The sequence below is a fragment of the Hibiscus syriacus genome, unplaced genomic scaffold, assembly GCF_006381635.1.
Source record: "Hibiscus syriacus cultivar Baekdansim isolate YM2019G1 unplaced genomic scaffold, ASM638163v2 tig00010803_pilon, whole genome shotgun sequence".
In the NCBI taxonomy this organism is placed as follows: Eukaryota; Viridiplantae; Streptophyta; class Magnoliopsida; order Malvales; family Malvaceae; genus Hibiscus; species Hibiscus syriacus.
This window is the reverse complement of record NW_024062231.1, coordinates 1-72,089: the sequence shown is the minus strand read 5'-3', so window position 1 is coordinate 72,089 and position 72,089 is coordinate 1. Positions and strand designations below refer to the sequence as shown.

Below are 72,089 nucleotides of genomic sequence, written 5' to 3'. Positions count from 1 at the left end.
TGGATAGTTTACCTAGGTTCTTCGGGACCTATGGATAGTTACCGAGGATCTTTATGACCTCTGGATAGTTACCGAGGATCTTTATGACCTCTGGATAGTTACCGAGGATCTTTATGACCTCTGGATAGTTACCGAGGATCTTTATGACCTCTGGATAGTTACCGAGGATCTTTATGACCTCTGGATAGTTACCAAGGATCTGTATGACCTCTGGATAGTTATCGAGGATTTTTTTATGACCTCTGGATAGGTCCTTCGGAATATTCATTGAGCTGTAGTGACAGAATACGTGTGCACAACCTCATAATACTTGTATACCTTGGGTTCTCAATAGTGTATATGGGCTTAAATAAGATATAACGAGGATGTATATAATTGTATCTTAATATGGTATTATTATGATTTATATTGGCTCATATATGGTATAATACATGATGGTATGATAGTATAATTGTGTTCGGATAGTAGATGACCTGTTTATATTTTAGTAATTCTTTATTATGTAATTATGCCTCACTAAGTCTATAACTTAGCGTGTAAGTGTTTTTACACGTAGGTTTCGAAGAGCAGGAGAATCAAGAATAGGAATTTGCAGATCAACCTATCTCTACTCAGTGATCAGATCAGAAGTAAAGTCACAATAGGTATTTTGTTGTATGTAGTGTGTTGGCATGTAAGAAAAGTGGTAGTTACAAATGCTCGGATTAGTTTTGTCTTGTTTTGGTTAACTCGTGTACAGTGACAATGTTATTTTAATAAAAATTTTAAATTTCATTGGTTTTCGTTAAAAGTTTAAAGTTAGAAAAGTCAATGTGACACCTCAGACTTGTATCCGGGTCGGATACGGGTTGAGGGTGTTACACCTAATGGGATTTATACGAACTGTGGTGACAGCATAATGCACAACCTCTATGTACTCATATACCTTAAGTTCTCAGTAGTGTGCATGGGCTAACCAAAAAGATAACGATAAAATGTGAGTTGCAATGAGAAATGTGTTACATGTTTTATATGATGATATATGTGAATGTGTGTATATGTTATAGGAAAGAATGTGTGTTATGGGTTAGGGCATTTGTTATGAGATGTATATGAATATATGTTAAGGTATATATATATGAATGAATATCAAGGACTCATATGATGATTTAAGAACATGTTATAAGATATAGAATATGAAAATAAGAGATCATATGAACAAGAGATAAAAGATAGAAAGGATAATCATATAAGAGTATGAGAAAATATAAATGGTGACATGCATGTGTGTATGTAATTGTTACATGAAAAAGTAGGTATACCAGTATGACGTTGTATTACATGATATGTACATGCATTTGATAATTTACATATGTATTTATATGTCTCACTAAGTCTATGACTTAACGTGTAAGTGTTTTACACGTAGGTGTGAAAAGTCAGAAGATCATGCTTCGGATTCGTAAAGCAGCATACCTCTGCGCAAAGTTCAGATCAGAAATATTTTGTAAAGTATGTCTTGTCATATAATTTAGTATGTTGGCATGTAACTAAGTCATGATATATATGTACGCTCTGATGGAGTCTGTTAAGGTTTTAAATATGTTTATGTAAAAGTACGGGTTGAAGGTGTTACAAAAATAGACACTAATAGATTTCATTAATGTAAAAAGAACTTATACAATAATCTGTAAAATATATTACGTTTCTTGATCATGTAGGTACCTAAGTCAGCTTTGAAAACTTAAACGAAGTATAGTTGAACTCCATTACGTTAAAGAGTCTAAATCATTTACATCGATATTTAAAATTAAGACATATCTAAGAAAATTGGATTATTCATATCAATACATCTTATAGGAGATTACATTATGTATGAAAAAAGGGAATCAAAAGAGAATATTTTGATTGATTTTAAACTTGTGATCTTCTTACCATAACAAACATCTACAGGCTCTTCAAATTTGGGTTTATAAATATATATTTTTTTCATTTTTATTTGGACTCACTTTCTGCTGCACTCACATATCTAAAGTTGTATAACAAAACAATTACAACAAAAAAGAAAAAAGTAATAACTGATTAATTTAGTGGGATGAGACATTAAACCTTTTAAACAATATCAAGAATGTAAATTCTTGGTGTTTGAGAATGAAATAAACTGGGTAGGGAGAGTTATCCCATAATAAGACTATGCAAAATCTAATTTGAAATAATCGATTAATAGAATGGATACCGATAGTTAAAAAAAAATCATTTTAGACATTTATATTTGCATGGAATGCAATAATTATGAAGGGGCATGTGGGTGACACCAATAATTCTATATGTTTCCAATCACCCTTCAACTCCTTTGCTCCATTCCCTTGTCGTCAAACGCAATGTGCAAAGGGAACATTTCAAAGTAAGCAAACATCCAATTTTGAGTTATGAAGACAAGACCCACCCAATAAAAAGAAGAAAAAAACCCCTTTAAATGCCTAAACGACAATTCAGATTCTGCCAAATTTTGCTCCAAAAATTGATATAAACCTACCCAGTAAGCGATAAAAGATATGACGCCATTAGATAAGTTTCTATGATATAAAGCCTTTCATTGCCTTTCCAAATTAAATAACATATACAATATAGTTTTCACTTTTCACCCCCCATATTCCATAGCATGAAACCATGATTAGTCCATGTTTATTGATGACATGTGAATGTGGGAAGGAAGATGATGAGATTTGATGTAAAATGTGAATAAAAAATATCAACCAATTATACAATTATAGGAAAAGAGAAAGGCAATATATTTGCCATTGAATGATGTGCTTTAATTGACAGGGATGACATACATGGAGAGGTTAATCCTAGGTAGGGTAGTAAACGAGTTGAATTGCGCTCGATTCGACTAAAAAATTTAAAGTTGAGCTCGACTTGACTCGAAAGCTCACGGTTTAAAATTATAAAACTCGACTCGAACTCAAAATTAAAAAGTTGAAATTTGACTCGAGCTCAAAAAAATTTGAACTCAAAACAATTTCACACTTAACTCAATAGAAGCTCGAATATGAACCTTCAATACATGAAAATCTTATACTGCATTTTTTAAAAAAAATCAACATGTAAATGTTAATTTTTAATAGTTTAATTTAAAAAATTAAAAATGCAATATATTTTTTTTCGAGTTGCTCGCAAGCTTTTTGAATCGAGTATCAAGTAATTCATTTTGGTTAGAATTGAGAGCATTCGAATCAATATTGACTGAACTTTGATGAGTCCAATTCGAGTAACTTGCGATATATTTAGTCTCATTTAATCATGGGAATACAGAAGGTTTTTTTTATCTTTTAAAAAAGAGGGATTAATCAACACACAAAGCTACAACTACAGGTTTGTATAGGGGTGGCCATCATTGCCATCACACTATGGAAACCATTAATAATAGTTCTCTTACAAGTACAACAATGAAAAAAAAAAAGGAAAAATGAGAACTACAACTTACAAATGCCAATCTCTTTACACACTCAAGAGAAAAAAAAAATCTAAAACTTTGTTAATCATTGGGAAGAAGATGAATCCTAGTTTAAGGCTTATGAGGGCATTGATAGCACTTGGTGAACAAACCAAATGTATCAATTTGTTGTATGAAATTAAGCATGCTCGCCCATCCTCCAAAACCAAATCCTACTATAAAAACCCATATCACCACAATGATATTGATGGAGTACATGCCTGCCCAGCCTCCAAGGAATGACGGTGGCCTCTCCACCGCGTTCTGCACAATAAAAAAAAAACAACATATACTGATTTTTTAACTGTACAAAAAGATTACGAGGTAGCATCTCTTGAAAATCTTTTTAAATGATTGACAATAATCAACCTACAAATATAATTGTTCGAACCTAGCACTCCAGAGATAATAACCGTCTCTTTAATGGATGGGTTCGCAAATATTGATATCAACTATTAAAACTTAACTTAAAAGAAGGTTTATGCATTAGGGTAATGACGCTGACAATTGAAGAACAAAGATTACAAACCTCTCGTGCGGATGCAGGTGCAAAAGTAATCATGTGTGCTAATGAAGGGATAATGTAAACAGTGAAGCTGACAAGGAGAGATCCGACGGTTGAGTTGATAGGGCCAAAGAAAGGGAAGATGATTGCAAGGAACCAGATTGGGATAACCACAGGGAGTCTAGACAGTGCTCTCTTGAACAGACTCTTGGTCTCATGCACCCCAATGAATTTCTCCCACACAAAGTATAGAGGAGTGCAGGCAAATCCAAATGTAATAAACTGAAAAAAAATGACAAGTGTATATTACTCTTGATGATGATTATATGAATCAATCTCGAGTTAATTTTCATAGACTCAGACCTGATGAATGAGCATGAGAATAACCGCAGTGTCTCGGAAACCAGTCCTTGGAAGCAATGATAAAGCATTGGAATGGGTGAGAAGTAAATCCCCAAAAGCCCAGTAAACAGCAGAAGCTGATGGTAAAGTTAGGGTTAACACATAAAGTGTTGCTAACAAGTATATCATCTTGAACCTTTGTGGCTTCCACATGGCATGCATGATCTCCCTAAAATCAAAACATATTTATCATCATTTATTATCCAAATCCATGAACTTTCATATGTCTATAGATTTTTAGTTTTAAGTCCGCACACTGTAACAGCATGACCACCAAAGGTGTAAAGAATGTTGGTGGCTCCAGTGAAGTAGAGAACCATCTTGGCTGGCCCTGAGTGCTTAACTCCATCAACCTTTCCACGTGGAAACAAAGAGAAAAGTTTTGAGAGATCGAGAATAAAACGCATAACAGATGATGAAAACGTATATAGTAGATGTTACGGGACGTACCTGTCCATGGAGAAGGGAGGCAATTGTCATGTACCATGCAGTGTAAGAAGTCATCATGAGGCCAAGAAATGACCAAATTCTGTAGTTATGGAATGAAGGAATAAACACAGTTGTTGCACAGCAGGCGCCAAAAATGTACGTCCAAGTTCTCTTGTCAAGGTTGTCGTTTATATAGTAGATATTGCTGTATTTGCATTGATGGAGTATCAGAACAAAATGGACAAAACATTCACACTGAAAGAATACAATATTTTCCATAATTATGATTCATTTTTCTTTTACCTAGCACAGGCAATTAACTGAATGACTGATCCAAATAGCAGAAAAGTGCAGTTGAAAAAAAGACCTATGTTTCTCCAATGTTTCCCCAACAATCCATCAAGAACTTCAAACCACTGCAATGGAAAAAAGAACCCAAAAAAGCTGTGTAACCTTTTCTTTCTAAAAGAACATTCAGTATGAGAAAAAAGAAAAATAACTTGGGTAGGTCTTTTTATAGTCTTTACCTGAATTACATGATTCCTGAAATCAACTTTTTCTCTTTCCTTTCTTGTTCTATACTCAACATAAAGTAAACTTATAAGATATGCTGTCCAGCTTCCCATCAAGCCATAGAAAAGTTGAAATAAAATCCCTGATAACATTCCTAGTTGCGAGAATGAATATGGCAGTGTAAGTAGCACTTGAGCAACCTATATGCAATTTCATAACAAAAAAAGGAAAAAAGAAAGGTAAAACAAGGGAAAGATTAGCTCAAATTGATTGACAACATGTATAAGAGAAATGAAGCTTGAGACTAGAGAAGAAGGGTGCCTGGTTAGAAGCACAGCTGAACCATGCATCATAGACCGAGCCACCATGCCAAAAGAAGTTGGATAATTTGCTCTTTGCAGACCTGGAATCTCCTTCTTCTCTTTCCATTTCTAAATAGTTTCCAGCTACAACTGTTTCAACCTTCTCAGAAGCCATGTTTTGCAGTGACTGTAAGCCTCAGTAGCAATGTTGGGGTTGTGATGGAGTAATTTTAAGCCTATTTTTATAGATAAAAGTAACAGCTTCTTTCCGCCTATCTACTTGTTAAGCAGCTGCCATGCTCTTTTCTTTTCTTTATTTTATTAAAAGAATTTGTTGAGCAATAATTGAATCACCCCAGTGGGGACCTAGATGTTACCCTTTGAGAAATGTGATTGAGTACATGTATATAGATATTTGAAAGTTGTATTAACCCTTCGAAAGTTGTGAATGAAAAAAACAAACACATGGATTTTATCAGGTACTGACACATGATTTTATCTTAGACACGAATTTAAAAAAATTTAGAAGGGTGAAAACAAATTATCAATAAAAATACATTAAAAAATCTATAATTTAAGATAAATTGAAAATTTCAAAAAGGCTACTGTTCCCTCCCGTCCCCTCCCGTCCCCTCCCGTCCATCCCTGGTCTTTACTTGGTTCTAGCTTTAGCTTTCATTTTTTGGGGGGAGTGTGATGCATCTAATGTCCCCCATGGGTGACAAGCTCATATCAGTCCTTTGCTCCTTTGGGCCGACTGGAAGGTGACGGGTCCATGCTCTCATGCATTGCACGAGCGGGTGGTCCACTTTGGGGCCTACTTCATCACAAAGAAAACACTCAACATGGTTTGATTTTGAAACAAATACAAGAAAAAGAAAAAAGATGTGTATACTTGATTTGAGTATGAATGCTGGGGTTGGCTAAAAAGATGGAGTGAATAATTACATTGAGGTGAGGTTTGGTGGTGAACATGATTAGCACCACACGTGTGCCAACTGGCTTTATATCCCCCTATGTATAATAATATCATTTGTGTGGTATTTGGTATTTTTGGGGGTCAAAGTAATCTAAACCAAGATTGAAGGGGGTTGATTAGATGAGAATATTTTTGATAAGGTCCTTTTGCTTTTAGTGTTTGGCCCATTTGATTAGGCATATCCCATCCAACCATGATCTTCGGATGTTCCTTTACCAATCACAATTAGGTGAGATTCCGGCGACATGTTCAAATTATGGGAATGATTGAGGTTGCATGTCATTTAATCCCTTGTTAACTGAGCCAAAAACAAGCCTTAGTTATTAATTCTTACTTAAGGAATTGTTTAGAACCAAAACAATCAAATCATTCTAACCTATTAAGTGATGTTAGTAGTAAAAAAAAATGTTATTCTTTTAAAGAATTCGGGTTCGAATAACTGTCAATAGGATATGTGTACACCTATTCAATAGTTTAATAAATTTTTTGAATATATATTACTTTGTAATCACTTAAATTTTTTATTTTATCTTGTACAAACATATTTTTAATTTATATTTAATTTGTATATCATAACATCAATGTGAACTCAACGCAGCGTTTTCAATTTTGCTTAGCTTTGTGGCAATCATGAGAAAAAGCAAGATAAACTTGGAGCCTTTTAAGCTTCATATTTTGGATCTATCAAAGATTATTTTTCTAAGGTTAGTTACGTTGTAGAGCAGTCTAATTTAAAGTAAATTTAAGATGGTTTTAATTTAAATAGTTACTATATTCAACTTTAAAAGTTATATAAATTTGTAACATTTTCGGTTACAACCAAAAAATTACATTGCAAGGTTTAAGGTTTACAATCAAAATTATTGCAATCTGTTAAACTTAAAAAGTTATTTTATTTAACCTAAAAAAACTATGTTCTTGATAAAAAAATCTAATTATAACTGATTTTTATTATTTCTTAACTTTATATTAAAAAGTTGTATTTTAGAACTTCCTATTTCTCAAGCATGCAATGTGTTGATAAAGTTTGGATTGAACAATATTTTCCTACTGTAAAATCAACTTTATGATTATTTTTTGGATAAATATTCTTCTTACTGTTTAAATTTAGTCCTTTTTCCAGTTTACTCCATCCTTTGCCAATATACAGCTTGGTATGGTATTACATCAGTCATAATCATTGTTGAGAAAATCGGATTAAACAAACAAATTGAATTAAAAATTAATGTGATCTTTAAATAAAATATTCTTATTTTCTTTACTAATAAAATATTTTTTATTAGATTAGTTGAGATTATGAATTTTATATCTAAATATAATTAAAAAACATCGTAAATTCTTTATATCAATATACACATATAATCATATTTCATTACTAAATTTTATTATCATACAATTATATAATCAATACTTATGCAAAGTATTCTTACTAGATTAGCTGAGACTTACAAATTTTACATCTAAATATAGTTAAGAAACATCATAATTTATTCATATCAATACACAAATCTAATCATATTTCGAACAATTCTAAGAGTTATTCGCAAGCTTTTGCACATATATAATAAGTTAGTATATAAAGCAGCACTTAAAAATTATTTGAAACATATTTAAATGTATGTATTAATGGGAATAACTTACGATAAGAATTTAAAATTTTAAAATAACGATTATCTCTCTTCTTTCCAGGTCCATCCTTATTCAAATGAGTTGATGGAATTGGTGTAGGTAGCAAGGTGTCATGATGAATCTAAGCCCATTGATAATGTGGGTGAGATGGGATTTTTCTAATTAATGTATAAGCTGGCTTGTAAAACTAGCTACAACAGGTCTCTTGGTCACTGAGTGTGTCTGCGAGTGATGATGTTAGAGAGATCTGGGAGACTTGTTGGATTGCTCTACTTGGAGGGGTACAACACACCAATTCAAAGGAGTACTACACAGTGACGGTCCTTGAGTCTCTAAGAAAGGTCATCCACCCATATACAAGTTAGATGATAAAGAAGGTCCGAGATAGAGATAGATAGAAAGAAATAGGTGAAAATATGCCTTTTAAAAGTTTTAAACTAATATATATTTTAAATAATTTCTTTATATTGGAAAATTGGTAAATGATAAAATTTTAGTGGGTAGTGTGTTATCTTGGTGGAGTAGCTTTGTATAAGTTTATAAAAATAATTTTATTTTATTATAACTACTGTGAATTCTGAGATAATAATTTTTTATTTAGTCACACAAGAGGTCAAATAAATTAGGAATTTATCAGTTGAGAATCCTTAAGAGGAAAGTTTTTCATTTTTTGTATCTTTACGTGACTCATAAACTATCAAGTGTGACTAAAAATCTGTTAGAAATCAAACTTGATTTCTATAATGTTGAAAATATGCATATGACAAATAGTTGGCAGCATGGAAATCAAACTTGAAAGTCAAAAAATACAGCTATAGAAAATTGAAGAGTATTGTACAAGCATATGAGTTACTTAGCAACAAAAGACTTTGAAAAGTCAAAGTAAATCCTCCAGTAAGGAATTATAAGGCGGCATGAAGAATGTAGAACCAACTATATGTATGTTTAATTAGCTTATAAATGTATGCAAAGTGAAAGAGAATGAATATAGGAAAAGCTTAGAAAAACAAGAATGATAGCTTAGCAAAGCTATGAGAGAAAGGGTGAAGCTTAGTAAAGCTTAGAATAGCGAGGTTGTGTTTGTAAACAAGCCTCAATTAGTGTTGTAGTATTGTTGTAATATTGAGTTAAAGTCGTTGTAACGTATTTTATCTCGTATCAATAATAGTTCGAGTTGTATAAATTACTAAGTGCCCACCTACGGTTCCAACAAAATCAAAGCCTAAAATGATGAGACAAGACATATGTCGGTAAAATAAAAAGATAATAATTATATAGAAGTATGAGAGGGTACAAAAAAAATCTTTTGTTGATTTCTTAACTTAAAAGTTAAAAAGAAAAGTGAATCATGATTTGTCATAAGTCTTAAGCCTATTTAGTTGAGAAATTCATGGTAGTTATCCAATTTCATTATTGAAGTTTCTTGTAATCAAACGAAGTCATGAAAAGACTCACAATGTATATCTTTACTTATTTTTATGACAAACAATGTAACATATAAGGTTAAACTTTTGCTCTTAATATATTCATAACTCATGATTTACGTGGTTCTAGTGAGGCGAGTTTGATGAATCTTCTAACGTGAAATGGTCTTTTATGCTCTTAATGAGTTAATAGTTTATGATTTGATTGGTTCTTTTGAAATGGATTTGACAAATTCACTGATTTGATAGGATGAAAAACTAAACGTTCTTAATTTTTTTCGCACAATGTATATTTTATTTAGTATAAAATTCACATATAGTGGATACAGAATGATCCCCTATGAAATCCGTAAAAAATTAATGCCAAAAAACATAACGGCCAAAATAACCCCAATAAAAACCATTGCTAGAGAAACTATTTTATCCTTATATTTCTGCTATCCATCTCCTGAACTACAACCGAAAATGAACCATTACAGCCAATACAATTTTTATATCCTAGGAATATACTAAAGAAGGGCGAAGAAGTTTCACAATACTAAAGAGACAAAATGCTTATACATGACTACCTCACACCAAACCTAACACGAGAATGCAACCAAAACTATCGAAATATACCCGAATCTGACGTATCTAAGGAGCGGATGGAGTGAGCAATTGTCATTTGATAATTTCTCTTATACTACTTAGGGATGGGTATGTGATCCGAATCTGACGGGTTCCGACCTAATTCAATCGGGTCAGATTTTAAAAAAAAAAAAAATTTATGTTCGGATTTAGGGTGAAAAATATCCGACCCAAGAAAAACATATAATTTTACATTTATATTTAGGGATAATTACAATAGTGTCACTGTATATATTATTTTTTCCAATTTGATTACTATTTTTTATTGAATAAAAATAATTTTTTTAATAAATATATTATTTCGGGTTGGGTCAGAGTGGGTTCAGATTTTATCTCAAAAAGTCTGATTGGGTTCGGGTTGAGTGGAGATTGTATATTTTTCGGATCGGATAGGATTCGAGTGGATGATATATAATTTTCGGATCGGGTCGAATTGACCGAAAATCTGACCCGACCCATGCCCATCCCTAATACCACTTCTATATAAGGGATATTCCTTCTGCATATGTAAAAGGAGATACATTATTAGTATTCTCTTTTATCTCCTCTTAGTCTCCAGTTTGAATGAAGCAACACTAATTGAGTTTTACTTTCTTACTTCGAATGTATGAGGTTTGAAAGATTGTTAACCTTAGGAATAACATTCATTATCGAAATTACACCAAACCACATGAAATTGTTTCTAAGATAATAGATTTTACCACCATACATTAATTGTATATATCATCGTTACTTTATTTATTTATATTTTTTAGTGAATGCTAATATCTTTTATTTTGCAGCAATATTTTTTCCTATCACGTCAAAGCTATAAAACGGAACAAATGTAAGCTTAAGTTGATAGGGAAAGCTATGTGAAGGATTAGGGTTCATGAAAGTTTCAAAATAGTGTTTTTGGGATTTACGAGTGTAACTTGTATCAACATTTCAGTCCACAAAGATATTTTTTATAGATAAAAAATATTGACTATTAATTAATTAATGATTTTTATCTAAAATTTACCATTTTAACTCAAAATAAAATATCAGAGACTAAATTAAATAAAAATATGAGATAATGTGATTGTCGATCAAATGTTGAATGCAAATTTTAACACTATTCTCTATTTTATTTAAACGAAAAAACAAAATTTCAAATGTCAAATGTTTAAATCAGACTGAGATAAACAAAGAATTGTAAGAAAAACAGAAGTAGAAAATGTCGTGATTTGTGTAACCAATATCGATAAAGTTTATTCCGAGGGTTGTTGTTTAGAATGACCCAAGAAAGAAGGAAATGTTAGGTTAAGTTGTAAAACCTAAGTCACAAGAGAAAATAAAAGAATTATTGTATCAGTCCAATCCCGCTCATATATATATATATATTAAAGGGGTAAGTTGAAAAACTCCATTTTTGATGACTTCAAAGCCCAACTGAGATCAATAATGTCGTACCAAAGACAAAACGAAAAACAAAAGGCAACACCATGCAATGTAAATTCCAAAAATATCGTCTTTTAAAATTTAATTAATTTTTAATTGCTAACAACGTGCCGGTTGTTCAGTACACAGTGCCCTCATACTCACTCGTTCCCAAAGTCCAAACCTGCAGTTTCAGAATCATCAGAACACCTCCTGATCAAGCAAAAACACAAAAAGTTGTCATTGCAGTCTCTAGCCTTTTAATCTCTTAATAATTCTCCTCAAATTTGAGTTTTAGCAGGCCACTATCCAATCATATATATATATAAAGTTTATGATATACATCTGGAGAGGTGTTTGGTACCTAATCTACATATGCAGATGATTAAAAAAAATTGTGAATACCGAAAATTATTATTGGTAACCCTAATAAACGTTCAAGTTGATGAATGCATTATTGAGGGTTTGTGATGATGAACAAAGGGTGTTTATTTTAATTTAAAAGAAAGGGAATCTGATGGTGCTTACAAGAGACAAAGGAATCTCATGTGTAATCAGGAATATACGAGTGAATATTTCTATTGGTCCAAATTTTTTAACGAGCGGAATAATTTGGGAATTAAGTAGTAATATTCCATTAGATCTCTTTATTTTAAAACCATAACTAATGTAGTTGAGCAATAAGCCAATTGAAGGTTGTTTTGACTAGTACCGTAAACGAGATGAGACATATTGTGAGTTATTAATAATCTATTTTGGTCTTCCTAAAATTTTATATGTTTAAGCCCTAATATAAAATCATGAGTACGTTCTCATAAGAAAACAATCATGTGCTATGATTATTTCAATTATTTTTCAAGTAAGGCATCAATAAATCACCTAGAAATAACTGCATACTTATAGCCTAATATGATAATTCAACTTGGGATTAAATTGCGATTTTCATAAAAGAAATAGGGATTTATATTAGAATGCAAATTATCTTTAAGAAGGAGACTTGGTGATGAAATCTAATTAAGACTTTAAGATTGGTTTATGATTTCGTAAGAATGGAAGAAAAATTAAGATTAATGCATGATTGTAAATAATTTTGTCTATATTTAAGACAAACAAAACCTTTATGCTTGTATCACAACATTATTAATATAGATCTACAAAACTATGAAAATATAAAATGACATCTTTATGACGTTCTTACTTCTGTCTCAATAATAACAATTGGTAACGTCAAGTTTCATGCAATATTTAGCCCCTCAAAAGCATCGCATAGCTCGGCATCAAGAGTTGAACAACAACCTATAGCTTTAGAAAATTCCACAATCCATTCTCTCAAAGTTTATTTCTTATAGCGCCACATGTGGCTAAACCCCAGTCATGCTTCTGCTCAACATCCGTTTTGATCTCGATACCCGAGTGGTAGAGATTTTGACGGTAACGATCGGCAAACATTTTCGAGCACGGTAAAGATCCACAATATATTTTAATTTTTTTTTGGGATAGTTTCATTTTTAAAAAATGAGATCAATATGCTTTTTTTTTTCATCTTCGGTTTCACGGTTTAATTAATTTGTACTTTGTACTACCAGTAAAGGGAGAAAATGTAGTACAAAAGGGAAGAGAACATGAAGTACAAAGCAAGGGGAAAAGGTTTAGGAGTGATGTGCTAACGGTCAGTTTGACTTGACGTTGTCCCCAAACCGTAATCCATTGGCCGTCCCAATAGCAACTGCCGTGTTCCCGACCAACTCGGAGTGCCTCACTTTCAATGAATTAGTTTTTTCGGATATGTAACAATAATTGAATTAGTTATTTGATTATAATGAATTAAAACTATGATAATAATTTTGATTGTCCTGTATTTTGTGTTCAACATATTTGTACATATGATTCGGTTTCTATTTATCTGTCCAATTAAACTAATTCAATTAATCAACTTCATTCATTAATTCAATTCATCATTTAATTTATGTGAAAGTTAAATATTTCTAAACGCACGAGTATTCTATTTTTTTAATCATAGACCCTATAGATTCTTGTAACGTTAGTAGTACTATTAAAATAATTGTAATATCACATACAATAAGTGACATCTAATAATACATTATTATCATGTTACCATGAGTAACTTTCAAGCCCTGAAAGCTAGTACAAATGTTATAATGTTGCCTCAAAAGTTCCTATAGGGAACAAGATTTGATTCTCCTCGATGCAAGTGTTTTGAAAATTCTTGTAATTCGATGCAATAAAACATAACACAAAGCCGTATAGACACTAACAATTATTGAAGTTTTGACCAACTGCCTAATAAACGATACTTCTAAGATTTCTCTCCAAGGAATTGTATGGTACCTATACAAATTTATATATATATAGTGTGAATTTATAAACCTATAAAGAATTAATACATTATGACCCTAATTAATATTACATGTTCCCTTTATAAATAGGAAGTGTTCCGAAAGAACTAATAAAGAAAGTAAAAAATAACAAAATAAATACGACACCGAATTGTTGACCTATAATGATGCAAACGAGGGTGCTGGATCATAGAAACAAGCATGTGGTGGGTTAGAAGTTAATAAACAAATTAGCAAGATAATTATTATCTCCCACTCCATTTTGGATGCAATCAACAATTAAGTTAATAAATCTCGACTTTGACCCTTATAAATCATTAATCCAAACTAATAGACTAATGTCACAATCTTCTCGAGTGGTTAATGTTACAAGTATAACAATTTGAGACGAAAAAAATAAAATCTTACTGAAATAATTGAGAGGAATAGTTTAGAAATAAATACACGATTCCGTACATATTAACCGATTGGAAACAAGTTGAGGTTTATAGGTATACAATTTCTTTAAGACAATTTTCAGACACCCCTTGTTGCCCGAGATATCACGAATTATACCTTGCTTGCGCCTATCACCAAAAACTAGAGGAGAAGAAAAGAATTTATTTAGTTGCGTTTAACCTAAAAGGTTTAAACGGTATTTATAGAGTTTCATATAGAGAATAATTGAAAATAATATATTCTGAAATTAAGGTCATTATAATGAGTATCCGAATAAATTCAAAAATAAACCATTAATACAGTATCTAATCGAATATATATTGGTGAACTACAAAATATTATCATGTCAATATTTGAATTTAAGGAAACTATAAAATATACTTTTAATTCAATGACTAGCAAGTAGATTGATGTATATGAATACTTCCCATGCTTGTTATCCTACTACCGATGTTCACTTTAACCTATTGAAAATATGAATCAAAATTTTAATTTATCGTAATTTTTTCAATAGTTAATACTATTGATTTTTCTTTTAGTTTTACACACTTTGAGATTTGAATTTGAATATAATGTTCATCATTTATATAAAAAAAATTAACAGCGGTTTTCCTTGTATTAGGTGATTAATATTATATACCCAAGTGGATAACATCATATTACTGATGTTGATTTGTAGGAGAGATTGGATTAAGAATAATCATAAATAGGAGGGCAAAAAATTTGATACAAGTATGGATAGATAGTGATTAAGACACAGGGATGGGGTGTATATAAAACCAACCAACATTGGGAACAGCTATCCCATCTTAGTCGAGGATCCCTTAATTAAATCTCTAATCACTCAATTAACTTCCTACCCTTACTGTCTCTTGTTCCAGCTCTTCTTCTCTCTCTTTTTTTAAACCCAATAATTAGACTCTCTTCATATAAATCTGACACATCCAAAGACCTTAATCTAATAACCAGCCATTGGCAATGGCCACTGACGACGCCTTCGAGGCTGACTTCTACAGCAGCAGCAGCACTACGACCAACACAGACGATGGCCCTGCCTCTGACTGGAATCACTGGGGGTCTCCTCTTGTTGATTGGAACTCATTATCCAGTGAGCGAGATGAGTTTCAAGACCTCATTGAGTCGATGATGGATGATGGGACCGGGTTTGAGTTGGCTCGAGTAGGCCATGAAACCAGTAACTCAGTCTCAACTGATACCATGGTTGCGGATGAAGAAACCCAGGGTGAGGATTCCAAAGGGGTGAGGTTGGTTCATCTGCTGATGGCCGCTGCTGAGGCGCTAGCGGGGGCTAACAAGAGCCGTGAATTGGCTCTGGTGATATTGGTTCGGCTCAAGGAGTTGGTTTCCCCCAATGACGGAACCAACATGGAAAGGGTATCGGCCTATTTCACCGAGGCCTTACAAGGTTTACTGGATGGCTCCGGCCGCAACCATGGGAAGTATTTAATAAACAATCGATCGTACAACCACTGCGATGACCACCATCACACTGAGATGCTCACAGCTTTTCAGCTGCTGCAAGACATGTCCCCGTATGTCAAATTTGGTCACTTTACGGCTAATCAAGCTATCCTGGAAGCTGTTTCCCATGATAGGAGGATCCACATAGTGGACTATGATGTCATGGAAGGGATCCAGTGGGCGTCTTTGATGCAAGCCTTGGTGTCCAGGAAAGACGGACCACCAACCCCACATCTTAGGATCACGGCTTTATCGAGATCGGGCAGCGGACGGCGATCAATCGGGACCATTCAAGAAACAGGTCGAAGATTATTAGCCTTTGCAGCCTCAATTGGGCAGCCCTTTTCATTTCATCAATGTAGACTGGACTCTGATGAAACGTTTCGACCAGCAGGCTTGAAGTTAGTTAGAGGAGAGGCGTTGATAATGAATTGTATGTTGCACTTGCCTCACTTCAGCTACCGAGCACCTCACTCGGTCGCTTCGTTTTTATCCGCTGCCAAGACCTTGAACCCTCGATTAGTGACCCTGGTGGAAGAAGAAATCGGACCCATTGGAGATGGAGGGTTCGTGGGACGGTTCATGGACTCGTTGCACCATTACTCGGCCGTGTATGACTCTCTCGAAGCAGGATTCCCTATGCAAAACTGTGCTCGAGCCTTAGTCGAAAGAGTATTTCTAGGGCCACGAATAGCCGGATCATTGGCAAGGATTTACCGAAGCGGAGGAGAGGAAGAAGGCTGTGGTTGGTCAAAATGGTTAGCAACAATGGGATTCAAGGGTGTTAACATCAGCTTTGCCAATCATTGTCAAGCAAAATTACTGCTAGGCTTATTCAATGACGGATACAGGGTGGAGGAATTGGACAATAACAGGCTTGTCTTAGGTTGGAAATCCAGACGTCTGCTATCAGCTTCCATTTGGACATCTCCGGACAATGATTTGTAAAAATGGAAAATATGATGTCCTTTTCTTTCTCTTTCACCTCCCCATGGAATCTATAAATGGTTACTTCTTTTGAATCATTTTCAACAAAATCTTAGACTACCCTAGTTAATGAATAAGCAATCCCAAAATTCGTTGATTTGGTTTTAAGCTAATGCGGCTGTTTCTTGTCTTATTTGTTGCGAGTTGTATTGGAGTTGGTGAATAATTGTTTGGGGGTGACAATTTTTTGATGGCTATATTATTTGTTTTCAAGTTTACTTGAGATTATAAGATAATATATTTGATTTTTTTTAATTTATTGACAACGTACATACTTTGCAGACATAATTATTCGATCTCAGATCGAATACTATAGAAGTCTAATATGAGGGTGACCCTCCCAACTCATTTCTTTGACCCTATTTAAAAAATCTAATGTTTCATTTCACTAAATCAAGTAGTCGTTGATAATTTACAAATTCGTTATTAAATGCCTAAAAGCAACAAGTTGCAGAAGATATAGATGAGGTCTTAATCAAATTCGAATGTTACTTTTCTTGGAAATTAAAAAAGCCAAATCGTGTTGTAAATCAACTTGAAATTTAGGAATAGATATATGTGTTGATTTGTTCATGGATCATACATGTTCATGAGCTTAGAACAAGACCAACTATAATCCGAAACCATTAGAGATTGTGTAATGGTGCTTACATCATTTAAACAAATGAAGAGTAGTGGTGCCAAATCCCTCTCCCCGCATGCGTTTGTTTTTTCGCATTAAACAAGCATCCTTGTTTCTCAAGGAAGATTCCTCGGAACGTGACTTTCCTACACCAACTTTACTAATAAATCTTAATTTGGATCTTTCTTTTAAGTTTTTATATAATTTATTTGCTGTAACTTACGTTTTGGGATGCGACAACATATATTTAAAATTTGAATTTGGTATGGAAAGAGTATCATTTCCTTTTTATTTTTAAATAGTTTAGGATATTATAAGTCAATATATGTTTAAAATATTTTTTAAATATTGACAATATATATCCTACTGACACAACTGCTCGAATCCATGACTTCAAGAAAGAATAATTTTTCTTTAACCACTAAAGCATGTTACCCACTAAAGTTTAAAACTTTTAATTTAATAACACAACTCTAGAATTACTCATGTTTTAGTAACTCTTCCATTAAATAATTAACGACATTATGACATTGCAACTAACATATAAAATAATGTAATTTTGAATCTTTACATAAAATTATTTAAAATAAAACGTCATCGTTTTAACTTAGAAGAAAAAGAAAAAAATCACATTCATTTCCCCCGTTTTCCCCTTCTTTCTTCTTCTTCTACCTCCCTTTTTTTCTTTCAATTTCTCTCCCCAATTAGTCTTGTTTAATTAACCATTTACTTCAATCTACAAAAAAGACGTCAACACTTGTTTAGAACAAAATGATTTATTTCAAATTCCATTGCATTACACTGACAAAAATACCTTAACCAATCTTGATTACATAAAACCCCAGAATACTGAAAATCTAAGAGCTGGTAAACTTAGTTACTGCCTTAGTGCCTCTAGAGACGACGTGTTTGGCGAGCTCTCTGGGAAGTACAACCCTAAACACAACGAGCCAACATTCATGGGCATTGCTCACTTCCTATCATCCCGTTATCAATGTTGCTTGCCCCTCCTACATGCTTGAACCAGCCAAATGTTCATCTGAGACCATCAGAGGTTACTGAACCACGACCTTCACCTGTCACCCAAACATCGTCCATGTCACTTCCATGCCCAAAGGAATGGAAGTGAGCTTAAACATGGACATTGCAACCACAATTCAGAAATCAATCGAAACTTGACTCAACTTTGTTCATGGTAAAGTAAATACCAACAACACTCAACGTTTTAGGTTTGAATCATTGTGGGTTTGGTTATTTAAGGATTTAAATTGAAATTAAATCGAAGTGGATCATATTCGCATTGTTGTGTCTCTATTTCTTCTGCATCAAACATACCATATCGTTAAGAGGATAGAATTCGCCGCTGGTTTCATGTAACAGAGGTGGCAACTGGAGCAACAGGGGACATTGTAACCATATAAAGTTTTCTGACTTTGGTTAGAATCTTGATAAAATTGAAAAACATGTTGAGATACTTAACCATGCATTATCGAAGAATCATCCACAAGTGATTGAAACGATGAATGGGACTCCCATGACATATACAATGCAAGATGGGAATACATCTTTGTATCATTTTGGGTGAGGAAACGAAATAGAAACCCCAGTGAAGATTGTATCTTTGTATCGAAGAATCTTGATAATATTTCTTCATGTTTCTTTAAGATATATTTATCCTTTCCTTAGTACTTTGAGTAATGTTAAACGTTAGTCTCCTAAGATACAACAAAAAACGATCACAGTAATAAGCACAAAAACAGTGATCAGCCGAACATAATTTTGATTTTCTCTATCACCGTACATAGAGATTTAGAAAGATTTTCCAAGTCTTTTCAATTCCCTAAGTTGTGTTAAAATTGTGTCTAATCTAACCTTTATATAATGGAGAAGAAATGAATTAAAAAGGTTAATACCGTTTGATGAAAAGACTTGACCTTTAATGAAGAGAATTGTTGAAAAACTAATAATTATGATTGAATGGATAAACTTTAAACCAAAAATTTATAAGCTTATTCACCAAATAACATGACTTATTATTAAAAAGTTCATTCGCCAATTGACATGATTTATTATTAATAAGTATATTCATTAAGTGATAAGACTTATTATTAATAATATCAATATCAATTAATTAATCGATTATTTTTCAACACTCTCCCGCATGAATAAAATTGATGATTCATGTAACATCCTATATCCAGTCACGTAAAATAATTCGGGTATTCTAAACATACGTTAAATTCTGAAGAGAATCATACAAACAAACTCTAAACATGCATACTAAGCGGAATAATTAAAAGTAGCATTCATCGTGTGATCCGTGTCTTAAAGAAACATGAAGAAATGTCATGCTGCGAACATTACTCAAAGCCTCTTGAAGGTTATAGGTTTGAAAAACATGAAGAAATAATAAATAATTTAGGTAAAAATTACGCATGCTCACTATACTTCACAAAATTAAATAAAATTACTAAATAATATGTTGGCTTAATATAAAAAAATGTAAAAATTATAGGAGCCTAAACTATAAAAATTAATCATATTTTTTAATTCAACTCAAAATTAATTAAGTTTGTGTATCATATCATCATTCAACATGAATTATCATGTTAATACTATGCTAATATGCTAGACTATTATATCAATACATTTAATTGTCCTGTCAATAATATAATGATCATCAAATATTTTTGTCGATCAATAACTATTAATGTAATTCATAAAATTTAAAAATTAAATTGATATGGATAACATTATTGATTTAAGATAACTATAAGACCGAAATTATTCCCTTAAACCAATAGTATTCCTCATAAAACTAATCTTGCATTATGCACTCTTAGCCCACATAAGCAATTTTTAACATAATCAAACCCTAAAAAGAAAGAATATATTTTTATAAAATTAGTAATTTATTATGATAATTTATCTACCATGTTGTGTGGTGATGTGCTATGTGGGGCATTTAGATTATTTTATGTTTTTAAATTTATAATTTATTAAGCAAGGGTTTACTGACAAGGTAATTAACTATTATTAAAGCTCTACAATGATGTGAACTTTTAATTAATGGATTAATAAATATGATGATGTAATAGCCAAAAGTTTATGATTTTAATAATGGAAAGTTATATTCTAAGAGTTTTTGAGAGAGATTTGATGTTGATGTTAACTATTATTATTTTATAAAAAAATAAAAAATTTAAAAATATTAAAATATAAAATATTTAAAAACTACAAAAATAGGGATATATATATTTGATTAATATTGGATAGATATAAGGTAATATTTATTTAAAGATAATTCTAAATTATATTACAATGAACGTCATACCCTTAGCATTCATGGTGGTAGAATCCGGGACCTCAATGAATAACAACTATTATTTTTTTGTAAAAAATAAAAAAAGTAATAAATATATAAAGAAATATAAAATATTTAAAATCTATAAAAATATAAAAATACATATTTGAATTATTAAAACTGTAATAATTATAAAAACCGGAACATGACTTTTTTTTAAATTATTAAAAATGTGTTATTTTGATTTAATTAGTTACAAAAAAAGTTCAAAGGTTAAAAAACAAAAAATAATGTAATTCGACATTTTATTTAATATTTTGGAGATCTATGGAATATTGGGGTAAATGTTTGGATTAAATAAATTGAGTTTATATTAAATTGCTATTGGGTTTGAGTCGAAATTAAATTTGAGTATATGAAATTGGCCTTGCCTTTAATACATTTTGGGCCTGATGCATTGAGCATTGGATAAGGTGGTCAAAGTTGATTTAGATTGTTTTCAACTATTATTATTATTATTATTATTATTATTATTATTATTATTATTATTATTATTATTATTATTATTATTATTATAAAAACAAAACAATGCTCTAACTTAAAAGATGATAATTTAAGTTTAAGGTTATAAAATTGTATTCGAGATTAATACGAACTTATTAACATTAAAAGTACATTTTAAATTATCGATTATCTTAGAGACAAAGATATGACGAATATGCCTTTGCTCAGTCAAAGCATTGAGATCCTCCTCTAAGTAACCTGCTGTGGAGATATCTATGCTTACAGTTATAATTATGGGTGTTTAAATCCGGGTACCGGTCTTCGGTAGTTAATTTATCGGCTCATGTCACGATCCGAATGTTGCGGGTACCCAATAATCGGGTACTCGGATTTTGTGGGTATACGTAATTTAGGTACCCAATAATTCAAATTTATCATTTTCAAATTATTAATTTTAAAAAATATACATTAATTTAAATGTTCGAAACTTCGCATTTCATACTCCAACATCCGAACATAAAATTTAAAAGTTTGAAAGAAGAAATCTAATAATACATAATATAAATAAAACTTAAAAAATCATAGCTAACTAGAGTAAATATGAATTATGGTAGCCATTAACATCCAATTACTAAACTATCAAAAATTAATCTAATTATGATATTAAATTATAATCACAACTCATATAATTTAATTACCTAGACTATCATAACTTAATCCAATTATAATCCAATTACAAATTAATCCAATTAAATTAATATCATATTTGATAGTCATAATCCAATAATTAAACTATCAAAACTTAATCCAATTATAATCCAATTACAAATAATATCAATATTTATACAAATTATCATGTTAATGGTTTAGTAATTGGATTATATATATAAACTAACCGGGTACTTAGGTAATTGAATACTCGAAAAAACTCAATTTTGTAACTTGGGCTCGATCCGAAAAATGTCGTGCCAGATATCCGTCCCGATTGAGTAATTTTTTTAAAAATTTACATGAATTTTTTAAAAATTACATGATTTTTAAGTTCGAATTAACAGATCAAATAAACCGAGTTTAATATTTTTACACACCCCTAAATATAATAAAGTACTAAAACACCTCCGATAACGCGTCGATATTTTTTAAAATTTCCCCAGTAAAACACTTCTTTCGAGAGTGAATAACTTTCGCTATTAAATATGAAGAAAATAAACTCTTACTTCGCTCTCTCTTGAACGTTAATAATAACTTTGAAATAAGTGTCGAGACCCTTCACTAAAAAAAATAACATATAAATATTAATATTATTAATAATAATATATATATTAATAATAAGTACATCAAATCCTTATATTATATATATATATATATTAAAAAATAACATATAAATATTAATATTATTAATAATTTAATTTAAAATTTAAAAATTTACAATTTTTTTTAAATTACTCATGAATTTTTAGATTTAAATATTAAATAATTCATTTCGACTCATTAAAAACTCGAATCAAATTCAAAATAAAATTTAATCTACTTAATTCAAAATAAAATCGACATCTGATAACATATGATAAATTTCTTTTTATTTACAACGATTAACATGACCATCTTATTAGAGTAGATCTCTAGTGGTACTAAGACTATGAACGAATCGAACGCACAAGAACGGATGTATGTTCATGTTCATTCATTTAATAAATAAACGAACATAAACGAACCAAATTTTTTAAAAATTACATGATTTTTTAAGTTCGAATTAACAGATCAAATAAACCGAGTTTAATATTTTTACACACCCCTAAATATAATAAAGTACTAAAACACCTCCGATAACGCGTCGATATTTTTTAAAATTTCCCCAGTAAAACACTTCTTTCGAGAGTGAATAACTTTCGCTATTAAATATGAAGAAAATAAACTCTTACTTCGCTCTCTCTTGAACGTTAATAATAACTTTGAAATAAGTGTCGAGACCCTTCACTAAAAAATAACATATATATTAAAAAATAACATATAAAAAATAACATATAAATATTAATATTATTAATAATAATATATATATATTAATAATAAGTACATCAAATCCTTATATTATATATATATATATATATTAAAAAATAACATATAAATATTAATATTATTAATAATTTAATTTAAAATTTAAAAATTTACAATTTTTTTTAAATTACTCATGAATTTTTAGATTTAAATATTAAATAATTCATTTCGACTCATTAAAAACTCGAATCAAATTCAAAATAAAATTTAATCTACTTAATTCAAAATAAAATCGACATCTGATAACATATGATAAATTTCTTTTTATTTACAACGATTAACATGACCATCTTATTAGAGTAGATCTCTAGTGGTACTAAGACTATGAACGAATCGAACGCACAAGAACGGATGTATGTTCATGTTCATTCATTTAATAAATAAACGAACATAAACGAACCAAATTTTTTTTGTTCATGTTCGTTCATTTAAATGATAAACGAACATAAACGAACACAAACGAACGAACATAAACGAACATAATAAATGAACATAAGCGAACATAAACGAATACAATAAACGAACAACACAAACACACAAAAAAACTTATTCGAACACAACAAATGAATGTAAAAAAATAAATAACAAGAATAAAAACTTAAAATTCATTAATATATGTCGGAACCGTCTTTCGGTTGGGCCCCAGAATCGGGCTTCGACTTAGGAAAATAGATTTGGAGTCGCCACCGATCATTTATTTTATGAAAAAAATGGGTTGACCGGATACCTTATTTCTTACCTGATCTGCGTCTTACCAGAAATATGTCGGATTCGGGAGTCGGTTACGGTCAAGGAAGGATTAGCACCCTTGAACCGCCCTTTCGGTACCAATTAATTCGTCGGTTGTCTTTAATTGTGAAAAATTAGAAACTTAAATTAAAATTTAAGAAATCGATTCATATTACTTACATTTGACCGATTGAGATTACTACTAAAAAAGGAGAATAATGTTAGATGGAAAAATAAGTTAATAAAAATAAAAGGCCAAAAAAAACAATATTTTAATAGTAATAAAATGGAAACGATATGAAGTAAAAATAAATAATACTAATAATAATTTAAAAATGATAATAATAAAGTAAAATAAGAAATTAGGGGTTAAATTGCAAAGAATGTAAAATATGAATGGTACCAAATTGAATCAATTGAAAAGTCTGTGGCCAAATTGCATACGGTGACTGAAATGAAATGCACTTCAAACCTTGGGGGACGGCGGAGAGGATTTAACTATCCTCTAATTACAAAGCAGTCCCTGGTATATAAATAGCCTAAAACGCCCATTTTCAATTCATTTCTCTCATTTTCCAGAATTCTCATCTCTCAAAACGAGAGAAACACTCTCAGGCTCTTCCTCGGCCAATGGTCGGCCGCAACCCGACACCCCGGCCGCTGCGAGCGGCGGCCTGACAAACTGAACCTTAGCAAAATACTCCCTTTAACCCCGTACACCCAAATCCGAGACCTAAAACACCAAAACGTATCCCTACCAGCGTGGATCTAGGTGTAAAGTTTCGATTTTTACCCTTAAACCGTTCGTATTCCCGGTGACCCCTCTTCTTCCGACGAGCACCACGACCGAAGCCTCACCTTTTGTACGAGTGGTTTGCTTTGTGACTTGTATTTCTGTTTTTTTTTTGTGCGATGTGTAGTATAGGCTTGTGTGGGTTTTTTTTGGATTTCGTGGGTTGTTGTGCTTGGCTTTGGTTTGGTGCTTTGGTTTTCTGTGTTGTGATGTTTCGGTTTAAGATGGTTTCTTGTGTACTGTTATTGTGTTCTGCTCGATTGTAGACCGATGTTGTGGCCTCGGTTCTGTGGCTCGTGTGTACTGTGTTTTCTCTTGTGAGTTCTCTGGTGGTATTTTCGTGGTGATGATGGCTTCGATGGTTCTGCCTAGCCTCCGATGATTTTTCCCCGTGGCAGTGTTGATGCCTTGATTTTATAGGCTCCCGTTGGGGCCATTTCCGGTCGTGGTTGGAGTTGATCCCGGATATTCCGGGGTGGTTTTCGGTGATCTCGGATGGTTCAGTCCGAGTAGCTCCGATTTTGGTGCTGCACGTGGCCGGAATCCTCGGCTGACCGGTGACTTTTGATCTTCTGGAACCCTTGATCTCGACCGTTGGATTGGGTCAGATCCAACAGTCCAGATCTGGCTGCGCATTTGATGAAACTTTTAGGGCTTCAGAACCCTAGCTATCACGTGATTTGAGCCGTTGATCACTGCTCGATCTAATGGCTATAAGCCATGCGGCGCTGGGACTAAGTTGAGAAACCCTAGCTCAGAAACTGGGCTGGGTCAGGCCCGACTTGGCTCACTTGGACCCCAAAATGGACATGGACAATTAAAATGAAAATAAAATTAATAAAAATAAATAAATAAAAATAAATAACAACGATAATAATAATATAAAATATTTTCTACAAACTATATAATATATATTTTCAAAAGTATTTTAAAATTATATATTATATATATTTTTTAAAAACGTTTTCAAAATTATATAGTTTTCAAAAATGTTTTTTTAAAACTATATATTATAAGTTTTTAAAATGATTTCAAAACTATATAATATATATATGTTTTCAAAATGTTTCTTTTTAAAAATTATATTTATTTTAAAAATGTTTTTTAAAACCGTATAATATATATTTTTTAAAACGTTTTAAAAACTATATATTATATTTATTTTCAAAGTGTTTTAAAAACTATATAATATATAAATGTTTTAAATATGTTTTCAAAACTATATTATATATATATATATATATATATATATATATATATAAAATGAGACGAAAATGGGTGTCTACAGCTGCCCCTCTTTGTCCTTTTTCGTGGAATGAATTCGTGGAACGAAAAATAGGACAAAGACAAAAAGACACAAATTTTCGTCCGGTGGAGTTGAAGATTGAATAGAATAACTCCCTGTCGAATGGGGTTATGAATGGCTCATTCGTAGCGAAGTCGAGTCCATCTCGAAATGAAAAGTCGTAGTTCAGAATTTGAAATTGGAATGTGGCTTCTCGTTGCCAAATTGCAATTAACTTCGGTCTTCTTCTCGATTTAAAGACTTTGGTTTAAAAATTCGACTAGAAGGTAGTTTTTTGACTCCACCATGTGGTTGATAGACCTTTGAGCTGAATGACATCGAACTCGAAAGGTATTCGTTGACAGATAGCTTTTCTCGATTTAAGTTATGCTGTCGGAAAGCAGTTTCTTGTCACTAAGGCACGGTTAACCCAGGTCTTCTTCTCGACTTGAAAACCTTGATTGCAGCCGAACAGTAGTGTGATTGAGGTATCGTCGAGCTGAATAGAGTCGAACTCGACAATTTTATTGACAAATAGCCCTTCTTTCCATGAGCTATGTTGTAAATGATATGACCTCGAAGTTGAGTGTAATCGAACTCGGGAGCCTTTGGAAGATAGCCCTTCTCGACTTAAGCTATGCTGCATATGATGTGCCTTGGAGCTGAGCGTAGTCGAACTCAAAGGTCTTTTGGTCACAAATAACCCTTCTAGCCTTGAGTTATGCTGTAAATGATGTGCCCTCGAAGCTGAGTGTAATCAAACTCGGGGGTCTTTGGCAGATAGCCCTTCTCGACTTAAGCTATACTGCAAATGATGTGCCGTTGAGCTGAGCGTAGTTGAAGTCAAAGGTCTTTTATTGCCAGACAACCCTTCTAGACTTAAGTTGTGCTGCAAATGATATGCCTTGGAGCTGAGCGTAGTCGAACTCGAAGGTCTTTGGTTGGCAGATAACCCTTCTCGACTTAAGTTATGCTGCAAATGATGTGCCCTCGAAGCTGAGTGTAATCGAACTCGGGGGTCTTTGGCAGATAGCCCTTCTCGACTTAAGCTATACTGCAAATGATGTGTCGTTGAGCTGAGCGTAGTCGAACTCAAAGGTCTTTTGTTGCCAGACAACCCTTCTAGACTTAAGTTGTGCTGCAAATGATATGCCTTGGAGCTGAGCGTAGTCGAACTCGAAGGTCTTTGGTTGGCAGATAACCCTTCTCGACTTAAGTTATGCTGCAAATGATTTATTTAAAAAATGGCTTCCCTTAATGGGTCGATGCCGGTCATGATTCTTCAGGTGGTTCCTCTGAGCGAGTCTGAACCAAGTGAGACGATCTTTGAATGACTCCCCTTTTACGGGAAAGCCCGTTGATGAATTCTGACAGCCAAATATCTTCCGTTGTGGAATTGAAATCTGGCTTGAAGACATAAACTGGAAACATGTTGCTCATTGTTGAGTTGAGCTGAACTGAATTTGATCTGAATTGGTTCTTGAACCCATCTAAAATTGGTTCTGAGATCTTTAGATATGTAAAGTCGGTTGAGGTGTAGCTTCTTGCTGCTGAGTTACACCATCGTTCTTTAAAGGTGCTTGCAAGTCGAGTAGCCTTCATCCTGAAGTCGAATCTTGACTCTGAAAGCTGCAAAATTATGCATGCTAAAATGATGAATGTGATGCACCTAAGTATGTATAAGATGCATGCAACATGAATGAATTATGTTTTATCTCTTGGACAAGAGTCTCGTGCTTTGTCTGCCAATCTGGTCCTTGGAATCGATCGTGCCCCATTTGCTTCCCGAGCTTTGGCTTTACAGACCTTTCATATATGAGACTGTTCTGCTTGAAAATGTTTTTCTCCTTTTTCTTGTTTTAGGAGAGATAAATGATAAAAATGTTGTAAAGTATTGTTCGCAATTGAATCAAATTGTAAATGTGAGTTCAAAAAATATCAAAGGAATCAAGAGCTCCTTTAATGCTTTCAGAGTTACAAATCTTTGACAAATGTTCAAAGGGATGAGTCGGCTTTAGGTTGGCCTCCTTTCTAAGGTTTTTGGTAACCAAAAATGTCATTTTTTTAAATATCGCAATATGCCTTGGCATTTCAATTGGGTGCTGACAAAATGTTGCAACTAGCATGATAAATTACTAGACCTTTTATTTCGGTCCTCTGAAATCTTCCATTTGTTCAAGCTTTGTAGGCTCCTTTAACAAAGGCAGTGCTAAAAATGAAATTCTTGAGTGCTCGTGTGTAGTTGACTATAACAGGTGTTCCTTAACTCCCTTAGTCCAACATTACCGAAAATTTCTTGCTCAGATAAATTTGATTTAATTTTCCATTGTCTGGCTAGCTGAATCCATAAAGTCGGGGCGTTTAACCAATTACTTTAGAGGGATAACTTAACATTATAATCACTTTTATCAGGTTTAACTGAAGGGTTCATCTCATCATAAAGTCTTCGGCCTGACAAAAGCAGTGGAGCAAACACCGAATTGCCAAGTGTCCGAGCAATGTCATGGTTTGAATACAATCTATTCATAAAGCCAGGGCTTTCGAGTTTCCTCTGTAACCAATTGCCTTAGTGGAATAGCTCAGTTTTACGGATTTAATTTCTTAAGATTGTCAAGAAGAACCTGTTATAGCCTAGGTGTTTGTTGAAAGTCAAAAATTTCATCTTTAGAGTTCAATTTTCAAGCAAATGACCTAAACCTGATTCACCTACTCGACTCTTTCATTTGTAAAGATTCTCATCGTCATTGAACGTCTTAAACAAAAAGTATAGTAATTTTCATATGTACATGATGCCCCCTGTTGTCCACGCCTTATGAAAAGAAAAGGTTGTATTGGTTAATTGCGAGAGCAGGGTACGGTGTTTGAGTGTATATTCTGGGTAAGGTCAAAGTCCTTGTTTTAAATCATGTTACTTCGTCAAAGATCTGTAACTTTGAACCATTTACAGAGTTTCTTAATTCAAATGATACGCAAAGAATTGCAAATTTGCAAATGTGATCCATTGCTTAACATCTTTTAAAGTAACATAAATTGATTCAAATGTTCTTACAGAAACTTGAAAAAAAAACAAGTTCAAACAGAATGTCTCAACTGATGAAATGATATTCCTCACATAGATGCCCTCAAGTTGTCGAAGTCGATCTAGTTGTGGTTACGCATCTTCTGTACGACTCTTTTGAATGCGTAACAGTTCTCAATTGTGTGCCCTGGGACACCTCCGTGATATTCACAATGTACATTCTCATCATACCACTTGGGGTATGGGGGCTTCATGGGTTCCACCGGGTATGGTGACACTACATGGGTGTCAAGAAATTGATGGTAAAGCTCTTTGTAGGTCATAGGAATAGGGTCGAAATATTCCCTTTCCCTCCTTGGTTCTCTGGGATCTTGTTTAGAAGTACCTGACGGTACAGCTGTGGTTGATTTTGGTTTGGAGATCGTAACACCTTTACTGGCATGGTTGATGTTGTTAATCTCTCCATTCCGCTCTCGCATAGGAGGTTTCCTACTGGTCTCACCATCCTTAATTTTGCCTTGCTTTATGGCCGACTCAATCATTTCTCCGGCTATAACCAAGTCTGAAAAGCTTCCTGATGTGATCGCAACCAGGTGCCCGAAGTATGGAGCCTTCAGGGTCTGCACGAAGAGCTTTCGGGTTTCTTTTTCATCTAGCGATGGATGAACTTGCACAGCCAAATCCCTCCATTTTTGTGCGTACTGCCTGAAACTCTCGTTATGCTTCTTTTCCATGCTTTGTAGCATAACTCGATCTGGCCTTATGTCATTGACATGCTTGTATTGTTCTAGAAATTACTTGGCCAGGTCCTTCGAGGTTTTGATATTTGATCGGCTCAGCTGGTTGTACCACCGAATGGCTGAGCCCGACAGACTCTCCTGGAAGCAGTGGATCAGGAGTTGGTCGTTTACTTCATATCCTGTCATCTTTCTGCAGAACATGGAGATGTGAGCGGATGGACAACTGTTTCCGTCAAACTTCTCGAACTCCGGGGACTTAAACTTCGGAGGAAGAACTAAGTCCGGGACTAGACTAAGTTCTGCTGCATCAATTTCATGGTAGTCATGGTCTCCTTTGACTACCTTCATTTGGTTCTCCAATTGTTTGATTTTTTTTCCATCTTCTTCGCTTTGTCATCTTCGTCCAAATCCGGTATATGGTAATAACCCGGATTGTTCTTAGGGTTAAATACAGAGGATGAGGGCTTCGCTCTTTCAGCAGATGAGTCACCTCGAAGTTCTGGCAAGATTTCAGGTGAGATAACCACTTGCGGGGTAGGTTGTATAGTTACCCCTTCCGGTGAACCTGTCCCAGGCGCACTGGTCTGTTGTAGGCCAACTAACTTGGCAACGATCTGATCAACCAAGGACTCTTGGTTCTTTGCGATTGTTTCCAGAGTATTTCGACAGTTCTGGTTTATCTTGTCTTCTAGCTCTTTCTGTAGTTTCAACATATTCTCCTCGATTTGTGTAATTTTGGCTTCCATCCTCTTTTTCTTCAAACGAGTGTTATGCGGATGGGGTGTGTCCAACGCTTGAGGTGGTGTATCCAGTATTTGTTCCTTTTGATGAGACATGTTTATGTTAGTTAATGTGAATGCAAAGAAAATAACAAAATGCAAAGAAAATAACAAAATGCAAAATGTCTAAATGCAGGATGCATGAAATGATCGAGGCATTAATCCAAAAATGTATTTGTTATTAGAAATAATCCTTATTGGGGACAAAAGTATTTTATCTTTTAAGAGACAAGAATATTCTGACAACTTCTGACATGTTGACTAGTCTTCTGCGTTCGTCTGTCACCGGTTGGATAACCTGTCGAACCGCTCCGACTTATGCAGATGATGAGTTGTTTGCCCCAAAAAAGAGTCTCGAAGGGCTGCACCTCCAGCTTCCACTCTCTGCCGAGTCTGTTCCCTAGCAGCAACACCTTTTGAGCCATGACATTCAGCTCAGCTAGGGTTTCGCCATCTTGTTCTCGTAGTTTTTTAAAGGAGCGTACGGGTCTGTAACATTTTCCTGTTTTTCTTTGCAACCTTTGACAGATAGTTCTTCAAAGATATACTTTCATTGCTTGATATATACCTGGTTCATCCTGAGTCCTTTATAATGCACCAGAGTAATATCCTCTTCAATTGTGGGCACCACATAGTCACCTTGTATATTGTCTTCTGCATTTTCATCTCTTATATTACAACCCCTTTGTCCATTAATGCAGATTATTCATATTTAACAAGCACATTTTTGGTGAATCAATGCCTCGTTTAAATGATGCAAATGATGAAAATAAAATAAAAGAGAACAAAAATAAAAAGAGTTAGTGAGGTAAATCAAAATAATAAAAAAAACAAAAAATCCTACCCCACATGATATCTACCCCACATGCTTTACTTCCTACCCGGACATGATATCTATCCCGCATGCTAATTTCAAACAAATCTTAACTGCATATTTGTCTAGTTCGCATGCTTTGAACAGAAAGTAAAGCAGGAAATAAAATCAAAGCAACCTAGGGTCTGAAATGAGGTTTTGGGGTGGGCTCTAATTCCCTGTACTCTCCCAGTTTAGGTTCTAAAAAAAGGTACTCGAGTTCTCCTTGTCGGTGCCCCCTTGGGCTTGCCAGACCCTTAGTCCTAAACCCATCACAGGCTTGTGTGGACTAAGTTAAACTCGAGAGGACACATTCCCTTATGCCCATACGGAGAATAAATTCACACGAAGGCATAAGGTATATGAATCCCAAAGGTTACTTGCTAGGCCCATACGGTGAATAAATTCACACGAAGGCGTCGCTTTCACCCCCACTTAAAAGGGTTCGGAGCTCGGGTATAGAACTAGAGATGACAATTTTGAAAAAGCTGAAATCATTAAAAAACGTTAGTACAACTATTTATTTGAAAAAATAATCAAAGATAAATAATAAGAATCGAATAAATAAATTAAAATTTAAACTTGTAATTTTCGCTAAAAAAGACAACCGGAAATTAATTTCGGCCTGACTCACTTACCGGTCCCCAGTGGAGTCGCCAAGCTGTCGGAACCGTCTTTCGGTTGGGCCCCGGAATCGGGCTTCGACTTAGGAAAATAGATTTGGAGTCGCCACCGATCATTTATTTTATGAAAAAAATGGGTTGATCGGATACCTTATTTCTTACTTGATCTGCGTCTTACCAGAAATATGTCGGATTCGGGAGTCGGTTACGGTCAAGGAAGGATTAGCACCCTTGAACCGCCCTTTCGGTACCAATTAATTCGGCGGTTGTCTTTAATTGTGAAAAATTAGAAACTTAAATTAAAATTTAAGAAATCGATTCAGATTACTTACCTTTGACCGATTGAGATTACTACTAAAAAAAGAGAATAATGTTAGATGGAAAAATAAGTTAATAAAAATAAAAGGCAAAAAAAACAATATTTTAATAGTAATAAAATGGAAACGATATGAAGTAAAAATAAATAATACTAATAATAATTTAAAAATGATAATAATAAAGTAAAATAAGAAATTAGGGGTTGAATTGCAAAGAATGTAAAATATGAATGGTACCAAATTGAATCAATTGAAAAGTCCGTGGCCAAATTGCATATGGTGACTGAAATGAAATGCACTTCAAACCTTGGGGGACGGCGGAGAGGATTTAACTATCCTCTAATTACAAAGCAGTCCCTGGTATATAAATAACCTAAAACGCCCATTTTCAATTCATTTCTCTCATTTTCCAAAAATCTCATCTCTCAAAACGAGAGAAACACTCTCAGGCTCTTCCTCGGCCAATGGCCGGCCGCAACCCGACACCCCGGCCGCTGCGAGCGGCGGCCGGACAAACTGAACCTTAGCAAAATACTCCCTTTAACCCCGTACACCCAAATCCGAGACCTAAAACACCAAAACTTATCCCTACCAGCGTGGATCTAGGTGTAAAGTTTCGATTTTTACTCTTAAACCGTTCGTATTCCCGGTGACCCCTCTTCTTCCGACGAGCACCACGACCGAAGCCTCACCTTTTGTACGAGTGGTTTGCTTTGTGACTTGTATTTCTGTTTTTTTTGTGCGATGTGTAGTATAGGCTTGTGTGGGTTTTTTTTGGATTTCGTGGGTTGTTGTGCTTGGATTTGGTTCGGTGCTTTGGTTTTCTGTGTTGTGATGTTTCGGTTTAAGATGGTTTCTTGTGTACTGTTATTGTGTTCTGCTCGATTGTAGACCGATGTTGTGGCCTCGGTTCTGTGGCTCGTGTGTACTGTGTTTTCTCTTGTGAGTTCTCTGGTGGTATTTTCGTGGTGGTGATGGCTTCGATGGTTCTGCCTAGCCTCCGATGATTTTTCCCCGTGGTAGTGTTGATGCCTTGATTTTATAGGCTCCCGTTGGGGCCATTTTCGGTCGTGGTTGGAGTTGATCCCGGATATTCCGGGGTGGTTTTCGGTGATCTCAGATGGTTCAGTCCGAGTAGCTCCGATTTTTGTGCTGCACGTGGCCGGAATCCTCGGCTGACCGGTGACTTTAGATCTTCTGGAACCCTTGATCTCGACCGTTGGATTGGGTCAGATCCAACGGTCCAGATCTGGTTGCGCATTTGATGAAACTTTTAGGGCTTCAGAACCCTAGCTATCACGCGATTTGAGCCGTTGATCACTGCTCGATCTAACGGCTATAAGCCATGCGGCACTGGGACTAAGTTGAGAAACCCTAGCTCAGAAACTGGGCTGGGTCAGGCCCGACTTGGCTCACTTGGACCCCAAAATGGACCTGGACAATTAAAATGAAAATAAAATTAATAAAAATAAATAAATAAAAATAAATAACAACGATAATAATAATATAAAATATTTTCTACAAACTATATAATATATATTTTCAAAAGTATTTTAAAATTATATATTATATATATTTTTTAAAAACGTTTTCAAAATTATATAGTTTTCAAAAATGTTTTTTTAAAACTATATATTATATTATATATTTTCAAAAGTATTTTAAAATTATATATTATATATATTTTTTAAAAACGTTTTCAAAATTATATAGTTTCAAAAATGTTTTTTTAAAACTATATATTATAAGTTTTAAAATGATTTCAAAACTATATATATATATATGTTTTCAAAATGTTTCTTTTTAAAAATTATATTTATTTTAAAAATGTTTTTTAAAACCGTATAATATATTTTTTTAAAAACGTTTTAAAAACTATATATTATATTTATTTTCAAAGTGTTTTAAAAACTATATATATAAATGTTTTAAATATGTTTTCAAAACTATATATATATATATATATATATATATTATATATATATATATATATATATATATATATATATATATATATATATATATATGTATATATAAAAAAATGAGACGAAAATGGGTGTCTACAATATAACATGCAACTTTAGAGTTAATTTGTTCGAATACGACAAAAACATACACAAATCATAAATAAACTATATAAACATAATAAATTCTTAAAGTTAATTTGTTCAACAAAACAATATTCTTGAAATCCAAACAATTTCGATAATCTTCGTAACATATTTAAATTGCCCTTTGTTCAAACATAAATGAACGAACTTAAATAAACATATAATCGAACGTTCATGAACGTAAATGAACGAATAATCTCTTTGTTCGTGTTCGTTCATTTAATTAAACAAACGCAATATCTTGTTCATGTTCGTTCATTTAATAAATAAACGAACTTCCCACCGTACGATTTATAAACGATTCGCTTAACGTTCCGTCCATTTATAAGAGTAAGTGGTACTAGTCGAGTATTTTATAAGATGTGATGTAGGAAAAAATTCCAGTTCGAAAAAGTGAAAAAAATAATTATAGAATCAGATGAGGGCACGTGGCCAGCCCTGCCTGCCACAGTAAAGTAAAAAAAATACAAAACCGAATCTAGATCCGACGACCATATCTTTCCCTTAAGATCCAATCCAACGGCTAAAAACATAGAAATCATTCCAGCCAATCAGGTTTCCATCCAACGGCTTAAATTTAATTACCCATTCTCTATTACACCTCAAGTACAAATCAAATGCGCCGGTCCAAATCTCCAGAGTCACACTTTCTAGTTTCTACCAACCGAAGAAGAAAAAAGGTTTTATAAAACAAATATCTTCTATCGATTCTCGATCGTCCCCGGTTTTAGCACAAGGTGCCGGTTTAACGTGCGTCGCCTGAGATGTTGCCGGCTTATGATAAGAATCTAACGGTGTAAGAAAGGTCAGTGGTGGTAAAAGTTTATCAAATCAGTTTATCAAATCAGACGGCTCCCCTTTTTTCTGTTGGACCCAACTTGTAAAATGGAGAGCCAAAAGAGTCAGGCGAAACTAACGCGAACACAGTCGTCGTTGCTCCGTTCATCACCAACCGTCCGATCTTCTACCCGAAGTATGTCGTCCATCGCCGAGGATGAATTTGGAAAAGACCTGGAAGACCAGAGTCGAGAGTCCCTACTGAAAGATGAAAAAAAAACGAAACTGCCACCAAAGAAAACCTATTCGATGTTGCCGAGGATTATACTGGTCCGGTTCAAACCGTTTTTCGTCATCGTTTCAATTTCTTTCTTCACTCTGTTCTCTTTCATCTTCTTCTTTGGTTTTTATCTACAAAGAGAAGAAATCCCCACGTCGGAAAATCTTTTGTTAGCCTTAATCTTCTTCGCCGTAACCCTTTTTTTAGCTTCAAAAAACAAAGCTTTGATAAACCAAGGAATTGTTTGTTTCAAGGAAAGACTCCACTTTTCCAAACCTAATTCGAAACCTGTCGAATGGTTCATTGGAGAAACCCAATGCAATAGAAACGCCAACAGAGAAACAGAAAGGGTTCTGCTGGTTGTAAGAGAAGGAGTGGAGTTCTACAATAATGGGGATTTTTATGAAGGTGAATTTCATAAGGGAAAGTGTAATGGGAGTGGGGTTTATAACTATTCCCTGAATGGGAGTTACGAAGGCGACTGGGTAGAAGGCAGATATGATGGGTATGGAGTAGAGAGCTGGAGTAGAGGGAGTAGATATAGAGGACAATATAGACAGGGTTTAAGGCATGGGTTTGGAGTTTATAGGTTTTATACTGGGGATTCATATGCTGGGGAATGGTGTAATGGGCAAAGTCATGGTGTTGGTGTTCAAACTTGTGCTGATGGGAGTTACTATGTTGGGGAGTTCAAATCTGGGGTTAAACATGGACTTGGCTACTACCATTTCAGGTATGAAAATGAGTTCTTTCGTATTTTTCCCAGGTTTGAGTTCAATGGCGGATTTGCTGTTGAATTTCTTCAATTCATGTTTATTTTTTCTTCTTTCTTTTAAAGCTTTTTCCATGGAATATCTGACTGATTCAGAGCTTCTCTGTTTCCATAGATGTATTGAGTTTTTGTTTATCCCTGTTTACTGTTGATTATTGAACTTCTAATTCAATATTTGACAGCTTTTTTGGTTCTCTAATAAAAATTTACCCTTTTTTTCTACTTTCATGATTATGGGGAATTGAGAAATTCGAGTATATCCAGCTCAATTCTGTTGCATTTCACTTTTTCTACAGCTTTCTAAAATTGGTTGTATTTTTCTTATTCAACAAGAAATAAGTATTGATTCTGCATTTAAGCCTTTTCACAGAAATATTGGTTGTGGAGCTTCTCTGTCTTTGGATTCATCGAATAATATTAATAGCTTGCGGAGAAACTTAATTTCCTTTTATGGATCTTTAATGCTTTGATTATGTTAAGCCCTGGGTTTAGGTACATCATTTGTATTCAATCATAGAGACCTTATCATTATCTTCATAAATTTGATTTCGATGTCGTAGGAACGGCGATAAATATGCCGGAGAATATTTTGGAGATAAAATGCATGGATTTGGAGTTTATCACTTCGCTAATGGACATTGTTACGAAGGCTCGTGGCATGAAGGTCGAAAGCAAGGGTATGGCGTGTATACTTTCAGGAGTGGTGACACCAGATGTGGTGAATGGGATTCCGGCAACCTTAAAACCCCTCTACCGCAACTAACGGATGTAGTCATTCGAGCAGTTCAGGTATTTTCTTTAACTCACATTCCTTGTTAATATGCCATTCAGTCCGATTCATAAATCATTATCATTGTGCTATGTCGCTGGTTCTGCAGGCTGCTAGAAAGAAAGCTGCAGATTCCGTTCATCTTCGCATGGTCGATGAACAAGTGAAGAAGGCCGTTCTGGCGGCGAATAGGGCTGCAACAGCCGCTAGGGTTGCTGCAGTGAGAGCTGTTCAGAACCGGACGGATTCCAAATTTTGTGATACAAACGTTCAAGACATTAGCTTTGTTTGAAAATGTAAATCTTTATAACAAATTTCATGTACTTTGAAGAGGTAACCCCGGTGAGCAAAAGCTCATTGGAGGTTGAGAGATTATATTTGAGATTTTCATTGATTACTTTGTATATACTCTGGTACATCAATGGAAGGTCAGTTTTCGACAGCTTCATATATCTTTTCAGGTATATTTTTGCTCTCATTTTGATCATTTCACTTTTATATACTTAACGAAGTTATAAATGGACAATTTTCTTTTAAAAATCATGATATTACTCCAAAAATTACTTATATATCATGATTTCATGTTGATTGGATGGTGAATATTATAGTTCAGAGTGATTTAAGATCTCACAAGTTTTGAGTTGAATTTTGGAGTTTTAAAATGATCATGTGAAAATCTAAAGTGATAGTGGTAAGAGACGAAGAAATGAGTTCATTAGTAATTTGAGTGGTTGGAGAAGATATCGAAAAATGATTATGTGATATAAAAATTAAACTATAAAAATAGGAAGAAGATAAAATAACATAGATGTCATGTAAACAAAAAGCAATTAACATCAGCATGTATGATTATCATGTTATTATTTCATTTTTGATTTAATGTCTAAATAATAAAATATTAATAAATTAAAATTTGAGATATTAAATTTAAAAAATAGATTTTAATGACTAATAAAATAGAGAGAAATAGAAAGACTGTTTTTTTAGAAAATACACGGTGTCCCATGCCATGGGATGCCGAAGAAGATGAGAAAGATCTGTGAGGATATCAAGCCACAAGCAATTAAAGCCTTCCCAAACTTGACAATTACTCGAAAATCGCTGAACTTAAATTAGAAAACAAAATATAAACACTCTACTAAACCTAATCATTTGTGTATCTATTCATTCTGGTTAGGTTATTTATTTTATTGATAATATCTACATTAAAATTTTATTTCATATAAAATTTCTGTGTTATTAATATGTGTATCCACCTTCAGAAATATTTTTAAATCTGTCACTGCATTTCATTCGATGAGCTTGATTTAAATTCAATTATAAAATTATATATTTTTAATAATTAAAAAAATTGTTATATGCAAATAAATATATTTTTTCCAAATTCTCTTAAAGAATAATATTTCATTTAAACCAAAAGAAAAAAAGGTAGAGGAAGGGATGCATGTGCAGTTCACTCACCAAGTAGGATAATGTTGGGATAAAAACATTATTCTATATGTTATAATAGCACATGAAGTGGTGTGTTGGGGTTCTCTTATCTTTGTCCAAAAAAATATTTAATATAAAAAATCTGCAACTTTTCATGCATGCTGCATCCACAATCTCTGTTCTATTAGAATTTTGCATCTCTTTGGCTGTTACCTCCAAAAGATTCAACTCTCCCTACCCTAGATTTAAATGTTTGACAACGAATGCAATTTTATCTAATCATATTATATAATAATTTATTTCAATAAACTAAAACGATAAAATAATTTTTATTATAAAATAATGACCATAACACCGAATTACAATAAAATATTTAAGTTGTTCAACTGCTCTACATGCATCTTGACGACGCCTAGATGCGGGCATGAACTTGTTTCTTAAAGGGCTAGACGGTGACGTACTCTTAAACGTGTATTATCAAATGAATAATGATTCTTATATGATCTTGAGATATTATATATTATGAAGTGTTTGTCTGTTAGTGTGACAAATGGGTAGATACATGATTATGCATGTATTGTGACAAAAGGTTAACAATAAAGATAATATTCGAACGAGCGAATGTGAGATATTGAAGAAATCCAAAAAAAAATCGAATAGAGAGCGTATATTTTTCGGGTTGAATCGGATTAGTCAGAAACTCGACCCATACTTATTCTTATTAATACATTTTATGACACAACTACTTAAATTCAAAATGTTTAAAGAGAACAACGAGAGCGATAATATCTAAATCCTTCATGTTCATAGTTGATCCATCAAACATATTAGCAACACAAATATGTGTGCCATCGGATTTGCACCTCTCAGTTTATTTCTTAACGATGTCGTATATGTGAAACTGTTGTGAATGGAACAAAGGTTTTACAGGTGGGAGTAATTTGAGAAACAAAAGGGAGAAGGAAAAAATATTTATAATATATTATGTTTATATTTTTAATATTAATATTACAATATATTATTATTTATTTTTCTTTAATTGAATTAATTTTTTTTAATTTAATACTTTTAAAGAATCACTTGTCAGTTTTTAACTGCTTGGTTTTTTTAGAAAAATAAAACCAGCTGGTTTATTAAAATTAGAAGAAAAAAATATCTAAATTACAATAAAAGTTACGACCACAACCGTAAACTAACTTATAATATGAACATTTTTCTATAACCGTTAATACAAAAACTAGCCACTTAAGATCACACGATAATCATATAAAGTAAAAGTTAAAGAAACATAACCAAATAAACACGAATAAATGGTAGATACAAACAAATCTGATTACATCGATAAACGAACCATAAAAGGTGATCAAGTTATGATCAGCACAAATCGTAAATCAGAAGCAACTGACATGAGAAATTTTATGTGTTATATTTTTAATGATTGACAATTTTTTTTAACATTAAGAAAGAGATTACTTTATGAAATATGATGATTTTATTTATTAATTTTATTAAATTTTAAATAAATTAATATTATTAATAAAAAATCAAACTAAATTATAGACCAGAATGCAAAGGTTTTTCTGTTTTTTTAAAGATATTTTTTACTCCAAAAAAGTGTTGAATTATGGAGCTTGAAATGTTGGGGGATAGAAATAATGAATTGGGGGAATCCCCTAAAATCAACTTTGCTGAATCAGCAAGCAAAGCTGCCTGGAAATAGCATTGTGGCACATCATGATAACCATTTAGGAAAATACAAATCAAAAACCAAACCGACTATACTTTTGTGTCTTTTATGGGCCATTTCCCATCTTAATTTACTCCTACTTAATATACACGTCATGAATTATTAAACTCACATTATGTTTTCTCGTTGTATCTTCAAATTTTATCACCATTCAATAATGACATGACATATGTTATGCTTTTATTGTCTGTTTTTTTATAGATAAATTGAGATGAAAATGATAATTTAATTATAAAATTGTTCAAAATATAGAAAAGTTAATAATTATGGAAAAACCAGTCGCATTCTCTCTAACTTTGCTTGTAGCTTAATCAATCATGATTGAAATAAGAAGTGAGCCTTAACAAGCCAATGCAAAACTATCTCATGAATGATAATGTCAAGCTTTCTTTTCCATTTTTCTTTCCTGGTAGGTTTAAATTTCCTGGAAAAGAAATATTGGGTAGTGATCATTCATAGCCATATATGCTTCTTGGTGACTAATTTGCAATGAATTGAAACCAGTACATGGGGAAGTACTGATTCTTTTGACTTCATTGATCTAATACAAGCAAGAAAAGGTTGGCAAAAGTCCCAATAAAACTAGGACACAAAGAAAACTCAAGCCTAATATATCAACCTATGCAATTGCAAAGAGAATAAATTCACTCCCCCCCTAAAATACAAGCAAAAAAAGATTGGCAAAAGTTCCCAATAAAACTAGGACACAGAGAAAACTCAAACCTAATATATCAACCTATGCACTTGCAACAGGGCCTAGTAGGGCAGTCGTCCCTTGAAAATTTAAAATTCTCTTATATTTTCTATTAATAATCTATTTTCGCCTCCTAAAATTTTATAAATTAACTCCTCTTTAAAATTCTATAAGTTCGTCCCATAATATAGAATCCCACGTTTGTCCCAAATTCTTATAGAGAAAGAGCAAAGATACAAAGTGGGGAAGAAAGCTAAAGTTTGAAGCAAATTGTACAAGGTAAAAGTCATTGCAAAATATGGGACTTTTTTTTCTTTAAATATTTTAATGTTTTGAAAGGGTTCCCAAGTTCTAACTTGGCATGGCAGACCAAGTTGATGACCTTTAACGAGAATTACTTGTTATGGATATATAAATTGCCTTTGATCCAAAAGATTATGTTCCACTTTGTTCGAGGAGAAATTGTAGGTCTGAATTACTAGACCTGAGCTAGGCCAAATCTGGTGAAGGGTTGGAATATTATAACTTTGTATGCTTCTTTTTATTCTTCCTTCTTTTATTACCTCGTATATGAATTTCAATTAAATAAAATTTAACGAGAGAATTCAGCAAGGACAAAAGATTGTTATTTTTTTTTATAGAAAATTTAGATTCGAGAAACTACAAGATGGGTATAGTTTGTCAATGACTAAAAAAATACCAAACATTTATTATCTTGTACCTTTTAAGCTTAAACTTTCTTTTTAATAATATGAGATAATTACAAGGTAGTACATGTTTATAATTTTTTTTAATCATTAACAACGTACACACACGTCGTAGATATAATTGTTTGAATCTAAAACTTTAAAAAAGAACAATATTAATTTTAATCATCGAGATTAGTCAATAAATTTTAAGTTTCAACTTATTAAATATTATGTTTTAAGAACAATTATATAAATCAATGAATTAAATTGTGAAACACCATATAGTGATAGTTTTGGAGGAAGTTTGACAGAAACCTTTCTTTTTATAAATAAAGAAAATAAAACTAGGGAAACTGGGAAAGAATACACATAAGTAATCATCTAACGTAAAAACATATATATATATATATATATATATATATATACACGGAATAAGATCTACTTACACCTTATAAAACAAATAAATTTTACACTGATTTATAATCATTAGATCAAAATAAATAAATGATTTATTTATGCAGTAATATTCGTAGGTTCGGATCAAGCTGAATTTAGCATTACTTATGTAGTAATTTAATAAAAAAAAATACTAGATACAAAAAGAACACTTTTATTACTGGGGACTTATCGCACTAAGCATCGGCTCGTATTTACTGCAGATTTATCATATTGAGCTTCTACTCATAGTCATATTTACCGACTACTTATCATATTGAGCTTTGACTCCTATAAAATCATCAACATAACACGAGATACATCACAAAATTATTGAGGCCGAACCTTCTTCAAAAATTCTGATGCAATCAGTAGAGATATTAAAGTATCAACTCAGTCAACACTGATGGAGATCATTTGTTAAAGGAGGTGAATAGTATACGGTAAAAAAAATAAATATTAATGTAAAAACAAGTTGACGACAAACTAAAATTCATTAATACAAATAGCATTAAATCATTGATGGAGCATATAAAGGGGCATATGATTTTTGTTCCATAAACTTATAATTGATGAACAATCAATTAAAATTAATAATTGAAGGCTGGAAGAGTAGAAGAGATTGCCCAAAGGCCAATTAATAATTGTGAGTGATATAACACCACTATGATAAGATTGATGTAAGTATAAAAGACATTTAACACAATTATGGCATGATAAAATAAATAAATTCAATGCATTTATTAATTTTATGGTAAAGAGATTGCCGAAAGGCCAATTATCGTAATCGATGGCAGGCAATTTTGATTGTTTCTCCACCACACTCGTATACAAGCTCAGCCCAACTCAACCTTTGGATAAAAACAAAAACACTTATCCACAAAACTAATGGATCAAATTGTAGCAGCTTTCACCAAAAAGCTCCTTCAAAGCAATTTCAGAAGAGAAGCATTAAGATTTCAATCATGGCTGCAACTTCCTCGTACATAGCTTGCACTAAATTCTCCATGTTGGGTTGGAGTGGAATGAAAAAAGATTTGAGGGGGAAAAAGGTTCTTTCAATTTCAGCTCAGCAGCAAGCTGAAGTTGGTGAAACACAGGAAGCTAAAGTGCAGGAAGAACCAGACAGGGTCAAGCAACAAGCTACACAACCAAGGCCGGTGGAGAAACAAATCAATGTGAAGAGCAAAAACATGAGCAAAGAATTCGGAGGGCAGTGGCTCAGCAGTGTTACGCGGCACGTCAGAATCTATGCCGCCTACATCGATCCGGAAACCTGCGAGTTCGATCAAACTCAGATGGATAAACTCACCCTTATACTTGACCCTACTGATGAGTTTGTCTGGACTCCTGAAACTTGCAATAGTGTTTATTCATACTTCCAAGAGCTTGTGGATCACTATGAGGTAATCCAACTTTTTTTCTTGATGTCGAGTTTTGAGTTTGGTTAACTGAAAACAAGTACACAAGTTTCTACCTAGTTCCACAAGTTCCAACAGCCTTTCCATTTGTTTAGCATACTTGGTGTTCTGCTATAATGAGAACTAATGCATGATGTGCAAACAGGGAGCGCCGTTGACGGAGTACACGCTGCGATTGATCGGTTCAGACATAGAGCACTACATCAGGAAGCTACTATATGATGGAGAAATTAAATACAACATGAATGCCAAAGTATTGAACTTTAGCATGGGGAAGCCACGCATTGAATTCAATAGCAACAATGATGGGAAGGTTCAAGATGCATAAATGACTAGATTCTAACAAAAATGGCAAGCAAAAGGGCATGGTTAGACAGGCCATATAGTATCAGTTTCAAATGCATCACAATTCACAATGTTGTACACATTAAAACTTACATCTTTGGCAGAGAAGCCTGATGCTTAAATTCGCTAATGATTGTGAAAAATCCATGTAATAGATAAAATTTTATGCCGATCCTTGCCTGAATTCAACGATTAACATCTTATTTCTGCAAAAAGTAAAGAGAGTTGAAACACGTTGTTTGTTAATGTAGTTTGAGTTATGAACGTAGAGATAAACAGGCACCAGCGAACACCTGTGCACATCGAAGCTTAATGCAAATTGTTGGCACTAACAATCTCCCCCGTTGATAGTTTTCGAGAAAATAAATCGAGCCACAAAAACACAGAATTTAGACAATAAAGAACTCCCTCTAAACCAATCATCTCGTTAAGGAGATTTAGTAGTTTAATACATACCAAAAGCAGAAAAGATTAAATAAATAGTTAATTCAAATCGCAAGAACTAAGTCAAAAAAAAAAAGTTAATCACAAAAAACAGTTATATAAACACCCTAAATTAATCACTCGTAAACACCCTAAATTAATCACATAAAAAATTAATATAAATCAAAATAAAATAAAGTTTCTATCGAATAAAGTTCAACAAATAAGAGAATGATAAGATTTAGAACATCTTCATGACCATCATCCTCTTCTAGGTTCATGTCTCTTGAAACTATGTCTATCACATGCTTCTTGTAGACACTATATTTTGTCCGAATTTCAATTTCAATTTTATTCATTTTAATTATTAGTATTTTTTTTCATTTTTGGTTAATTATATTAATTAAAAGTTTTGATTTTAATTATTATTTATAGGTTTATTTTTTTATTAAGCTAATAGTGATTATAAAGTAGTATATGTTCTAAATACTCTCAACTATTTGACAATAAACATTCAATCAACTTTGTAGTTATTGGTGCTCGGACTCGTGACTTTTAGGAACAATAACGATTAGGATTTTAATATACGTACGTCCTACTGTTAGTAGTATATTTATTATATCGGAGGTGTATAAATATATATTCATAAATGTTTCGGTTAAGGACATAGTTATATAGTTATTTTATGTGTACATATATTCTATAAATAAATAGATAATCTTGACATTTATTTTTATATTTTACGGGTTATAAATCAAGCCTAAGGATACAAAACAAAAACTCAAATGACAATTGCTTTACAAAAGGCCCTTTCAAAGCAGTCCAAAAGAAGGTGGCCCGCGTGACAACCCAAAAAATTAGGGTTTTGTCTTATTACCTTAACGCCGCTAAAATGGGATCCATTCGATCTGAAGGAAATCTTACAGCACAGGAGCATTAATAATTAGGGTTTCATCAAATCCTTCCAGCGTCGTCAAACACATACCATCAGAGCTAGATTCATCCAACCAGATTAAGAGGAACAATTACAGTTTTTTTAAATCTTGTTGTGCAGCCTATTCTGGATCGTTTAATCATGCCTAGATCAATGGTTCAGACGGAAGGCACAAAGATTAAGGGGATATTTCATTCAGAAGTACGAAATAAATGCGTTGAATGTTGAATCGTTCAATATTCAACGCTAAATAATTTTATTAAGAGATAAACAAACAACCCCTAAGGTTAGAGAAACCCTAATCGTCACCACCTACAAACACCACTAGTTATTGAAATAAGTCATCGATCTCTCAATCATCTAGAAGCCTTAAAAACACCTGAACTCTCATCAAATCTAATCCTCAAAGAATAGGTCCTCGCATAATAACATGGACCTCAGGATCCCTCTAAATTAATCTTACAAAATAACTAAAAATTTAAGCACTAAAGTAAGAAGATAACCACCAAAATTAACCTAACATAACTTTAAAATTACATAAACTCTAACGCTAACTCTAAAAATCATCAATTGACTAAACATCCAAAATCGTAAATTACTAGCTTAAAATTAAACAAAACGTGTTTCTTTTCCATAAAAGGTGTGTTTGATTAGAAATGTCTTTTAAGATTTAACTCATTTGTGTCAAGTAAGGCATATACAGATTTTATACAATGCGTATTTTGTAATCTTTATTTTTTATGTTCTTCATCAAACAAATAGGCGTTATTTAGAAAATTAATTTTAAATATATTTTAATTCAATAATTATTTATTAAAAAATATAATTATATGAAAAAGCTACTTTTAATGATAAATCAAAACAGAAAAAAATGTTAAAAAATAATACTGATTTATTTTTATGTTGACACAAATACAATGTGCATAGTTCGGTTAAATTTATTGGCGAGGGAGGGTTAACATATAAATAGAGTATATATTCCATTTCCTTTGGCTCTCTCATCTCCTCCTCCTTTCATTTTCTTGTGTTTCTTCCTTATCTCGAAAGACTGCAAGCCGTCACTAAATTACTGATTCTCTGTGCTCCGGTTCTGTTATTTGTCTCCTCCATGCAGATTTACGTCTTGATTTTGCATTGCACAGGAGATTAAACGTTTTCCAAACCTTCAACAATAAATTCTAAGGTAATAGTTTAATCTAACTATAGAATTCAATTTCTTTATTTGCTTGCCGTTTGAGTTTCGTTTTGTACGTGGTTAAGTTTTTGGTGTTTGTTTAATTTGTGTGTGGGGTTTCCGATTCAATTTTTAGAAAAAAAACCTCTCATCTCGAATTTCAGTTGAATTTTCCCTAATTTAACTAGGTTTTTTTCTTGTCAAAGGCCCAAAAAGTTAAAAGAACGAAGAAAAATCCGTAACTTTCCCCGAATAACATCATTTCCCCCCAGAACCCATCTTGTTCCTCTAGTGCTTTGTTATGTTAATATAATGCAAAAATATGTATTATTACAGGTAGTTGGCATCATGGACCCAAATTTAAAGACTTCACCGCCTGATAGTTCTGATGCAAAAGCCGCATTTCGTAAGCCTTCTAATGACACTTCTAGTCGACAATACAGGCGTCGTACTCCAGTTAGCGGGCTATCTTCAGCTGAAGGTTCGATTGTTAATTTTTTACCTAAGCTCTTGTTGTTTCTCTTGGAAACTTGAACATATTTTCGTTGAATTTGGAACTCTGCACTCTAAACAAAATAGTTTTCTTTCATAAGTGGAAGGAAAATGCATTTAGCTAAAATAATTTAGGGCTTTTGATTGGTTTGGAAAGGAAAACTCAGTTTTGAGGGCAGATATAAGATTGCGGAGAAAGAGAAAGAAAGGAATATGGATTAAATCTACTTTTCGTTCTGGACTATGAAATAGACATATGGAAAATGATTCAAGGTTAGGTTCATGCTTGAAGGTTGCTTTCTTTGGATTCTGGTTTAGGTTTTTGATATCTATTCTAGTGTCTAATGGGAGTGAATGGTTCTAATTGAAAGCCCAAAAAGAATAATTACCAGAATTCTCCTCACTCAAGCACAAACTAAGACTTGGTTAAAAAAAACCTTGTTGCTTTGGCTATTCAATTATCTTGAAGTACCCATATCCGATATCTGTATCTGGCATGAGTATGGGGATATGGCCCTCCCAAGGTCCTCGAAATGCATGGGAAGACTTGGAGAAAAATTGAACATACCTATTCTTGACACTTATCCATGTCCGACACTTACTCCTAAGTCCAGGTAACATTGAGAAAAAGAATTACCCAATACTCTCCTTAATGCTAGAATACACCTCATCGGAGCATACGATTAGTATTTAACAGTATTCATTGTGTCTACAATAATGACATAATTTTGTTGAAACTCAAATTAAAACTGCAGTTCCTAATCTGCTAGGAAATTTATCTTGACTTTCTTGACCACTTTGTTTTCTAAAGCTTCTCTTCCTTTCCATTGTGTCACATGGTCATAAATATGCGGTGAATTCTTATTTGAGCTGACCCTTCTGTTGTTAATTTATTACACTTCTGTCTAGTCATGTTTGCCTGAAGCAGTTGATTTGACATGATCCCTTATGGTTAAATAGAGAATGGTCTTTCAGAAGTGCTTTTGGTATTGTTTGGTCTTTGCTGCTGGTTGTGTATTGCTTGAATTAGAATTTGGGATAAGCAAATCTTTAGTTCTTACCCTTAATGTTTTGGTTAATATATTTAGGCACGATGATACAAGCCTTGAAACCTTAGATATATGAAGAAGCTTTGTTTCGATGGATTTTGCATGCAAGTAATAATATTTAGAAATACAAAATTAGAGCCTTTTTCCACTTTGCAAGTCTTTACTAATTTATGGTATACAGAGCTTGACTTACTATTGGACTTCCTAATCAATGTTTAACACATTAAGCTTCAATTTTAAGAGCTCAAATATCTTTCTTCTTTTAAGCAATTTATGTTATGAGTTATGACTATTAATTTGACACAATTTATAAGGTTTCTCTTCTCTTCCAAGCCTGGACCTTGAAAGTTTGATTCATTTCAACACAAATTATCACATTTATATGATTCCATTTCTGATTGTGGTGTTTACAGGAAGTTCCCCTCAGCGTGATCGCAGTGTTAGTCCCATGCTTTATAGGGATGATCTGGAAAAAAGTGCTGATACTCGACCTGGAAGAGATGGGAGAGAACTAGATAGGGATTCTACTAGGAATCAGTATAGTAGAAATGGTGATTCTTATAGATATTCTGATCGACCGTCTTCCAGGAGTTCTCATTGTTATCCCAGACATGATGATTATGTTAGGCATGACAAACGGGGAGATGAAGATAGCAAGTACGATAGATTTTCCTCTCGTGCTGATCGAGAATCAAGAATTAGCGGTCATTCTGATCATCCAAGACATGTAAGTGACCGTAGTAGGTCAAAAGACTATTCACAAAATGCTGACAAATATACTCGTGATAGATATGATGGTGCTGGACACAGAAGCAAGGGCAAGGAGAAAGAATCACCTTTTCTAGAGTGTACTAAATATAAGGACAAGGATTCATCTTTTGACAGGGTCGGCTTTGTTAGGAAACATGGCAACTTTATCTCTGAAGAGATTGATAGAGATCGAAGGTGCGAAAGGGGTGGTCGAGATGAAAAAGTAGACTATCATAGAAGCTCGAGAGATAAAAAAGGAAATTACACATCTTTTGAAGAGTCGAGGGGCCATCGGAATGACTCGTCTTCTGGGCGGGAGAGGGACACTGATAAACGTCACCCTAAAGAAGGTTACAGGAGTGGGCTGGAGGATTTAGATGGCCTGAAGCCTTTCAAAAAAGAGAGAATGAACTATGATGAAGGGGAAGTTAATGTGGTAAAGAAGGATAGGTTTGGTAGAGTAGGGAAGGAACAGTTTGAAGACAAGTCTATATTTGACAGTAAAAATCAGGAGCCTCTAGCAAAGAGGTCGAAATTCTTTAGCTTGGGCAAGGGCTCTGATTATGATAAGGATGGTAATTATTTTTTGACTTTATTCTTCTTATTGTTGATTTAAATTTTAGCAGAAGTTAAATTCATTTCTGTTTCCATTATCTGTTATTCGACCACTGTTTTATTACTATGTGATTAGTTTCTATGTCTTCTTTTACAATAGAGGGGTTAAGTTTGGAGCAAACTGAGGAGACTGTTGAAAGAGTGACCATTGGACCGGTCCATAGCAGTGTTGTTGACACCACCAATGACGTGAATGCTGCAAAATTTACTGCAATGAAAGCCGCTGAATTAGGTATTCTTATGATCTGGTTTAAGGGTGCCATCACTCTTTCGCCCTCTTATTTGAACTTACTCAAATGCATTAATGAACAATTCATTTAAAATTGGTGTTTCCTTTAGATTGTACTTGTTGAAATAGCTGTAGTATTGCATGAAAATGGGGTAATAGCATGCTCTTCTTATAAATTACTTCGAAGCTGAGGTTTACAAACATGTGATTCATTATTCTAATTATGGGATGTCTTCCACGCTTGTATCATGTTTTTGTCTCTAATAATCACAGGATTTATTAAAATGGAGTCTCCTTTTTCTATCATTTCCAACCATTTCCACCATGATAGCTCTATTTCAATTTAGTAGTTATATTCATTGGCTAAGCGTATGTTTGGCTGGCTTTTTCTGTCCAAAAACTTTGTTTGAAAGAAGAAAGCAATGTCAAACAAAGGGCTTTTGCTATCTAAAACATTTTTAAAGTGCTTGTGGAACCAAACCAAGAAGCTGGCTGCTAGGTGCTTTTCAAAAAATACTTTTCAACCCAATATTTCAAAATTCAGTTTTCAACCATAACAACAAAGGCTTAACTAGCCCTAAGTCATTGTGTTCTGACTATTGGAACATTAAGGGCTGGCAGGTGGGCTTCAATGAAATGCTTATTTCCTCCTATTGCTTTCATATGGTATCTGATGATTATCAATGCAGTTAATAGGAAACTCATTGGGGCAGGCCAGAGTAATATGACTACAGAGCAGAAGAAGAAATTGCTGTGGGGGGGAAAGAAAAGCAGTCCTGCAGAAGAGGTATTTTTGCTGAATTAGTTAAGTTTTCAAGATTTTGTGAATTTATTGCATTTAACCTTAATTGCTACTCATATCTATGTGTTTGGTTGATGGCAGTCAGGTCATCGCTGGGATACTGCACTATTTGGTGATCGTGAGCGACAAGAGAAGTTCAATAAACTCATGGTAAAATCCCTTTTTCATTTCTATGCCTTGGTTGTTTGTTTTTCTCTGAGCAACTTGTTTGCCTAACTAGTCGGTCATTGGAACTATGTATTAACAAACTATTGCATGTGCTATGACGCATTCTCTGGATTATAGTTTCTTCACATTACTAACACAGATTTAAAGTCTGAGGTTGCCTTGGTACCTATGGTCAATTGTAGGGTGTGAAAGGGGATGTTAAGGTGGACCATAAAGCCGACAATCAAGATGCAGAGAAGCAGCATGAACTCCAGCTGGATTTGGAGAAGCAGTACACTGCTGGACTTCGGCGGAGGGATGGTCGTACTGTTGGATTAGGTCTTTAAGAATCAAAGTTGGAAACTTATGGTGCTGCGAAGGGGAATGCTTTGTGACTTTCTGGTCTACAAGCATTTTGAAGAAAAATGTGGTTTGTGTGATGTTTTAGGTATCCGCAGATGGCTCTTAATCTTTTTGCCTTTAAATATTATTATAAATAATCTGTTTAATTCTCTGGTACTGTATCGTGTTTATTGTTTTCCATAGTAGGAAAAATCTAGGGTACGCTGCTTAAAAGTTTCCCAAACCCTCCCTCAAAAGGATGTGTAAACCCATTATTTCGGTACTGTTATAATAATTGGTGTATTGATAGACAATTTGGTACACGACAGTAATTTCGGAATCAGTTATAAAATTTGGTATTAATACGCAAGTGTTAGACAATTTGGTATTAGTCAGGTTTCCGAAGGTATCTCAACGTTTTTAGGGTGGGATATCTCGACATTTTATTAGTGTGTAGGTTCTCGGCTCTTTCTGTCTGCTGTAGGGACATAATCTTGTAGTGTGAGGTGTCTTAACACTTTCCAAGCTGGTAAAGGAGGTTCCTCAGTCTGTATTAACTCACTGCGGTGAGTACAGAGGCATCTTAACGCATATCATACATTGTATGGTAAAATTGAGGTATCTTGATAATGTGAAAATAGGTTAAAAGCATCTTGATGCTGGAACAAAGGCTTTAAACTCTTTTGACTGGTTTTAAGACGTAATCCAATAATTTGAGAAGAAAGTGAGGTATCTTAATGTTGTTAGCGGGAGTCGAGGGGCCTGCACAATTTGAGCGCATTGCGATAGGTGTTGAGGCATCTCAACGCATACCATACACTACATATGGAATTGATGCATCTTTGTTAAGAGACTGGGCAAAGGCATATCATCGTTGAAGCATAGGTACCTCGACCCCTCAGGCGGTTCCACTGTAAGTCAGGGTATAGGTAACTCAATACACTTATAGTTAATTCACAATTTTGTAGGTACAAAGACTGCTCAACGTTTCTTTAATTAGCAGGCAGAGGATTTTCTGTGTTCGGAGGCATCCCGTCTCTTCTAGTGAGTGGAGGCATATCAACACCAAGGGCAAAGATATCTTATCTCTTCTATGAGTAGAGACATTTCAACACTTAGAGAGGAGGTAGTTCGACGCTCTATTAGCCATACAATAGAGGTATTCCCACTATGACAATTGAATAGAGGTAACTCGATGTTACGCCAACATGATTGAAGATAACAAGAACGTTCCTGGAGACTTAAGAGCTTAAGCGGAAATACCAAAATTTAAATTCTTGCATGTATTATTTATTTAAACATTACATGCTATTCCTATAGGGGATTTTCCAAGTACCTGGGCTAAGAGTAGCTTGGCAGTTTCTCGAGGGGTATTCCTACCAGAAACGAGTTAGTCAATAATACGACGGTTACCTGCCTGTGAGGCGGTGCGAAAGACCATTGTAGAAGCTTTTCGTGCTTTACCATGTTGCTCTTGTGGATGTTGTCGTCCAAGGCGTGACTTTTTGTAGCTTGATGGCAGTGGCGGATCCAAAAATTTATAAATGGGAGGATTCAAAATTTTAATTTTTTTCTTAAAAATAATGGGGATGCAAAAAAAATTATTTTTTTTATTTTTCTTTGACATATTATACTAAATTTCACTTTTTTCCTTAAATAATGGGGATGCACTTGACCCCTAGGGGGCTTAGTGCATCCGCCCCTGAATCGATGGTGCTCCCTTGAGGCACTGGCATCAATTGGTCCTCTGCTGGTGTGCTTTTTTGTAGCATGAGCTCTCCGTTCTTATGCTCGGTCTAATAGAGGTCATAATGGGGAATGTGTGGGTGAAAGGAGAAGAAAGTGATCAAATCCCTTTCTTAGTTGTAGTCATTGGGTATTTATAGTGCTTCTAGCAAGTGCTGTCAGACATAAGGTTATTATAGCTATTTTTATGTCAATAGGTTAAATAGATCTAATCATCAAATATTAGATTTCGTTTTACTAGATAACGTGAGTCTGCCAGAGGTCTTATATTTGTGTTGTAGCTCGTTCGGAGTTCTGTTCCCCAGAGGATATGGCTCCTTGGAGACTTCAATAAGCGAATGAGTATGTTTGAAGGGTCTTAACTGGGGGAGAGTTGGTAGTTTTTTGAGGTATGTCCGAAAGTTTAACAAAGATGAACTCTGATAGAGGATGACAATTGAGAAATTTAAGGTTTAATCAAAATATTTAGAATTATAATTAAATTTGATTTAAATTAGAACTTAATTAATAAAATATTTAAATTTCAGAAACTAAAATTGTTATTACACTAGATACAAACAATTGGTACAATATTTAACATGATGACAAAATAATACAACATTCTTATGAAGGGAAAGAATTATACCAATTGCAAGTTCATGAGGAAATTTGATTCAACAGCTCAACAACTTGACTCATGGCAGGCCTTATTTTAGATAGCTCATTAGTGCACATACAAGCAATTCTGAAATACTCCTTCACCTCATCTTGGATCAACTCCTTATCTGGAATCTTTTGATATATCATTTCTGTTTGTCGATTTTGGGCTACCATTTTTCTAGCCCACTCCACTAGTCCCAAGTCTTTACTCTCGAACCTCACGGGCCAATTGGGTCGGTTTTGGGTGGCGATCTCGATCATTAATACTCCAAAGCTATAAACATCTGCCATCACCGTCGCTGCAGTGTTTCCTTCACGGTACTCTGGCGGCATGTAACCCATTGTCCCTGCAACTTGGGTCGATACATGTGAATGGGCCTCCTGAACTTTCCGAGCAAGCCCGAAATCAGCAATATGGGGCTCGAAATCGGTATCCAGTAAGACATTGCTAGCCTTGATATCTCTATGGATAATGGGCGTATCAAGCCCATGTAAAAAGGCCAGACCATTAGCAATCCCATTGACTATCTTCTTCCTGGTATCCCAAGATAACGTTAAACTGTCAACCGAGTTTTCTTCTTCCTCGTCGTACAGCCATTGGTCCAAGCTTCCTCTCTCAATGAATTCATATATCAAGACGCGATCCACACCCGAAGAGCAAAACCCAAGGATCTTAACGATGTTGTCATGACGAAGCTTGCCTAGGGTTTCCATCTCAGCGCGGAACTCTCGAAGCCCCTGGAAGGCGTTCGGATCGAGCTTTTTAATTGCGACGGTGACGCCGTAAGAGAGGGTTGCTTTGTAGACGTATCCGAAGCTTCCGTCACCGATGATGAGGTCGGAGGAGAAGTTCTTGGTGGCGGCGGCGAGTTCCGCCATGTCGAGGCGTTTGAGAGAGGGGTCGAAGGCGGCGCTGTCGCATGTGGTGAGATCGGGAGGGGTAGGTGAGGGTCGGGTTTGAGGAGGGGTTATTTTAGTTGATTTACATATTAAGATAAGCAAAGCTAAGATCACAGATACTACAAAGAAGCTTAAAATGGCTGCAAGTAGTGCTAGTAAACTTCGATCCATTGACGGAAACCGAAAGGAAATCACATGAGAAAAAGAAGAAGAGCCATGGGAGTGGGGGGGGGGGGGGAGAAGAAAGCGACCACCTGCCTTTGTTTTTCAATCAAGCGCAAATTATTGACGAGTCAACGATAGGGTGCGGAAGGATACAGTGCGGATGATCGTAGGATTTAAAATAATGGGTTTTCTTTTAATTAATTATTAATATATAATTTATTGATCGGTAAATTCAAGTTGAATTTTACAAAATTTTGTTATAGAAGATTTTTTTAAGTCAATTTTTATATTCGTAACATGATTCGAATTTTAAACTTAAGCATAAATAATCTAATATTTATAGCCTCCTTGGGTCCCATTCGATATTTGCTATCGTTTTAGAATTTCAGGTTAAAGTTTTGTTTAGATTGATTCTGTAGACACACTATTTCGTCCCATATGCCGTGCCTTTACAATACATTATATTAAACATATATTATATATTATTTATTATTTTGTTACACGTTTCAGGTCAAGAACCAGTGGCCCAAACAAGGCCCAACAACCCATGACCCACATCAGATTAGGGTTTCTAGAGACCCTAATCTCATCTCATCCAAGCCACCGCCGCATCTCCAAGCCTCACGGGTCCTCATCTCCAAGTTTCACGGCGCACGTCTCTCGCCTCCAACAGCTCCGAAGCGTCCGACGCTCATCACCAACAACCAACACAAGTAGAGTTCGATTAGGACTCAAACAAGGCTAAAAATAGGGTTTATTTGTATTATAAATAATAAGCTTGTAAACCCAGCAAAAGAGGGAGGAGAACAGAGGTACTCTTTAGAAAGGGATTTCCCTGAAGTTGTAACGCCACCGACGAATGTTTGGAGAAATACAAATTTCTTTTTCTTCAGATCTGTAAAGATTTCGTAATTTTTAGGAGGTTTTGAGTTCGGATCTGGGTTGGGGGGAGAAAAGAAGTCAAAAAGAGTGTTGATTTTCTTCTTCCGAGACCGACGACGGTTGCAGGCGCGACGGAGTAACGGCAGAGCGGCAGTGGAGAGGTCGTTGGTTTCTGGGCTCGTCAAGAACACCAAAGACAATTGATGAACGAAACAAAGAAAAATAAGTTTGGGGTTTTGATTCATTATTTTTAAGAGTGTGAGCAAATGAAGTGTTTTAAAAATTAACTCATTAAAGCAACCTGGTGAGCCCATAAACCTGCGCCTTCTTCTAGGATATGGTACATGTCTTTCCTCGATCCTTCGACTTTTTCCCACAATTTATTTTGGTCCTTAAACCCTTTTTGCATTATTTAGTTTTTTAATTTGGCCTTTAAGTTTTCTATTTCTCTTGTTTTGGCCACCATTCGTTGTTATTTGTTCTTGTGGAAGGTTCACAAGTTAAGTCCATTATATTTATATTATTTCGAACGTTCCATATGGCTTTAGTTGTATGCGTTTTGATCCATGTCTCCTTTTAAATGTATAACTAAGCTATTTTACTGTTGATATTTATTTACTCAAACTTTGCATGTCACTGTGTTGCGATTTATTTCTCTTTTTGTATGTATTTAATTTAATATATTCTTTGTAATTTCGCTACTGTTTCATTTTAGTTATAGTATTTAATCTGAAACCCATAATTTTGGTTTTCCTCATTATAATTTATTATTTCTTTAATCTAGACATCAACTTGCTTGACAAAATGATATAATTTGTTTGACTTTGTGGGTTCACTTTGTATCATCTGTAGGTTCACTTTGTAGCTTGTATATATATATATATGCGTGCATGTATTATGTCATAAGCTGATAATTTTCAATTAGTCAGTTGCATGTGGTTAATGTGTTCATACCTTTATTTTTATTTTTTTTTATTATTCTTTTGTTATCATGATCTTATGTATTTGTTTTTAAGCCCTTTTTTTAAAAAAACTTTTTTTCCTTTTTTTTAAATATTTATTTACTTTTACTTTCAGTAGTAATTTCAGTCGATCAAATGTAAGTAACCGAATCAGTTTTTAAATTTAAATTTAAATTTCTAATTTTTCGCAATTAAAGACAACCGAAAAATTAATTGGTACCGAAAGGGCGGTTCAAGGGTGCTAATCCTTCCTTGACCATAACCGACTCCCGAACTCGACATATTTTTGGTAAAACGCAGATCAGGTAAGATGGTGTCCGATCTACCTAAATAACGTGTTAAAGTGATCGGTGGCGACTCCAATCCACATTTTTCAAGTCGAAGCCCAATTCCGGGGCCCAACCGAAAGACGGTTGCGACAGCTTGGCGACTCCGCTGGGGACATGTAAGTGAGTCAGGCCGAAATTAATTTTCGGTTGTCTTTTATGCGAAAACGGTAAATTTAAATTTAAATTTATTTATTCGATTCCAATTATTTATCTTTGATTATTTTTCAAATAAATAGTTGTACTAACCGTTTTCTCAATGATTTCAGCATTTAAAGTCTTTTTTATCTAAGGCTCTATACCCGAGCTCCGAACCCTATTTAAGTGGGGGTAAAAGCGACGCCTTCGTGTGAATTTATTCACCGTGCGGGCCTAGCAAGTAGCCTTCGGGATTCATATACCTTATGTCTTCGTGTGAATTTATTCTCCGTATGGGCATAAGGGAATGTTTCCTCTCGAGTTTAACTTAGTCCACACAAGCCTGTGATGGGTTTAGGACTAAGGGTCTGGTAAGCCTAAGGAGGCACCAGCAAGGAGAACTCGGGTACCGTTTTTTTTTAGAACCTAACTCTGGAGACTACAAGGAGTTAGAGCCTACCTCAAAACCTCATTTCAAACCCTAGGATGCCGGAATTATTTCCTGCTTTACTTTCTGTTCAAAGCATGCGAACTAGACAAATATGCGGTTAGGATTTGTGTGAAATTAGCATGCGGGATAGAGATCATGTCCGGGTAGGAATTAACGCATGCGGGGTAGATATCATGTAGGGTAGGATTTTTCGTTTTTATTATTGTTTTGATTTATCTCACTAACTCTATTTTACTTTTGTTCTCTTTTATTTTGTTTTCATTATTTGCATCATTTAAAAGAGATGTTGATCCACCAAAAACTTGTTTGTTAAAACATGAATAATCTGCATTAATGGACAAAGGGGTTGTAATACAAGAGATAAGAACGCATGGGTCCGGCTATAGTCCGAAAAGGCTCAGAAAGAAAATGAGGACAATTTGCAAGACAACTATGTGTCACATTCATGGTGCCCACAATCAAGTACATCAAAAGTTAACTTTTCAAAAATGGGTTGACAAAGGTGGCAGGGGCAAGACGAGAAAAAGGTTACTGACCTCGAGAGTCCATTCAAAGACAACAAGAACAAGATGGCAAGTCACTGTCGACAAAATTCAAGAAACAAGCAAATGAACTTCGAATAATCCTTTTGATGGAGGATTTCAATGGAATTTTCGATTCAGCAAAGGATGAAAGCCAAAGATGAAGTCATTCGACACTTTTTGGGAACCAATACAAAAAAAAAACTCAACATTTTCACGGTTCATCCAGAGAGGCCGGAGCGGTTCGACAGGTTATTCAACCGGTGAAAGACGAAGGCAAATGACTAGTCAACCTGTTCCGGGTCTAGAGGATTTAGTCCGAATGTACCTTTAAATATGTTTATTATCTCTTAAAAGATAAAACACTTTGGTCCCAATAAAGGTTATTTACAATAACATACATGCTTTTGGATCAATGCCTCGAATATTTCATGCATTTTTGCATTTTACATTTTGCATTTTGCATATACATTTCATTTTTTAAGTATTTTCATAAACATGAAATCTCTTCATGGAGAATTCGATGAAGTGGTTTTAACTACATGACACCACATGGAAGCAAGATTGTAACATCATAAAAAAACTATCACAACGAATGAGCCCAATCAGCTGGTTGTACGACTAAACCTGCCAAGATGATCTGAGAAAAAAGTCCACATATCCTAAGGGCTACAATGTTGAAGCTATTTGTAGTTGCCACATAGGATGCTCCAAACATTCCTCTGAGAACTATAAGGCGCTGAAGCGCAAGATCCAAAACCTGATGGATTCAGGGGCATTGACAGCCGAAGAAGGGGGCATGGCATATACCATTTGCACTTAGAGGATTGTTTTGTTTGAACACGTCACTGATATTTCATGTTTGCTTAATCTTTTAAACGATTGAATTTATGCTACTTTCTAAGGTGGAGCAATTGAACAAATTTTAATCTTTAGTTCTTCGAATATTAAATGAATTAAGGATTCTTTTAACTCTTCAAGAATTATAGATTTTTGACATATGACAAGATTAGACCTTTCTTATCATGTCTCAAACCCCAAAATGAAATACCTTGATCATTACCAAAAAGACCAAATTTTGACATAACTTCCCTTTGAAATTCTTGAACATTGTCTTTATCTTTTTGATACACCCATACCTTTCTTTGAGTCAAATAAAGTCACACCATTAGACTCAAAATTGACATTTTAATACCCAAGGCATTGAGTTGTTCATTTAAACAGGAGCATTCTTCTAAATTGGGGCATTTCACAGATAGCCTGAACATTGAGACATCAGGGGAGCAAAAAAATCATTCGAAATAATTCTGTCACGCATTAATTACACTGTTTTCATATGAATAAAATTAATCCTGAAAATCTATCCCCCTGGGGATACCTCTTCTGTGAAGACTTACATGTATGAGATGATGAGCGGTTTTTTTTCTTTATCCCTTCACAACAAGAGAAAAATATATCCCTTGTGTCCCCTTTTGAGCCTATAGTATTTTTCTTCTGATTCAACCCTAACCAAGGATCACCCTCCACACTGGGGGGCAAGGTGGAAGAAATATGCTCACATGAGCGAAGACATTGATTCAGATAAGATACCAAAAGGTGAACTAAATGCCAAGTGCGAAGATTCAATCAGAACAAATAGGGCAAAAATCAAAAAAAGAAAAGAAGCAAAAAAGAAGGAAACAAAATAGAAAGAACAAAAATCAAAAAGAAAAAGAGACAAAAAAGCACATGCAAATATTCCCTAAAGACAAATGGCGTATCAAGCTTCAAATTATGAGATTGATCAAGCACAAACATTCCCGAATCACTGAATCACTTCACTCGAAGATCATAGAGCATCAAGAGAGAGACATTTTGAGCAGGACATGATTGAAGGCATCAGAATGAATTGATCCTTGGTTCAACACCCTGAAACACTTGTTTGGGCCTATTTATCCTTTTCTTTCATAACCATGAACCCTGACCTACATTACAGGCTTTAAAAGTCCCTTTTAATCATACATGGATTTCTAAACAGAAGATACTATCTTCAGATTTCATCCCGCCCATCAGGATTAATCTTTGTTTGCAAAAAAACAATGTAATTAATGCATGGTAGAAAAAATAACAAAGGGGGGTTCAAGACGTAAATCCTGAATAACGTCTTGAAACCAAAGGAGGGTTCGAGTTGAAAACCTGAAAAGGCGGCTCGAATATAAAAATTGTGCAACTGAGGCGATCAAGTAAATTCCTTGATAAGGCATCGCACAATCCGAGTGTGACAACAAAGGTTGGGAGTCAGGGAACACTTCCAGCAGAGGAGCATGCAAGCTACCCATCAATCTTTTGAGCATCCAATGTCAAACCTTTGAGCATCAAATGCCAAACCTTTGACCAAACACAATAACCTGAGACTTTTTATCCTTTCCTTACTTGACTATCTCCCAAAGATAGCTTGGATCTTGGCAGTTGTCAAATAACTATAATTTATTGAAGGATTAACATTGTAATTAATTCTTTGATATCCGATGAACTCTAGTTTTATGATTCGTCTCAATTGTAAAACCGTGATAGGGGCAATATTTTTAAAACTTGAGATTAAACATTTTTTGAAACTTTTTTAATTGATATTTTCATGACTTTGAAAATAAAAGAGAAAGAAAAACATTTTTTTTTCAAACAAGACAGTCTCTCTAGAGTGGATCTTGGTAAATGACATGTGACTCTCAAACACAAAGCTCATGCTTAGAATCAATGATGAAGCAAGAAATGAGGAATATTTGGGGTATCTTTGAAGATTCAACATCAAATATTGGGGCATTTTTGGATATTGAGGCATCTTTGGGGATTCAACATCCTAATACGAATTATCAGACCTTTTTCAGGAGATAAAATATAACCAATTCATGTTACATGCATCTTATGCATACATTTTAGAGCATCATATCTATCATTTTTCCACATACATTTTTACAGCTTTTAGAGTCAAGTTTCGACTTTAAGACGAAGGATACTCGATTCAAAAGCACCTTTAGAGATTGATGTTGGTTGTTTAACTCAGCAGCAAGAAGCTACATTTCCACCAACTCGACAGATTGAAAATGTTGACATTCTTCTTCGGACTCGACATTTTCAATATAAATTTTGTCTCGCTTGAGACAGTCTCATTTAACGCAGATGATTATCTCACTTGAGATTGTTTTTCTTAAAACAAGATTTGTCTCGCTTAAGACCGTTTTCACTAGAAGATTTTATCTCGCTTGAGATAGTTTTTCTTGAAACAAACTTTGTCTCCCTTGAGACAGTTTCTCTTGAAACATCTACTTTGAAAACGGTTTCCCTTGAACAAAATATTTGAAATATGTTTTCCTTAAAACAAATTTTGTCTCCCTTGAGACAGTTTCTTTTGAAACAAATTTTGTCTCCCATGAGGCAGTTTCGCTCGAAACAACACAATGTACTCGAGAGTAGATTTCAACTTCACGACGGAGGATATCTAACTCGAAGCCAAACTTCACAACAAAGGGGTCTCTACGGTTTCAACTTCACGGCGAAGGGAATCGTGTCCACCCGCAACATACAATACTTGGATTTCAACTTCACGACAAATGATATTCAAGTCAAGGCTCAACTTCACGACGAAGGGGCCATCCGCAATTTCAACTCCACGACGGAGGATATCGTGCCACTTGAGACAGCTCAAGTTCAACTTCACAACGAAGGGGCCGCTGACTGTCAACAAACAATTTCCCAATCAAATTTCAACTTCACAGCGAAGGATATTGGAATTCAAGACAACACAAGTTCAACTTCACAACGAAGGGGCCGCTGGTTGTTAACAAAAATTTCCCAGTATCAGACAACACAAGTTCAACTTCACAACGAAGGGGCCGCTGGTTGTCAACAAAATTTCCCAGTTTAAGACATCACAAGTTCAACTTCACAACGAAGGGGCCGCTGGCTGTCAACAAACAACTTCCCAATTTCAGAGCCAATTTCAACTTCACAGCGAAGGATATTGGACTCAAGACAACACAAGTTCAACTTCACAACGAAGGGGCCGCTGGTTGTCAACAAAAATTCCCCAGTTTAAGACAGCACAGGTTCAACTTCACAACGAAGGGGCCGCTGGCTGTCAACAAACAACTTCCCAGTTTCAGAGTCAATTTCAACTTCACAGCAAAGGATATTGGCCTCGAAACAACGCAACTTGCATTGGATTTCAACCTCACGACGGGGGATATCCAATTCTCAGGCTCAACTTCACGACGAATGAGCCATATACAATTCCAACTTCACAAACAGATTGACCCAACTTCGCGACGAAGGAGTCATCTGTAACACCACAACACCATAGTCTTCAGATCAAGGGTCACCTTCACGACGAAGTACCTTGAACCAGAAGATGATTCAGAGGCCACTTACCAAAAACTCAGAGTTCAATTTCAACTTCATAATGAAGGATTTTCGGGCTCAGTTTGAACTCAACCTCACGGCGAGGGAGTAATTCTGTGATTTAGTCCAATTATCGGATTTCAACTCTACAACAGAGGATATTCGATGAGACTCGACCCTTATATGGATGATTTTAAATTTGGATACACTTATGGTAAACGAAAAGTGTGTCTTTTAATCTTTGCCCTATCCCCGTTACACGACTATGGGCAAAGAGGGGCAGCTGTAGACACACTATTTCGTCCCATATGACGTGCCTTTACAATACATTATATTAAACATATATTATATATTATTTATTATTTTGTTACACGTTTCAGGTCAAGAACCAGTGGCCCAAACAAGGCCCAACAACCCACGACCCACATCAGATTAGGGTTTCTAGAGACCCTAATCTCATCTCATCCAAGCCACCGCCGCATCTCCAAGCCTCACGGGTCCTCATCTCCGAGTTTCACGGCGCACGTCTCTCGCCTCCAACAGCTCCGAAGCGTCCGACGCTCATCACCAACAACCAACACAAGTAGAGTTCGATTAGGACTCAAACAAGGCTAAAAATAGGGTTTATTTGTATTATAAATAATAAGCTTGTAAACCCAGCAAAAGAGGGAGGAGAACAGAGGTACTCTTTAGAAAGGGATTTCCCTGAAGTTGTAACGCCACCGACGAATGTTTGGAGAAATACAAATTTCTTTTTCTTCAGATCTGTAAAGATTTCGTAATTTTTAGGAGGTTTTGAGTTCGGATCTGGGTTGGGGGAGAAAAGAAGTCAAAAAGAGTGTTGATTTTCTTCTTCCGAGACCGACGACGGTTGTAGGCGCGACGGAGTAACGGCAGAGCGGCAGTGGAGAGGTCGTTGGTTTCTGGGCTCGTCAAGAACACCAAAGACAATTGATGAACGAAACAAAGAAAAATAAGTTTGGGGTTTTGATTCATTATTTTTAAGAGTGTGAGCAAATGAAGTGTTTTAAAAATTAACTCATTAAAGCAACCTGGTGAGCCCATAAACCTGTTGATTTTCTCCTTCCTTGACCATAACCGACTCCCGACCTCGACATATTTTTGGTAAAACGCAGATCAGGTAAGATGGTGTCCGATCTACCTAAATAACGTGTTAAAGTGATCGGTGGCGACTCCAATCCACATTTTTCAAGTCGAAGCCCAATTCCGGGGCCCAACCGAAAGACGGTTGCGACAGATTCCATTTATACATTCGTACTTATGAGTGGGATTTTCCTAATTATTTCAATAAAATCCGATTCTATTTATATTTAAGTTTAAGAATATTATTATATGTTTTGAAATTGATCTAGAAATTTAACAGAAACTCAATTTTTATCTAATTTAATATAATTTTAAAATTCTTATATGTTTTTATAATAAAAATAATTAAATAAAATATTAATTTATTTAATTTAATAATATAAATTAGCGATGAGAAAGCTGTGGCTATGATAACTTTCTATTATTGACCTCTTCTAGTTTGGTTGTAGAGTCATTATCGATAGTTCCAGTGAACTATGAAAGATGCTTTACAGCGTAGAAAGAGATCTAAAGAGAACAAGAGAGTTTAGGATATTTCCTCTAGTCGTGTATTGTGGTTTATATATTGAACATTAATATTAGTGGAACTCTTAGACCAACCTAGACATTAAACACCAATCGTGAAGATTATATTAGTCATCAAAGTGTTCGTAGAAGGAAAAACATATTTAATAAATCATTTTCAAAATCCTTATCAAATAATTTAACAAAAATAAACTCGGTTATTATTTTAACTAATACTTAAATTAGACTTATTTTAGCAAAAAAATATATATCTTTAAAGACTCATCGTGATTTAAAAATTATTTTTTTAAAATTAAGAAAATTTAGACAGAGTACCTAACTGTTTATATGATTCTACTAACCCGAATTTTAAAGTATTAAATTCAATTTTGTTGAAATAAAAATGAGGATTTTTTTTATTAAAGGTTTGTGAGTTTCTTCTCGACCAATGCACACGGACATTTTGCAAAACATTGAGCTTGATTTTTTCTGTTCCGTTTTAAATGGGAGTGAGATATTATACTTTCATGAGTAAACTTCCGTCCAGACTAGCAAATCATTTCTAGGGTACGTATGTCTTATATCTTCGTGAGTAAACTTATATGCAGACACAGTGAAATGTATCATCCCAAACTGAATTTAGTCTATATGAGCATGTAATAGGTGAATATCAATGGACTTATTAGCTTTAGTTGGTAAAAATGAAGATAATTCGAACTGAACTATATATAATAAACTATAAGAGACTATTCTATTCAAAACCATGTTGAACCTTTTCCAGTTAGCGATTACCTGAAATAAGCACACGAGATTTATTCCTTCTCGTGTTAAATTCATAGGCAAAATATTCAAATAAAGCATGTTAGATAAATAAGTATGTCCGAGTAGGATTAACTTAATGAAGTATGTTCAGATAAGATTTATTGTGATAAATTATGTTACAAAGTCGTCTCGAATATTTTCGGCACTCTGAACGAAACTAAAAAAATAAGTCCTTGTAGAATGAAAGTGTATTCTATTATTTTAAAATTAATTTAATGTTATATTAATAAATCGTAGAAAAATGATTAATTTTTTTCAAACATTATTTTTCATGATCTTGTTAAGAAAACACCTTAAATATAGCTAAGAGAATAAACAAATAATTGACTTTGAGTATGATACGGATCTTGATTTTGATTAATAAAAGAAAACAATTAAAGAATAGTGTATTATTTTATCGTTAGAGCGAGATTGAAGAAGACTAAGAGTTAAAGAATGTTTGACAAATTGGAGAATGCAATTTGAAAAAAAAATGATTAGAATTAATTTAAAATTAAATGAATTAATGAGAGTGATGGAGAAAGGGATAGGAAATTGAGAATTTTATGGAATTGAAAAAATTGGGGGCCTCAATTATAAAGGTAAAAGGTGAGATTGAAAAAATTAGAGACCTCAATTATAAAGGTAAAGAGTGAGATTGAAAAAATTAGAGGCCTCATTTATAAGGTAAAAAGTGAGATTAAAAAAACTAATGCATCAATTAGAAAGGTAGAAAGTGAGACTGAACAAAATTAGAGGTCTTAATTATAAAGGTAAAAAGTGAGAATGAAAAAAAATTGAAGCCTCAATATAGAAGGTTTTCACAATGAGAGAATTTCTCAATCAGGTAGTTAAAATACAGATGCTCGATGATGGTCTAAGGAATTACAAAATGAAAATCAATCGAAGTGAATGAAAACTCTTTCTCATGGCATATCGATGATGGAAAGTCAATATAGTTCCGTTAAAGAAGAATTGACGGTAAATCGAGCTAGGAACATTGAATTGAGGGCTAGGGTAATCAAGCATGAAGAGTCCCTTTCAAGGTTGGCTACCTATTCTTGTAGCTCTTTCTGTGGATGTTCCTTTCTTTTGAAAAATTATGATTTTTTTTCAGCGATTTCCAGAACAGAATCTGAATTTGGATAAACAAACATTTTTCGTTAAATTTGTCAAACCTGGACAGATATTTGATTTTGTATTTATTTATAGGTAGTGTAACATTGTCTTAGAATTCAAAATTCTAACAATTTGACTTCATTATCGTTATGGCTTCCTTGTTGCTCACATGGCTTTGGCGGAGTGCAGAGAATATTCCTGAGAATTGAAGAATGAAAATCAAATTCTATCTTTAATTTGGTGCAGGAAGCTTCAATCCACTTCTCAGCAACACTGATTGATACACTGTCTTGGTTATCCCTCTCGTGTTCTTCTATTGCTGGCCGTATTTGATTGTACAAAGAAGCAAGCTGGGAAGCTGCTTCATTCTTTATTTCCTGCAATACAACCCCAACATAAGCTGTTAACAAGTTTTCCTTTTTGGGTCTAAACATTAAAGCCAAATATGAAATTTCTGATACTAGCATGTATTGTATTTTAACCAACAGTGGCACAATTCCAACGGCATTGGGAATGATTGTTGCTACCAGCTGCCCAAGCCCAAAAATGAGCTTGTGTCCTAGTGTAGTAATCATTAACCTCAAGTTGAGATGACTTATGATAGGATGCAAAGAGCTACCAAATCAAGTTAACAGGAAAATAGGCAATCATACCTCATATCGGAAGACTACCTCTTGTCCTTTTGATGCCAAGAGTTTAGCAAGATGTTTTGTACCAATTGGTTTTTTTTGAAAGATATTTCGACTTTCCATTAGAAAAATGCTGTGACTTTTTCTTAATCATAGGCCCTGATCTAATGTGATAGTTCCGGCATGCACTGTTACTACGGATGCGAGAAATCATTGCATTCTTTTGAGAAAAAGCATGCTGAGCATCTTGATAATACAAGTTCACGTCTTTAGTTGATTCAGTTTTCACTGTATTCACAATTACCCCTTCCATAGGAACTGTATCAACAGTAGACTCCAACTGGTGCTCAGATTTCATACTAACATCCATTATTATGGGCTGTCCACTTTTAACATCAACATCATTCTCAGAACTCAAGTTTACAGCTTTCAGGATCTTTGTGGAAGGCTCATCTTCAGCAGAATCATACAATGGGATTTTTTCCCAACAGAATACCTGCCAAGAGAGCATATTTAGGTTAACATAATAACAAAATATAAACTATTGGAAAGCTCATTACAATTTGATGTGCAAAAAGGGTTATAGCACCAAGATATTTATAAGAACAACAGCATCACGTTGGAGAGAGAAAAATAGATATTGATAAAAATCACCAAGTATTTAAATAAAAACTTTTTCCACTGAACGGCCAGAGGTTTAAGTCTTTAAGATGGGATATTTAAACTTCAACCAAAAATTTCAATCAGAAGTCCAAACAGACTGTAAAGCTTGAGCATTCCATCAATTCAAGCAACTGGACCAAGTAAGGTTCAACCTCGATAGGAAACAGTGATACATTGTGTAACAGTTCACACAAGTTTATATGTAATACCCTATGCAGATCAGTTTATTCAATCTCTTGTCTATAAATATAGCCGGTAGATTCCATTCCTTTAAGATGCAAAGGGAGGACATAGAGTGATTTAAACTTTAAAGATAACTGATAATCCTAACCCTAGATTTAATAAAATATTTAAAAGCTCATGTGTCAACAAAAATCGCATCAAAAAAGAATGGAAGATAAATTACCGCTCATCATCGTCTTCCCATACATAGGTATCCTCCTGTTGAAAAGTTTTGCAAAAAAATTCTTAAACCACATGAATAAAAAAGCACCAACACAGAGATATACAATCAGATATTTGAGGGAAGGGGAATATAGCAAACAAAACCAGGAAGATATAAGTTTATAGCTGGAAGCCAATAAAAACACAAATGTAATATTAAACTAGCAAAAGATATATCCATTTGAAAAGGAGATATATGAGTGCAATGGTTTCCAAATAAGTAAAAACCGCCAATTATGAACGTTGTTTTTAAAGATGCAAATCATGATCAATATTATTTGTTAAATATATGCAAGAAAAAAGGACGAAACCTCGAGGACTCTTTATGAGTGAATTCTTGAAATTTCTAAAACAATTTAGCAAATTGCTTTAACAGCATAACCAAATGTTTTATCCCTCCAAATCATGGTCTGAACTGCAATAGGAATTCCAAATTGGAGGAACTGATCAAACTAGTAAACAATGAAAATAAAGGAGTGCAATGTTTAGAACGACACCAGTACAACTTATAGATGAATACTACTTATAAATTGGTAGCACAATCTGACAATTGAGGCTAATGGATAAAGCATCCATCTCTCTCAGCTATTTCATTATAATATATTCCAACCTAAATATTGTGAAGATTACCATTCCAAGAAAAGTTAAAGGGGGATTAAAAGATGAGTATTGATACACTAGTAGAAAATCAAGCATAGTAGGATACTACAGAGTCCTGACCAAGGTAACTGAATCAACAAAATGGCTAATACCATGTGCTATATATTTCTAAAAGATCATGACAACAAACATTTCACTTTACATGACAATTTTTTTAAGTAGAACATACAAACTCGTATAAATTCTAATATGATGCGCTTGAACATTTACCTGGAAGCCACGAGACTTTGCTCCAAGAAATCCAGAACAGTTGAGTGCACCACAAAGACAACGAACTTTTGCACCACCATACCATTCAAAGTTGTAATCATATGCAAGTTCACCTCCAATAGGAATATCTTCTTTTGCAAATATCCCAACTCGTATTTCTCCCAAAACAGTCCACTTTCTAGTCTCACAATTCGGTTGGCTGAAAGACAAAATAATTCAGCCAATGTAATTTTGGAAAACATTGCCATAACGATATTTAAGGAGACTAAATGCTGAGAACATAATGAATAAGTAGCTCACCAATCACCATCAGTGATTGATGAATCTAGCAAGGCTTCCCTTTTTAGTGGCATCAATGGATTCAGAACCATTTAGAGAAATAACAAATGCATCCTTAAGACCTGCATCAAAGGAAGAAGGTTACAAGTCTTTTCTATTTTTTTTCCAGAAAAAGCAACAATTCTAACAAAATTCTAGTTCACCTTGATTTTCATAAGCTTGAGACCTTCGCTTTGCTTCTTTCCAAGATATTACTTCGCCACAATACTCAATAATAAATTGTCCAGCCTGCTCAATGCGAATGCAGTTCAGCATGTTGAAAGCAAGCATTGAAACAAAAAATGTTCAAACAAGAAATAATTGATGTCAGATTGCAAGATTGATCCCAAAAATTAATACTGGATATTGGTTGCCAAATGTTACCTTTATATATTCAGCAGCAATCAGACCCCAACCATGGCCCTCTGTTTTGAATAGCGAAACTCTAGCATATCGACATTTCTGAAATTTCTTTTGGAATAGAATATAAGACATTAACTGAAATGTATTAGTCTATTACCCAAAGAAAATGCACGTCTCTCATAATAATTAATCAATATCTTCAGGCAAAATTTTAAAAAGATAAAGGCACAGTTCTTTCCTAATAGTTAAGAAGGGAAACCCAATTATTTCAAAAGTTAGGAATAATAGTTCTACACCTCTCACCAGTTAAATTCATGATCCATATTTGCAAGTTAGTGATGTTTCAGAATATAACAGCCCATTACAAGAAAGCACATGAAATTAAATGTATGGCGTTTCTCTTCATTAATAGAAGACTTATTGTGTATATCAAGCTGAAGAGAAGGTGACTGGAAAATGTAGGTTCTACTTAAAATAAATATCAGGCCCTGTTTTACATATGAACGGCCCAGGGAACCTGGAAGCAACAAAATAAAATTGAAATGACTCAAGGCTCAAGGGTAATAGAAATGGCATGTAAAGACGATTAAATAATTGCAAACAGCATCTAAACCAAATGTCAAGCACAATTGGACCAAATAAACTAGATGCCGTTAGTAATTACTTCCCTCTAGAGTCAAATATTTAGTTCTACATAACATAATAAAAGCTAACATCCAATCAAAGGAACATAAAGACAAAAACAGACCAAACGGACTAATATAAGGATTCACAGAGATATTTTAAGACTTCAAGTAATAACAATAAATCTATTAACAATTGAAATTGATTGGTTCGTGGGATATTATAATACTTCTATGGAAGTCTATGACCTGGTTTCCAAGGGCGGAATAGCACGGTTAAAATATTTTTTTTTCATTAATGTATTTTTTTTAAATTGAGAGCATGATATTTTTATTTTTTAAAAGTAAATAATTTTTTAATATTAATTAACAATTTAAAAAATGGCGGGGGCCAAAGCCTCCCCAATGTTCCGCCAGGGCTGGTTTCGGATGTATTACAAATATGCAATGATGTAAAAATAAATTGTATACATTTGCAAAATATAGTTTAAATTTTAAATTGGTATTTAAATGTATATAAATTTATATTTGTTTTTTTGAAATATTAGTATATAAATTTAGATGTAAAACGTTAGTTTAAATATGATTATGAGTAATTTTAAAATTATAAATTAAATTTTATCACATTTTATATTTATTATATAAATATTTGTATTTGTATTTGATTGATTTTAAAAAACAAGTGAGTGTAGATAAATGAATCTCGAGAATCCTATGTTATATATGTAAACAAACGAGTGTTAAGCCGCTTGAAATAAACCATTGCATTGACTCTCGAGAAACGATTCCTTTAATACAATAAATGTTTTTTTTGTGAGTCTCGGGTCACACCACTTAATGGTATTCCCTTGATTATAGAAAATAACTGTTATACCTCATTCAAATCTCCTCCGAAGGTAACACCCTCGTTGTCACCCTTCTGCCTACTGAGCATTGATACCTCCTGAGTACTTGATATCCTCTTAAGTTCTTAAGAGCCCCCAAAATACAACATCCAAGGGTTTCAAACAATCTTTTAACATGACTTTTGATAGACATCACGTGATCTATCAAAATAAAAATCTACTATTAATCAATCATATCAACTATGTATGCTAATTTATAAATAGTTATAATGAACTTATGTTTGACACTTACATTAAAAATTATTATAAAAAAACCTGAAAAACTATTATAAATAGCTCATTCTTATTGCTATCTCCTCTCTCTTTTAACAGAGACAGAAAATTCATACATCGTTTCATCGTATTACCACTCATTATAATTTTTGTTTTAACTTAATAAGAGTAAGAGAAAATCGCCTCAGTGACCAAAAAAAAGTTATAATATACGATTTTAACCAACTTTTTTTGGATTTGCCAAAATGACCAACAAAATCGCAACGCGAAATAAAAATCGCAACGCGATCCCCAGAATCGCAAATCAGTTTCCAGAATCGCAAATCAGTTTCCAAAATCGCAACGCGATTCTTGAAAATCGCGATGCGATAGTACAAATTCGCATTGCGATTTTCCAAAATCGCAACGCGAATAAAAAATCGCAACGCGAACACATAAATCGCAACGCGTATCCGTAAATCGCAACGGGATCCGTAAATCGCAACGCGTATGGGTAAATCGCAATGCGTATCCGTATATCGCAACGCGTATCCGTAAATCGCAACGATAATACATAAAATCGCAACGCGTATCCGTAAATCGCAACGCGATATTTAAAGCGCCATTATAATCGCTACGCGTATTTTATTTTCAAATTACAAAAAGAATATTAAGACAAAATCCCGTAATCGCAAACTCATAACCTAAAACCTAAAATCACAACTCAGTCCCATCTCCATCTCTCACTCTCTACGGCGAAGAAATCCGTCCCCATCTCGAAGATTTCCGTCCCCATCTCCGGCGAAATCCCTCACAACATTCACGGTCAGAAATCCCTCACAATATTCAGAAATGGAAAATCAACCTCCGAGGGTTTAGTTTTTTAATTATTTTATTTTGAAATGTTTGCATTATTGTAGGTTTTCATATTGAAACTGATGATAAGTTTACTGGTCATTTCAATAATAGATTAACCATTTCACTTAGATTTCATTTCGCGTTACGATTCTGTCGTTGCGATTTTCATTTCGCGTTGCTATTCTCTCGTTGCGATTTTCAAGTTAGTATTTGTCTTTGTCTTTGTTCTGTCTTTTGGTTGAAGTAATGCAATCCATTCAAGTTTCAATTTGCAGAAGAGTCGCAACGAGATAAATGAAATCGCAACGAGAGAATGACTGTCGCAACGAGAGAATCGCAACGCGAAATGGAAATCGCAACGAGAGAATCGCAACGCGAAACCAAAATCGCATTGCGATTTCATTTCGCGTGCGATTCTCTCGTTGCGATTTTCATTTCGCGTTGCGATTCTCTCGTTGCGATTGTCATCTCGCGTTGCGATTCTCGTTGCGATTTTCATTTCAACCAAAAGACAAAAGTGTTGCAAATTTTAGTTTAAAGAATAAACTACTACTTTTTATGTTATTGTTTTGGTATATCTTCACAGTGTAG

At 34.0% G+C, this 72,089-nt stretch overlaps 6 protein-coding genes and 1 pseudogene across 6 annotated transcripts; 4 read left to right on the top strand and 3 right to left on the bottom strand.

The window, feature by feature from the left end:
- Positions 1-3,459: 3,459 nt before the first annotated feature.
- On the bottom strand, positions 3,460-5,900 carry LOC120204321 (auxin transporter-like protein 3). Its single transcript, XM_039204423.1, has 8 exons — positions 5,646-5,900; positions 5,339-5,524; positions 5,115-5,227; positions 4,833-5,016; positions 4,638-4,735; positions 4,344-4,551; positions 4,005-4,262; positions 3,460-3,739 (listed from the first exon to the last, which is right to left on the bottom strand). Exons 1-8 carry the CDS (start codon positions 5,799-5,801, stop codon positions 3,548-3,550), a joined length of 1,395 nt encoding a protein of 464 aa, XP_039060354.1. The 5' UTR covers positions 5,802-5,900; the 3' UTR covers positions 3,460-3,547.
- An 8,307-nt stretch (positions 5,901-14,207) lies between these two features.
- On the top strand, positions 14,208-16,911 carry LOC120204314 (protein NODULATION SIGNALING PATHWAY 2-like). The gene is made up of 2 exons (XM_039204419.1): positions 14,208-14,249; positions 15,451-16,911. Exons 1-2 carry the CDS (start codon positions 14,208-14,210, stop codon positions 16,909-16,911), a joined length of 1,503 nt encoding a protein of 500 aa, XP_039060350.1.
- Positions 16,912-35,323: 18,412 nt separating this feature from the next.
- On the top strand, positions 35,324-37,724 carry LOC120204318 (MORN repeat-containing protein 1-like). The gene is made up of 3 exons (XM_039204421.1): positions 35,324-36,474; positions 37,074-37,302; positions 37,392-37,724. Exons 1-3 carry the CDS (start codon positions 35,570-35,572, stop codon positions 37,572-37,574), a joined length of 1,317 nt encoding a protein of 438 aa, XP_039060352.1. The 5' UTR covers positions 35,324-35,569; the 3' UTR covers positions 37,575-37,724.
- Positions 37,725-43,160: 5,436 nt separating this feature from the next.
- Positions 43,161-44,216, top strand: LOC120204320 (NAD(P)H-quinone oxidoreductase subunit M, chloroplastic). The gene is made up of 2 exons (XM_039204422.1): positions 43,161-43,684; positions 43,845-44,216. The coding sequence occupies exons 1-2, from the start codon at positions 43,244-43,246 to the stop codon at positions 44,025-44,027; spliced, it is 624 nt and encodes a 207-aa protein (XP_039060353.1). The 5' UTR covers positions 43,161-43,243; the 3' UTR covers positions 44,028-44,216.
- Positions 44,217-46,404: 2,188 nt separating this feature from the next.
- Positions 46,405-51,225, top strand: LOC120204317 (arginine/serine-rich coiled-coil protein 2-like). The gene is made up of 7 exons (XM_039204420.1): positions 46,405-46,584; positions 46,912-47,056; positions 48,530-49,441; positions 49,582-49,713; positions 50,400-50,497; positions 50,594-50,662; positions 50,863-51,225. Exons 2-7 carry the CDS (start codon positions 46,924-46,926, stop codon positions 51,004-51,006), a joined length of 1,488 nt encoding a protein of 495 aa, XP_039060351.1. The 5' UTR covers positions 46,405-46,584; positions 46,912-46,923; the 3' UTR covers positions 51,007-51,225.
- A 2,092-nt stretch (positions 51,226-53,317) lies between these two features.
- On the bottom strand, positions 53,318-54,584 carry LOC120204313 (putative serine/threonine-protein kinase). Its single transcript, XM_039204418.1, has one exon. The coding sequence runs from the start codon at positions 54,455-54,457 to the stop codon at positions 53,384-53,386; it is 1,074 nt and encodes a 357-aa protein (XP_039060349.1). The 5' UTR covers positions 54,458-54,584; the 3' UTR covers positions 53,318-53,383.
- An 11,165-nt stretch (positions 54,585-65,749) lies between these two features.
- LOC120204316 lies at positions 65,750-69,189 on the bottom strand (annotated as a pseudogene).
- Between the last annotated feature and the right edge of the window lie 2,900 nt (positions 69,190-72,089).

Excerpts from the sequence above, each read along its gene's own strand:
- LOC120204321 (XM_039204423.1), bottom strand. The coding sequence starts at position 5,801 with ATGGCTTCTGAGAAGGTTGAAACAGTTGTAGCTGGAAACTATTTAGAA. Across the intron at positions 4,552-4,637 it reads GGTGGTCATGCTGTTACAGT|GGAGATCATGCATGCCATGT; the intron begins GTGCGGACTTAA and ends TTTTGATTTTAG. Across the intron at positions 3,740-4,004 it reads CACCTGCATCCGCACGAGAG|AACGCGGTGGAGAGGCCACC; the intron begins GTTTGTAATCTT and ends TTTATTGTGCAG.
- LOC120204314 (XM_039204419.1), top strand. The coding sequence starts at position 14,208 with ATGATGCAAACGAGGGTGCTGGATCATAGAAACAAGCATGTG. Across the intron at positions 14,250-15,450 it reads ATCATAGAAACAAGCATGTG|CCATTGGCAATGGCCACTGA; the intron begins GTGGGTTAGAAG and ends TCTAATAACCAG.
- LOC120204318 (XM_039204421.1), top strand. The coding sequence starts at position 35,570 with ATGGAGAGCCAAAAGAGTCAGGCGAAACTAACGCGAACACAGTCGTCG. Across the intron at positions 36,475-37,073 it reads CTTGGCTACTACCATTTCAG|GAACGGCGATAAATATGCCG; the intron begins GTATGAAAATGA and ends TCGATGTCGTAG. Across the intron at positions 37,303-37,391 it reads TAGTCATTCGAGCAGTTCAG|GCTGCTAGAAAGAAAGCTGC; the intron begins GTATTTTCTTTA and ends CTGGTTCTGCAG.
- LOC120204320 (XM_039204422.1), top strand. The coding sequence starts at position 43,244 with ATGGCTGCAACTTCCTCGTACATAGCTTGCACTAAATTCTCCATGTTG. Across the intron at positions 43,685-43,844 it reads AGCTTGTGGATCACTATGAG|GGAGCGCCGTTGACGGAGTA; the intron begins GTAATCCAACTT and ends ATGTGCAAACAG.
- LOC120204317 (XM_039204420.1), top strand. The coding sequence starts at position 46,924 with ATGGACCCAAATTTAAAGACTTCACCGCCTGATAGTTCTGATGCAAAA. Across the intron at positions 47,057-48,529 it reads CGGGCTATCTTCAGCTGAAG|GAAGTTCCCCTCAGCGTGAT; the intron begins GTTCGATTGTTA and ends TGGTGTTTACAG. Across the intron at positions 50,663-50,862 it reads AGAAGTTCAATAAACTCATG|GGTGTGAAAGGGGATGTTAA; the intron begins GTAAAATCCCTT and ends GGTCAATTGTAG.
- LOC120204313 (XM_039204418.1), bottom strand. The coding sequence starts at position 54,457 with ATGGATCGAAGTTTACTAGCACTACTTGCAGCCATTTTAAGCTTCTTT.